The sequence below is a fragment of the Rutidosis leptorrhynchoides genome, chromosome 10, assembly GCF_046630445.1.
Source record: "Rutidosis leptorrhynchoides isolate AG116_Rl617_1_P2 chromosome 10, CSIRO_AGI_Rlap_v1, whole genome shotgun sequence".
NCBI classification, from domain to species: domain Eukaryota; kingdom Viridiplantae; phylum Streptophyta; class Magnoliopsida; order Asterales; family Asteraceae; genus Rutidosis; species Rutidosis leptorrhynchoides.
In genome coordinates, this window is record NC_092342.1 from 105752260 (window position 1) to 105807320 (window position 55061).

Genomic DNA, 55061 nt, shown 5'->3' on the forward strand with positions numbered 1-55061 from the left:
ATTATCGCTAAACGATAATCCTTATTAAGTTGTTTAAACCTTGTATTTGTAATAAAAGCTATGGTTTGTATTGTAAAAACAAATGTAGTTTTTGAAAAATGTCGCATATAGAGGTCAATACCTCGCGATGAAATCATATGTTATTGTATTCGTCCTTATGGTTAAGGTCGGGTTATGACATGTGGTATCAGAGCGGTGGTCTTAACGAACCAGGTTTGCATTAGTGTGTCTAACTGATAAGTCATTAGGATACATTAGTAAGTCTGGACTTTGACCGGGTCTGATTTAAAAACCATTGCTTATCATTGTTGGTTAAAATTTATATGTAAATATTATGTAGTACTAATGGGTTAGTTGTTGTGTGATAGATGTCGGGCTCAAAACTTGTTATCACATTCAGCGACTCCGAACCAGAATCTTCAGATGGTGCTCCAGTCATTAACTGTAATGACCCGCACTTTTTCGATCGTTCTATACTTATAAGATTAATATTTATATAAATTAAACCTTACCAACATGATAAGCAATCCAAATTGTTAAGATTTATGTTTTTGAAAAGAGTTTTACACAACGTTTGACCGTCTAGTTTGACCGATGATATCACGAACTATACAATATATGATAATTATACATACATATTTAACATGATCTAAGGATGTTTTAATATCTCATTTTGTATTAATAACAAAAAGTCATAAGTATATTTTGAAACTACTAACTTAAGTTTTCAAAACAATAACCATACGTAACGTTATTTGACATAAATACTGATGATTTATAATGTTTATACATATATTGTATAAGTAATGTATTTAATCATTTTTAAAGGGCTTTTATACATAAAACAATATAAGTATATTTACAAAAGATAGTTATATTTGAATTCTCGTTCCGTTTCCTCAATAATCCTATACGTATATCTAGGGTACTATACACAGCTTCTAGAAGTATTTACTATTGGTATATACCAATAGAAATATTCAATTATTGGAATAATATGTCATTCATGACATAATAAATTTTAACTTATCTTAGATATTTTCACTAAAAACCAAATTTTCAAGCCTATAAATAAGCACCATTTCTAACTCATTTTTACACATTCATTTTCCAAATTTTACTTCCAATTTTCACACACACTTGCAAGAACTCTCTCAACTTTTATTTTACTACTTCTTTCCAGCAACTTTACATTTTAAACTTGAGGTAAAAACTCTACTTCAACTCTTTTTCAATTCATATATTTATAGCTATATATATAAGAGTTTATAAACTAGAACATAGTTTGAATGATTTCAAACTTGTTCGCAAACTAAATAGATCCTTCTAACTTAACTTTTAAAATACTTCAAGACCTGTAATATAACTTAAAAATATGCTAATTTAACAAGGTATAACTTGGTTTTTCAAAGAACACCTTAAAAACTGTTTTTATGACGTCGGAGTGCAACCGGGGGCTGTTTTGGGTTGGATAATTAAAAACCATCTTAAACTTTGAATTGGAGGTTTATTTTCTGGAAAAATGATTTTTACTATGAATATGATAACACATAAAAATTTCATGATTTAACTCAAAGTATAAGTATTTTTAGAAAAATAATCATTTAAGGTTGTTTACATGATGGAAAATGATTAACTTCATAAGTTTCACTAAAGTTTGACCTATGACCTGTGATTTCGAATACAAACTAAGGTATTTACAGTTCATAGTCTTAAAGAGGGACTCGATCCAAGGAAGTGGCAAGTTGAATCAACGAAAACGGAGTTATAACGAAGAAACTATGACCAAAACGAGATCGGATATCTAAGACTAGTTTGGCTACGAAAATAATTGGAGAAAATTAAATAAATCACATATTTTTAAAATAACATGATATTTTATATATATGTACTCATAATTTAATTTTATATGGTTCAGGATCACCCGTAAACAATACGAGAAGATTAATCATAAGATCCCATGATTGTACGCAACACGTCATTTGACAACACCGGTACTTTATGTACGCAACACGTCATTTGACAACACCGGTACCATGGGTCAAGATTAATCTCGACCAATACATATACGATGGGGGTTTTTATTTATTTCATTGGGGGTTTATTAAACACCTAAAAATGAACCATTAAAATTGAATTACTAACATCGGACTGCTAACTACGGACTAAGAAATTATTAAAACTATTAAAAGTATAAAAAGTATATATATGTGACGATTGTTTAAAATAGAAATATATTGATAAACTATATATGGATAGGTTCGTGATATCAATCGGAGACCAAGTCGAAATTACATATATCTTCAAGACGAAAGTGAGTATATAGTCCCAATTTTAAACTCTAAATATTTCGGGATGAGAATACATGTATTTTATGTTTTACGTTATGGACACAAGTAACTGAAAAATATATTCTACGTTGAGTTGTACCACTGGCATACTTCCCTGTAGCTTGGTAACTAATATTTACAGCGGTATTGTAAACGCGAATCCTGTTGATAGATCTATCGGGCCTGACAACCCCAACCGGACTGGACGACCAGTATTCAACGGTTGCACAGTACTTCGTTTAGTGACTACACTTGGTACGGTGTAGTAAGATTTCATAATAAAGGGAATATGCGACGTGATTAAATGTTAAGTATGGTTACCAAGTGCTCAACCACTTAGAATATTTTTATTAAACTGTTTATATATGAAATCTTGTGGTCTATATATATATTGCTGCCGGCACTAAACCTATATCTCACCAACTTTATGTTGACGTTTTAAACATGTTTATTCTCAGGTGATAATTAGAAGTTTCCGCTGCATTATGTTGAATTTGAGCAGGATCTTGCGTACGCATATTTGTGTCAAAAATAAGACTGCATATCCAAGAACTTGTGTTGTAAAATATGCTAGAAATCGTGTTGTTATCATCATTTGTAAAGTTTGTAAGTCGAAGATTATCGCTAAACGATAATCATCTTTATTTTGTCCAAAGCTTGTATCAAAAATAAGAATCATGGTTTGTAATGTATAATATATGCAGTTTTTCTTTTAAAAATGTCGCATATAGAGGTCAATACCTCGCAATGAAATCATACGTTATCTAACACGTTCTTACGGTTAAGGACGGGTTATGACATGTGGTATCAGAGCGGTGGTCTTAGCGAACCAGGTTTGCATTAGTGTGTCTAACTGATAAGTCGTTAGGATACATTAGTAAGTCTGGACTTTGACCGGGTCTGATTTCAAAAACCATTGCTTATCACTGTTGGTTAAAATTTATATGTAAATATTATGTAGTACTAATGAGTTAGTTGTGGTGTGATAGATGTCGGGCTCAAAACTTATTATCACATTCAGCGACTCTGAATCAGAATCTTCAGATGGGGTTCCAGTCATTAACCTATCCGATGACGAAAATAATATCTTTGGGGAAGACTCACAAATTCCGGATGAACCAACTATAGAAAATCTGGAAAGTGAACCTGAGGAGGAAAGTGAACCCGAGGAAATTACGAAAGACAAGTTCGAACAAGGAAAGAAACGAAAAGCTAATGAATTAGAAAATTCAAATCCCGAGTTTAGGGAGGATGATGTGGCACCAACTCCACTAAACACTACCACCCCTATTCCCGCTATTCCTATTCGTGCTGTCCCGGCATCTAGTTCTTCAGCCCCACCGCCAAAATATAGGCAGACAGCTAGGATAAGCGTTAGGCCATTCATTGGAACTAAACGTCCTAGAAAATAGACCAAACGATGCGCTGCCGTATTAAACCATGGGATCATATAATGTTTTGTATAATATTATTAGTGTGGTTTGCTTAATGTTCGATGTAAGATAAGCATATGTAAAATAGTGAAGTGTGAAATGCAATAATTTTCCATGGTTAAGTATTATTTAGATTGTAGTAATTGGTTCGGTACTAAGCTATTAAGTATGAACATTAACGGGTAGGTACTACCCTAGATATAATTATAAAACGCTAATAAGAAGAAAAGGCTTTTATAATAATACCTGGTTCATATTATTAATAAGCTATAATGTACTGTAAATATACACTACATCTATAATATTCCATGTGAATAATTATTTTCTTTTCATTCTTATAGAAGAATATGGCGCGATTGAACCGAATGACGGAACAAGAAATCCAGGAACTCATCAATCAGCGAGTGAACGACAGAATGTTATGGGTCGAGGCTGCAAGAGGTGCTGCAGTTAACCCAAATCCTCGTGTGGGGTGCACTTACAAAACTTTTCAAGCTTGCAAGCCCTCATCATTCAGTGGAACAGAAGGACCGATCGGTTTAACCCGGTGGATAGAAAAGATGGAAACTGTGTTCAAAATCAGTGGTTGTGTTGAAAAGGACATGACCAAATACGCATCGTGCACTTTACAAGATAGTGCACTCACGTGGTGGAAAAATTATGTGAAGGCTGTAGGAGGAGATGTAGCTTATGATACTCCGTGGGAAGAATTCAAAACAATGTTAATCAACGAATATTGTCCAAGGAACGAGGTTAGGAAGTTGGAAGATGAGTTACGAAGTCTGAAGGTTATTGGTACTGAAATCACCAACTACAATCAGCGATTCATGGAATTAGTTTTGCTATGTCCTGAATTGGTTCCAACCGAAGAACGGAAGATTGAAATGTACAAAGATGGTTTGCCCAAAAAGGTCAAGGCAAATGTTACAGCATCGAAACCTAAGACAATTCATGAAGCTATAACCATGGCAAATGAGCTAATGGATCAGGTCATTTTGGATAAGAAAGCATTCAATACTGATGTGAAGGTATCAGGTAACAAGAGAAAGTGGAATGGAAGCTATGATCGAGGTAATCAACAACAAACTTTTAAGAAACAAGAAACCCCGAAAGGTGCGGGTAGTGGTTCAGGTTTTGGTTACAAAGGACAAAGTCCTTTATGCAACCGATGTCACAAACATCACTTTGGTTACTGTAGTGTGGTATGCAACAAATGTAATCGACAGGGTCATCTTGCTGAAGATTGTAGGGCTCTCGTTACGAATACAAATGGTGCCAAGACTCCTGCCACCAACGCAAATAGAACTGCTTTGGCTACCATTACTTGTTTTGGGTGTGGAAAACAAGGCCACTATAAGAGCCAGTGCCCGAATCCAGAGAAGAATATCGGACCTGCACGTGGAAGAGCATTTGTTATTAATGCTAAAGAGGCATGTGAAGACCCGGAGCTTGTTACGGGTACGTTTACCATTAATAACTTATCCGCATCTATTATATTTGATACTGGTGCTGATAGAAGTTACGTGTGTAGAGACTTTCACGCTAAATTGAATTGTTCATCATTACCTCTCGATGCTAAGTACATGATTGAGTTAGCTAATGGTAAACTAATTAAAGCCGATAAAATTTGCCGTGATTGTAAAATAAATTTATCCGGAGAAACGTTTAAAATTGACTTGATACCCGTAGAATTAGGAAGTTTTGATGTAATAGTCGGCATGGACTGGATGTCCAAAATAGGAGCTGAAGTTGTGTGCGCCAAGAAGGCAATTCGCATTCCTCGTAAGGATAAAACGCCAGTAATGATTTATGGAGAGAAGGGTAACTCAAAGCTAAAACTCATTAGTTATTTGAAAGCTCAAAAGTGCTTGAAGAAAGGGTGCTATGCTATCTTAGCACATGTTAATAAAGTCGAAACAAAGGAAAAAGTGAAGAGCATCAATGACGTGCCTGTGGCAAGAGATTTTCCTGAAGTCTTTCCGGAAAAGTTGCCGGGATTACCTCCATTTAGATCTGTAGAATTTCAAATAGATTTAGTACCAGGAGCTGCACCAGTGGCTCGTGCTCCATATAGACTTGCACCGTCCGAGTTAAAAGAACTTCAGAGTCAGTTAAAAGAATTACTGGATCATGGATTCATACGACCAAGTACTTCACCGTGGGGAGCTCCGATTCTATTTGTTAAAAAGAAAGATGGATCTTTTAGGATGTGTATAGATTATCGTGAATTAAATAAGTTAACTATCAAGAATCGGTATCCACTACCGAGAATTGACGACTTATTTGATCAACTCCAAGGATCATGTGTGTACTCAAAAATTGACTTAAGGTCGGGCTATCATCAATTACGTGTCAAAGAAGAAGATATACCGAAAACTGCTTTTCGGACACGTTATGGTCATTACGAATTTTTGGTTATGCCGTTTGGATTGACGAATGCGCCAGCTGTATTCATGGACCTCATGAATCGAGTTTGTAGTCCGTATTTAGATAAGTTTGTTATCGTTTTCATTGATGATATTCTTATCTATTCCAAGAGTGAGCAAGAGCATGAAGAGCATTTAAGGTTGATATTAGAGTTGTTGAGAAAAGAACAACTATATGCTAAATTTTCTAAGTGTGCTTTTTGGTTGAAAGAAGTTCAATTTCTTGGCCACGTTGTTAGTAGCAAAGGAATTCAGGTTGATCCAGCAAAAACTGAAGCCATTGAAAAATGGGAGACTCCTAAGACACCAACGCAGATACGTCAATTTTTGGGTTTAGCCGGTTATTATAGAAGGTTTATTCAAGATTTTTCCCGAATAGCTAAGCCGTTGACAGCGTTAACGCAAAAAGGGAAGAAATATGAATGGACTTCTGAGCAGGAGAGTGCATTTCAATTACTAAAGAAGAAGTTAACTACGGCGCCTATTTTATCGTTACCAGAAGGGAACGATGATTTTGAAATATATTGTGACGCTTTGCGACAAGGTTTTGGTTGCGTTCTTATGCAACGAAAGAAAGTTATTGCATACGCATCCCGACAATTGAAGATTCACGAGCGGAATTATACGACGCATGATCTAGAACTGGGAGCAGTCGTGTTTGCATTGAAGATATGGAGACACTACTTGTATGGGGTTAAATGCACTGTGTTTACTGATCATAAAAGCCTTCAACATATTTTTGATCAGAAACAGCTGAACATGAGACAACGTAGGTGGGTCGAGTTAATAAACGACTATGATTGTGAAATTCGTTATCATCCCGGGAAGGCGAACGTGGTGGCCGATGCTTTAAGCAGAAAGGAACGAGAACCAATTCGAGTACGAGCGATGAACATAAAAATTCGCATGAATCTCAACAAACAAATCAAAGAAGTTCAACGAGAAGCACTTACTAAAGAAAATATAGGAAATGAAATAATGAAGAAGTATGAGAAGCAACTCGTTATGCGGGAAGATGGAATTCGATATTTTGCAAATCGTATTTGGGTACCGAAGTTGGGTGGATTAAGGAAGTTGATATTAAATGAGGCACATAAGACAAGATACTCGATACATCCTGGAGTTGGAAAGATGTACCAAGATCTTAAGACACATTATTGGTGGCCTAATTTAAAGACAGACGTTGCAACATATGTTGGGGAATGTTTAACTTGTTCCAAAGTCAAAGCTGAACACCAGAAGCCGTCAGGGTTACTTCAACAACCAGAAATCCCAGAATGGAAATGGGATGGTATTACCATGGATTTCATCACGAAGTTACCAAAGACTGCCTGGGGATACGACACCATTTGGGTGATTGTTGATCGTCTCACCAAGTCTGCACACTTCTTGCCTATAAAGGAAACGGATAGAATGGAGAAACTATTACGATTGTATATAAAGGAAGTTGTTTCAAGGCATGGAATACCTATTTCCATTATATCCGATCGTGATAGTAGATTTACATCAAAGTTCTGGCAATCACTACAGGAGGCCCTAGGAACTCGTTTGGATATGAGTACCGCGTATCATCCGCAAACCGACGGGCAGAGTGAAAGAACGATTCAGACTCTTGAAGACATGCTCAGGGCATGTGTGATCGATTTTGGAAACGGATGGGATAAATATTTACCATTAGCAGAATTCTCGTATAATAATAGTTATCATGCGAGCATTAAAGCTGCGCCATTCGAAGCATTGTACGGAAGGAAGTGTAGATCTCCTATTTGTTGGAATGAAGTAGGAGATCGACAATTAACTGGTCCCGAGATCATACACGAAACGACTGAGAAGATAGTATAAATCAAGGAGAGATTGAAAACAGCCCGTAGTCGCCAAAAGAGCTACGCCGATGTTCGAAGGAAACCATTAGAGTTTCAGATCGGTGACATGGTTATGTTAAAGGTGTCACCTTGGAAAGGTGTAATACGTTTTGGAAAAAGGGGTAAACTAAACCCAAGGTATGTAGGCCCGTTCAAGATCATCGAACGCATTGGACCGGTAGCTTATCGACTTGAGTTACCGCAACAACTCGCCGGAGTACATAATACCTTTCACGTCTCAAACCTTAAGAAGTGTCTTGCAAAGGAAGACCTCACCATTCCTCTTGAAGAAATCCATGTCGACGAGAAACTACAATTCATCGAAGAACCAATCGAAATCATGGATCGTGAAGTTAAACGGCTCAAGCAGAGCAACATACCGATAGTTAAGGTTCGTTGGAATGCTCGAAGGGGTCCCGAGTTTACTTGGGAACGAGAGGATCAAATGAAACAAAAATATCCACACTTGTTTTCCGATGACGCAAAATAGGTACAATTTTAAAATTTCGGGACGAAATTTATTTAACGGGTAGGTACTGTAATGACCCGCACTTTTTCGATCGTTCTATACTTATAAGATTAATATTTATATAAATTAAACCTTACCAACATGATAAGCAATCCAAATTGTTAAGATTTATGTTTTTGAAAAGAGTTTTACACAACGTTTGACCGTCTAGTTTGACCGATGATATCACGAACTATACAATATATGATAATTATACATACATATTTAACATGATCTAAGGATGTTTTAATATCTCATTTTGTATTAATAACAAAAAGTCATAAGTATATTTTGAAACTACTAACTTAAGTTTTCAAAACAATAACCATACGTAACGTTATTTGACATAAATACTGATGATTTATAATGTTTATACATATATTGTATAAGTAATGTATTTAATCATTTTTAAAGGGCTTTTATACATAAAACAATATAAGTATATTTACAAAAGATAGTTATATTTGAATTCTCGTTCCGTTTCCTCAATAATTCTATACGTATATCTAGGGTACTATACACAGCTTCTAGAAGTATTTACTATTGGTATATACCAATAGAAATCTTCAATTATTGGAATAATATGTCATTCATGACATAATAAATTTTAACTTATCTTAGATATTTTCACTAAAAACCAAATTTTCAAGCCTATAAATAAGCACCATTTCTAACTCATTTTTACACATTCATTTTCCAAATTTTACTTCCAATTTTCACACACACTTGCAAGAACTCTCTCAACTTTTATTTTACTACTTCTTTCCAGTAACTTTACATTTTAAACTTGAGGTAAAAACTCTACTTCAACTCTTTTTCAATTCATATATTTATAGCTATATATATAAGAGTTTATAAACTAGAACATAGTTTGAATGATTTCAAACTTGTTCGCAAACTAAATAGATCCTTCTAACTTAACTTTTAAAATACTTCAAGACCTGTAATATAACTTAAAAATATGCTAATTTAACAAGGTATAACTTGGTTTTTCAAAGAACACCTTAAAAACTGTTTTTATGACGTCGGAGTGCAACCGGGGGCTGTTTTGGGTTGGATAATTAAAAACCATCTTAAACTTTGAATTGGAGGTTTATTTTCTGGAAAAATGATTTTTACTATGAATATGATAACACATAAAAATTTCATGATTTAACTCAAAGTATAAGTATTTTTAGAAAAATAATCATTTAAGGTTGTTTACATGATGGAAAATGATTAACTTCATAAGTTTCACTAAAGTTTGACCTATGACCTGTGATTTCGAATACAAACTAAGGTATTTACAGTTCATAGTCTTAAAGAGGGACTCGATCCAAGGAAGTGGCAAGTTGAATCAACGAAAACGGAGTTATAACGAAGAAACTATGACCAAAACGAGATCGGATATCTAAGACTAGTTTGGCTACGAAAATAATTGGAGAAAATTAAATAAATCACATCTTTTTAAAATAACATGATATTTTATATATATGTACTCATAATTTAATTTTATATGGTTCAGGATCACCCGTAAACAATACGAGAAGATTAATCATAAGATCCCATGATTGTACGCAACACGTCATTTGACAACACCGGTACTTTATGTACGCAACACGTCATTTGACAACACCGGTACCATGGGTCAAGATTAATCTCGACCAATACATATACGATGGGGGTTTTTATTTATTTCATTGGGGGTTTATTAAACACCTAAAAATGAACCATTAAAATTGAATTACTAACATCGGACTGCTAACTACGGACTAAGAAATTATTAAAACTATTAAAAGTATAAAAAGTATATATATGTGACGATTGTTTAAAATAGAAATATATTGATAAACTATATATGGATAGGTTCGTGATATCAATCGGAGACCAAGTCGAAATTACATATATCTTCAAGACGAAAGTGAGTATATAGTCCCAATTTTAAACTCTAAATATTTCGGGATGAGAATACATGTATTTTATGTTTTACGTTATGGACACAAGTAACTGAAAAATATATTCTACGTTGAGTTGTACCACTGGCATACTTCCCTGTAGCTTGGTAACTAATATTTACAGCGGTATTGTAAACGCGAATCCTGTTGATAGATCTATCGGGCCTGACAACCCCAACCGGACTGGACGACCAGTATTCAACGGTTGCACAGTACTTCGTTTAGTGACTACACTTGGTACGGTGTAGTAAGATTTCATAATAAAGGGAATATGCGACGTGATTAAATGTTAAGTATGGTTACCAAGTGCTCAACCACTTAGAATATTTTTATTAAACTGTTTATATATGAAATCTTGTGGTCTATATATATATTGCTGCCGGCACTAAACCTATATCTCACCAACTTTATGTTGACGTTTTAAACATGTTTATTCTCAGGTGATAATTAGAAGTTTCCGCTGCATTATGTTGAATTTGAGCAGGATCTTGCGTACGCATATTTGTGTCAAAAATAAGACTGCATATCCAAGAACTTGTGTTGTAAAATATGCTAGAAATCGTGTTGTTATCATCATTTGTAAAGTTTGTAAGTCGAAGATTATCGCTAAACGATAATCATCTTTATTTTGTCCAAAGCTTGTATCAAAAATAAGAATCATGGTTTGTAATGTATAATATATGCAGTTTTTCTTTTAAAAATGTCGCATATAGAGGTCAATACCTCGCAATGAAATCATACGTTATCTAACACGTTCTTACGGTTAAGGACGGGTTATGACATTAACCTATCCGATGACGAAAATAATATCTTTGGGGAAGACTCACAAATTCCGGATGAACCGACTATAGAGAACCCGGAAAGTGAACCCGAGGAGGAAAGTGAACCCGAGGAGGAAAGTGAACCCGAGGAGGAAAGTGAACCCGAGGAAGAAATACAGGAAATTACAAAAGACAAGTTCGAACTAGGAAAGAAACGAAAGGCTAATGAATTAGAAAATTCAAATCCCGAGTTTAGTGAGGATGATGTGGCACCAACTCCACTAGACACTACCACCCCTATTCCCGCTATTCCTATTCGTTCTATCCTGGCATCCAGTTCTTCAGCCCCACAGCCAAAATATAGGGAGACACCGCCAAAATATAGGCAGACAGCCAGGATAAGCGTTAAGCGATTCTTTGAACCTAAACGTCCTAGAAAATAGACCAAACGATGCGCTGCCGTATTAAACCATGGGATCATATAATGTTTTGTATAATATTATTAGTGTGGTTTGCTTAATGTTCAATGTAAGATAAGCATATGTAAAATAGTGAAGTATGAAATGCAATAATTTTCCATGGTTAAGTATTATTTAGATGGTAGTAATTGGTTCTGTATTAAGCTATTAAGTATGGACATTAACGGGTAGGTACTACCCTAGATATAATTATAAAACGCTAATAAGAAGAAAAGGCTTTTATAATAATACCTGGTTCATATTATTAATAAGCTATAATGTACTGTAAATATACACTACATCTATAATATTCCATGTGAATAATTATTTTCTTTTCATTCTTATAGAAGAATATGGCGCGATTGAATCGAATGACGGAACAAGAAGTCGAGGAATTCATCAACCAGCGAGTGAACGACAGAATGTTATGGGTCGAGGCTGCAAGAGCTGCTGCAGTTAACCCAAATCCTCGTGTAGGATGCACCTACAAAACCTCTCAAGCTTGCAAGCCCTCATCATTCAGTGGAACAGAAGGACCGATCGGTTTAACCCGGTGGATAGAAAAGATGGAGACTGTGTTTAAAATCAGTGGTTGTGTTGAAAAGGACATGACCAAGTATGCATCGTGCACTTTACAAGATAGTGCACTCACGTGGTGGAAAAATTATGTGAAGGCTGTAGGAGGAGATGTAGCTTATGATACTCCATGGGAAGAATTGAAAATAATGTTAATCAATGAGTATTGTCCAAGGAACGAGGTTAGGAAGTTGGAAGATGAATTACGAAGCCTGAAGGTTGTTGGTACTGAAATCACCAACTACAATCAGCGATTCATGGAATTAGTCTTGCTATGTCCTGAATTGGTTCCAACCGAAGAACGGAAGATTGAAATGTACAAAGATGGTTTGCCCAAAAAGGTCAAGGCAAATGTTACAACATCGAAACCTAAGACAATTCATGAAGCTATAACCATGGCAAACGAGCTAATGGATCAGGTCATCATGGATAAGAAAGTATCCAATACTGATGTGAAGGTATCAGGTAACAAAAGAAAGTGGAATGGAAATTATGATCGAGGTAACCAACAACAATCTTTTAAGAAACAAGAAATCACGCAAGGTGCGGGTAGTGGTTTAAGCTTTGGTTACAAAGGACAAAATCCTTTATGTAATCGATGCCACAAACATCACTCTGGCTACTGTAATGTGGTATGCAACAAATGTAATCGAAAGGGTCATCTTGCTGAAGATTGTAGGGCTCTCGTTACAAATACAAATGGTACCAAGACTCCTGCCACCAATGCAAATAGAACTGCTTTGGCTACCATTACTTGTTATGGGTGTGGAAAACAAGGTCACTATAAGAGCCAGTGCCCGAATCCTGAGAAGAATATCGGACCTGCACGTGGGAGAGCATTTATTATTAATGCTAGAGAGGCATGTGAAGACTCGGAGCTTGTTACGGGTACGTTTACCATTAATAACTTATCAGCATCTATTATATTTGATACTGGTGCCGATAGAAGTTACGTGTGTAGAAATTTTTACATTAAATTGAATTGTTCATCATTACCTCTAGATGCTAAGTACATGATTGAGTTAGCTAATGGTAAAGTAATTAAAGCCGATAAAATTTGTCGTGATTGTAAAATAAATTTAGCCGGAAAAACGTTTAAAATTGACTTGATACCCGTAGAATTAGGAAGTTTTGATGTAATAGTCGGCATGGACTGGATGTCCAAAGTAGGAGCTGAAGTTGTGTGTGCCAAGAAGGCAATTCGCATTCCTTATAGGGATAAAATGCCGGTGATGATTTATGGAGAGAAGGGTAACTCAAAGCTAAAACTCATTAGCTGTTTGAAAGCCAAGAAGTGTTTAGAAAAGGGATGTTATGCTATTCTAGCACATGTTAATAAAGTCGAAAAGAAAGAAAAAGAGAAGTGCATCAACGACGTGCCTGTGGCAAGAGATTTTCCTGAAGTTTTTCCGGAAGAGTTGCCGGGATTACCTCCATTTAGATCTGTAGAATTTCAAATAGATTTAGTACCAGGAGCTGCACCAGTTGCCCGTGCTCCATATAGACTTGCACCGTCCGAGTTAAAAGAACTTCAGAGTCAGTTAAAAGAATTACTGGATCATGGATTCATACGACCAAGTACTTCACCGTGGGGAGCTCCGATTCTATTTGTTAAAAAGAAAGATGGATCTTTTAGGATGTGTATAGATTATCGTGAATTAAATAAGTTAACTATCAAAAATCGGTATCCACTACCGAGAATTGACAACTTATTTGATCAACTCCAAGGATCATGTGTGTACTCAAAAATTGACCTAAGATCGGGCTATCATCAATTACGCGTCAAAGAAGAAGATATACCGAAAACTGCTTTTCGGACACGTTACGGTCATTACGAATTTTTGGTCATGCCGTTTGGATTGACGAATGCGCCAGCTGTATTCATGGACCTCATGAATCGAGTTTGTAGTCCATATTTAGATAAGTTTGTTATTGTTTTCATTGATGACATTCTTATCTATTCCAAGAGTGAGCAAGAGCATGAGCAGCATTTAAGGTTAATATTAGAGTTGTTGAGAAAAGAACAGCTATACGCTAAATTTTCTAAGTGTGCTTTCTGGTTGAAAGAAGTGCAATTTCTTGGTCACGTTGTTAGTAGCAAAGGAATTCAGGTTGATCCAGCTAAAATTGAGGCCATTGAAAAATGGGAGACTCCTAAAACACCAATGCAGATATGCCAATTTTTGGGTTTAGCCGGTTATTATAGAAGGTTTATTCAAGATTTTTCCCGAATAGCTAAGCCGTTAACAGCATTAACGCAAAAAGGGAAGAAATACGAATGGACCTCGGAGCAGGAGAACGCATTTCAATTACTGAAGAAGAAGTTAACTACGACGCCTATTTTATCGTTACCTGAAGGGAACGATGATTTTGAAATATATTGTGACGCTTCGCGACAAGGTTTTGGTTGTGTTCTTATGCAACGAAAGAAAGTTATTGCATACGCATCCCGACAATTGAAGATTCACGAGCGGAATTATACGACGCATGATCTAGAACTGGGAGCAGTCGTGTTTGCGTTGAAGATATGGAGACACTACTTATATGGGGTTAGATGCACTGTGTTTACTGATCATAAAAGTCTTCAACATATTTTCGATCAGAAACAGCTAAACATGAGGCAACGTAGGTGGGTCGAGCTGATAAACGACTACGATTGTGAGATTCGCTATCATCCCGGGAAAGCGAATGTAGTGGCCGACGCTTTAAGCAGAAAGGAACGAGAACCAATTCGAGTACGAGCAATGAACATAAAAATTCGCATGAATCTCAACTCATAAATCAAAGAGGCTCAACGAGAAGCTCTTACTAAAGAAAACATAGGAAATGAAATAATGAAGAAGTATGGGAAACAACTCATTATGCGGGAAGATGGAATTCGATATTTTGCAAACCGTATTTGGGTACCAAAGTTGGGTGGATTAAGGAAGTTAATATTGAATGAGGCACATAAGACAAGATACTCGATACATCCTGGAGTTAGAAAGATGTATCAAGATCTTAAGACGCATTATTGGTGGCCTAATTTGAAGACAGACGTTGCAACATATGTTGGGGAATGTTTAACTTGTTCCAAAGTCAAAGCAGAACACCAGAAGCCATCAGGATTACTTCAACAACCAGAAATTCCAGAATGGAAATGGGATGGTATTACCATGGATTTCATCACAAAATTACCTAAGACTGCCTGGGGTTATGACACCATTTGGGTAATAGTTGATCGTCTCACGAAATCTGCACATTTCTTGCCTATAAAGGAAACGGATAGAATGGAGAAACTATTATGATTATACATAAAGGAAATTGTTTCAAGGCATGGAATACCTATTTCCATTATATCCGATCGTGATAGTAGATTTACATCAAAGTTCTGGCAATCACTACAGGAGGCCCTAGGAACTCGTTTGGATATGAGTACCGCATATCATCCGCAAACTGACGGGCAGAGTGAATGAACAATTCATACTCTTGAAGACATGCTTAGGGCATGTGTGATCGATTTTGGAAACGGATGGGATAAATATGTACCATTAGCAGAATTCTCGTATAATAATAGTTATCATGCGAGCATTAAAGCTGCACCATTCGAAGCACTGTATGGAAGGAAGTGTAGATCCCATATCTGTTGGAACGAAGTAGGAGATCGACAATTAACTGGACCCGAGATCATCCATGAAATTACTGAGAAGATAGTGCAAATCAAGGAGAAATTGAAAACAGCCCGTAGTCGCCAAAAGAGCTACGCCGATGTCCGAAGGAAACCATTAGAGTTTCAGATCGGTGACATGGTTATGTTAAAGGTGTCACCTTGGAAAGGTGTAATACGTTTTGGAAAAAGGGGTAAACTAAACCCAAGGTATGTAGGCCCGTTCAAAATTATCGAACGCATCGGACCGGTAGCTTATCGACTCGAGTTACCGCAACAACTCACCGGAGTACATAATACATTTCACGTCTCGAACCTTAAAAAGTGTCTTGCAAAGAAAGACCTCACCATTCCTCTTGAAGAAATTCAAGTTGACGAGAAACTACAATTCATAGAAGAACCAATCGAGATCATGGACCGTGAAGTTAAACGGCTCAAGCAGAGCAACATACCGATCGTTAAAGTTCGTTGGAATACACGAAGAGGTCCCGAGTTTACTTGGGAGCGAGAGGATCAAATGAAACAAAAATACCCGCATTTGTTTCCCGATGACGCAAAATAGGTACGATTTTAAAATTTCGGGACGAAATTTATTTAACGGGTAGGTACTGTAATGACCCGGACTTTTTCGATCGATCTATACTTATAAGATTAATATTTACATAAATTAAACCTTACCAACATGATAAGCAACCCAAATTGTTGAGACTTATGTTTTTGAAAAGAGATTTACACAACGTTTGACCGTCTAGTTTGACCGATGATATCACGAACTATATAACATATGATAATTATACGTTTGTGTATATATATGTATATATACATATTTAACATGATCTAAGGATGTTTTAATATCTCATTTTGTATTAATAACAATAAGTTATAAGTATATTTTGAAACTACTAACTTAAGTTTTCAAAACGATAACTTTAAGTAACGTTTTTTTGATATAAATACTTATAACCTATAATGTTTATACATATATCGTATATGTAATGTATTTAATCACTTTTTAAGGACTTAAATACATAAAACAATATAAGTATATTCACAAAAGATAACTATATTTGAATCCTCGTTCCGTTTTCACAAGATTTCTATACGTATATTTAGAGTATATGTACTCGTATCATACCTAGCTTCTATACGTATTTACTATTGGTATATACACATCAAATCACCACCAACCAGCCCTTGTTCATGCCTTATATATAAGGTAACTCTCTTGTTCATGCCTTAAGTATAAGGTAATTACTTTTGTATGATAGTATGACTAATTACACAAAATTACAACATAAATTTTGTCCATGATCTTCATCATTCACGCCACCATCACCACCATATATACTCCATCCATTTTCAATTTTGCTACATCATTTTGCTAGTTAGGAACACACTTTCAAGAGCCTTAAAACCCTTAACCATCTCAGCCCACAACCATGAAGATCTAGCTTCAAAAACATCACTTAATCACCATAAGAAAACCCTTACAAAAACACTTCAAGAATCCTTCCAAGAACACAAGTTTACTTCCAATCTTTCATCCAACTCCACCACTCTTTTGATTCTAGGTTTTTACTTCTCTTTTACAGCAACCTTGTCCAAGTAACTTGAGGTAGTAACTTTGTTCATAACCTTATTCGATTCATATATATAGTTATCTTATTTTATGGTACAAAATTTTAACAACAAGAACATAGTTTGAATGTTTTCAAACTTGTTTGCAAACTAAATAGATCCTTCTAACTTAACTTTTAAAATATTTCAAGACCTGTAATATATCATAAGAATATGCTAACTTAACAAGGTAAAACTTGGTTTTTCAAAGAACACCTTAAAAACTGAATTTACGTCGCCGGAGTACAACCGGGGGACTGTTTTGGGTTGGATAATTAAAAACCATCTTGAACTTTGAATTGGAGGCTTATTTTCTGGAAAATTGATATTTACTATGAATATGTTAACACATAAAATTTCATGATTTAACTCAAAGTATAAGTATTTTTAGAAAAATAATCATTTAAGGTTGTTTACATGATGGAAAATGATCAACTTCATAAGTTTCACCAAAGTTTGACCTATGACCTGTGATTTCGAATACAAACTAAGGTATTTACAGTTCATATTCTTAAAGAAGGACTCGATCCAAGGAAGTGGCAAGTTGAACCAACGAAAACGGAGTTGTAACGAAGAAACTATGACTAAAACAAGATCGGATATCCAAAACTAGTTTAGCCACGAAAATAATTGGAGAAAAATTAAATAAATCACATCTTTCTAAAATAACATGATATTTTATATATATGTACTCATAATTTAATTTTATATATTTCAGGATCACCCATAAACTATACGAGAAGATTAATCATAAGATCCCATGATTGTACGCAATACGTCTTCTTGACAATATAGGTACCATGGGTCAAGATTAATCCCGACCAATACAAATACGATGGGGGTTTTATTTATTTCGATGGGGGTTTTATTTATTTATTGAACACCTAAATATGAACCATTAAAATTGAATTGCTAACTACGGACTAAGAAGACATTAAAAGTATTATAAGTATATATACGTGACGATTGTTTAAAATGAAAATATATTGATATATTATATATGGATAGGTTCGTGATATCAACCGGAGACCAAGTCAAAATATATATATCTTCAAGGCAAAAGTGAGTATATAGTCCCACTTTTAAACTCTAAATATTTCGGGATGAGAATACATGTATTTTATGTTTTACGATATGGACACAAGTAACTGAAAAATATATTCTACGTTGAGTTGTACCACTGGCATACTTCCCTGTAGCTTGGTAACTACTATTTACAGCGGTATTGTAAACGCGAATCCTGTTGATAGATCTATCGGGCCTGACAACCCCAACCGGACTGGACGACCAGTATTCAACGGTTGCACAGTACTTCGTTTCGTGACTACACTTGGTACGGTGTAGTAAGATTTCATAATAAAGGGAATATGCGACGTGATTAAATGTTAAGTATGGTTACCAAGTGCTCAATCACTTAGAATATTTTTATTAAAATGTTTATATATGAAATCTTGTGGTCTATATATATATATTGCTGCCGGCATTAAACCTATATCTCACCAACTTTATGTTGACGTTTTAAGCATGTTTATTCTCAGGTGATAACTAAAAGCTTCTGCTGCAACATGTTGAATTTAAGCAAGATCTTGAGTATGCATATTTGTGTCAAAAATAAAACTGCATATCGGAGGATTTGTAATGTAAAATATGTTGGAGGTCGTATTGTTATTATCACATGTAAAGTTTGTAAGTCTAAGATTATCGCTAAACGATAATCCTTATTAAGTTGTTTAAACCTTGTATTTGTAATAAAAGCTATGGTTTGTATTGTAAAAACAAATGTTGTTTTTGAAAAATGTCGCATATAGAGGTCAATACCTCGCGATGAAATCATATGTTATTGTATTCGTCCTTATGGTTAAGGTCGGGTTATGACAATTAAGCTATCCATTGGTGGCTTGTTTTTTGCCAATGAGGGATGGGCCTTACATTCTTGGAGGTTTCGTATCCCTATATTATATTTTTATTTTTCTGTTGACAGCGGAGTATGCGTCTGATCGCTACGTGCGAGGATGGCATACTCTCCTTAGTGTACGGCAAATGTTTCAGCCAATGCCACCCCCTTTTTTATTTTTATATTAGCTTGTATTAGGTCAAATTTTGGTAAGTGTCCTGCTTTTATGCTAAGCAGTTGACGTTATATTTTATGACTGTAATTTATTATCGTTTGTCTGGATATAATTCGACATCTTTTTTAGTTAAAGTGCATTTATTGTATATTTACGAAATCACTACGGCGGTTATAATGATTTGTTACAACATTATGCATTCAATAACTCTTATGTAGAATAAATGCCATGACTTCATGACGGGAGCGATACTTCAATCGTTTCATGATCTTTTTATTCTTGCGCCAACAATCTAATGTTATACGCAACAGTAAGCAAACCAATGCTTAAAAGTTTATACTCAAGACTTCTATAAAATTTTTTATAAGTATGTACACGTATACTATCCAATGTAGATTACCGTACTATAGACAAACCAATGTCTATACTCGTCCGGGTTATTTAAACAAGTAAACCAAACTTGTGTTTTATAGTCTAGACTGTGCAAGTCTCCGTTTTGCGTGGTGTACGAGCGTTTGAAACAAACCAATATTTTACTACTGTCACCATTAAAAATAGTATTAGTAACCAAAATAAACTATGCCATTTGAGACTCAGAGTGTGTCCCTGTGCAGCTTAAGGGGCATGCAATTAACAAATGTAAAAATGCACAAGTTATTGGCTTAAATTGCATAATTCAATTTATTTCAAACATATCACTTGACCAACACTTAGCTGTCATGTTTACAATGGAAAATAAAAACTTTTCATACTAAAAAACTTAAAACAGTTATTTGGGGTGATCAATCCCTCTGCAGTTTTTTCATATGTAGCACCGTTTCAGTGTTTGCGCATGTCAGGTGCGTTTTATTGCTTTTTCATCTAAACTTGCTAGCCGATACACCCCTATATCGCTTACGCCAATAACCTTGTAAGGTCCTTTCCATTTAGGTCCAAGTTTACCCGTGTCCTCTGCTCTGCTTGCTTCGTTTTTTCGCCACACCAAGTCATCCAATTGGAAATATAATGGTTGTACGCGCTTATTATAGTAGCTTGCGATTCTTTGCTTGTTGATTGCTTCTTTTATAGCCACCATTTCTCTGCGTTCTTCAACTAAGTTTAGATTTTCACGCAGTTCTTCGCTATTGCTACTTTCATCAAAGGAAGCTATGCGCATAGTTGGCACATTTATTTCGACGGGTATTACAGCCTCGGACCCGTACACCAAGCTGAAAGGTGTTTCATTAGTTGCGCCTTTTGGAGTTGTGCGGTGTGCCCACAATACATTAGGCAGCTCATCTATATAACCCCTTCGACACAATCCAAGCCTTGCTTTGATTCCTAACACAATGTCCCGATTTGTGACTTCACATTGACCATTCGCCTGAGGGTGTGCGACTGATGTAAATGTTTGCTTTATATTCAATTCTTGGCACCAGTCACTGAATGGATTACCTTCAAACTGGGTACCATTGTCGCTTATTATTTCATTTGGTATTCCAAGCCGACAGACGATGTTTTCCCATACAAAATTTCAGATTTGCTTGCCTAAAATTGTTTTCAGTGGTTTGGCTTCTACCCACTTCGTAAAATAATCAATGGCCACTACCAGAAACTTTACACCCCCAGGTCCTGCGGGGAATGGCCCCACTATGTCGATTGCCCATTTGCAGAATGGCCATAGAGATGCGACCGATATCATTGGATGTCGCGGAGCCTTGCTTACCGGTGCGTGAAGCTGATACGACTAACATTTGCGTATCACTTCTGCAGCATCTCTGTACATTGACGGCTAGTAGTATCCGAGCCACATTATTTTGGACGCAACTGTTTTGTGTCCTGAGTGAAAAGCGCACATTCCCTCGTGCACTTCTCGTATGATTGACTCCGCTTGAGTTGGATTAAGACACCGCAAATGAGGTCCCAAAAAAGACTTTCTGTATAGAATTCCCTTGTCTAACAGATACATTGGTGCTTTCATCTTAATCTTTCTTGCTTCACTTGAATCTATCGGTAATGTACCTTTGTTTAGAAATTCTATTATTGGTGTCATCCAACTCTGCGCCTCTTCTTCAACTACGGCCGAAACACTGCCTTCTTCAATAGATTTGACTTTAACTTCTTCAACCCAAATTTCTTTCTTAAAATGACTGAATGTTAATGCGGCTAACTTACTAAGCGCATCCGCCTTTTTATTCAGCGTTCTTGAAACCTGAGTTATCTGGAATAAATCGAAGTCCACTGCCAGCTCTTGCACAAGTTTTAGGTATTTTTGCATCGATTCATCATGTGCCTCAAATATTCCTTTGAATTGGTTTGCAACTAACTGCGAATCAACATATACTGACACTTCTTTTATCTCCAGATATTTTGCTACCCGCATTCTAGATAACAACGCTTCATACTCAGCTTCATTGTTTGTAACGGGGAAGCTAAATCGCAGCGCAAAGGTATATTCTTCTCCCTCTGGAATTTTTAGGACTATGCCTGCCCCTGCGCCTTCTGGACCACAAGCCCCATCTGTGTGCATCTCCCATAATTGTTCGAGCGGAGGTGGTATTTATTTTGATTCATGCGAGACTTCGATATCCCCAGCTGTTTCAGCCAGATAATCTACTAGGACCTGTCCTTTTACCGCACTTTTTAGTGAGAAGCTTATCTCATGCTCTCCTAATTCAATACCCCATTTGGCCATGCGACCAGAATTTTCTGGTTATATAGCACCTGCTCAACAGGTATCAGCGAATGTAAATTTGCTAGAATTTTTCAAGCAATTTTATGTTTGTTGACAACACATTGTTGTTTGTCATACCTGCTTTATTAGCTGATCTGTTAGGACCATTATTGGATGTGCTTGGAAATATCTCCTTAAGCATCTAGCAGTATGCACGAGTGCATAAACCAGTTTTTCAATTGCAGGATAGTTTAATTCGCTTCCTGTTAAAGCTTTGCTAACAAAATATACAGGCATTTGTACCTGTCCCCTGTTCGCTATCAATACTGAACTTATTACTTCTTTCGATGCTGCTAAGTATAGTATCAACGTTTCTCCCGTAATCGGCGCAGTCATTGTTGGCAACTCTTTCAGCAACTTTTTCATTTCCTGAAACGCCGATTCTGCTTCCTCCGTCCACTTGAAATCCGTTTTCTTTAAGCAATTCTTCAATGTCCCGAAAAAGGGGAGTGATCTCTCTGCGGATTTTGATAAAAACCTTGTTAATGCCGCCAACTTACCTGTTAAACTTTGCACCTCCTTTTTATTTCTAGGTGACGGCATATTCTCAATTGCCTCTATTTTCTTTGGGTTTGCATGTATCCCGCACTCAGTTATTATATGACCAAGAAACTTTCCTTCTTTTTCTCCAAAACTGCACTTCAACGGGTTGAGCTTCATATTAATCTTTCTTAGCGATGCAAACGTTTCTAATATGTCTTCCAGAAGACCTTGCTCTGTTGTGCTCTTTATGAATAAGTCATCAACATATGCTTCTAAATTTCTGCCAATCTGACCTTTGAAAGCCTCGTCTATTATGCGTTGGTACGTTGCTCTGGCGTTTTTTAAACCAAATGGCATCTTGGTATAGCAATATATGCCCTGGTTTGTGTGAAAACCAGTTTTATCCTCATCATCTGCTGCCATCTGTATCTGATGATATCCTTTGTACGCATCTAAAAAACATTTGTATCGGAAGCCAGCTAACGACTCACCTTTCTAGTCTATTTTTGGTAGAGGATAATTGTCCTTGGGACATGCTTTATTGATATCCGTGAAGTCAACACACGCGCCAAGACCCGTCAGGCTTTTTTACCAGTACAATGTTTGCTACCCATGTTTGGTACCTCACTTCTCGTAATATGTTTGCTTTGACCAACTTATCAACTTCTGCCTTCAACCATTCGCTTCTTTCTGGCGCCATGCCACGTTTCTTTTATTGCACTGGTGTCATACATGGATTCGCATTGAGTTTATGCTCAGCAATTTCTCTTGGCACGCCCGTCATGTTCGCTTCTTTCCATGCAAAGACATTCATATTAGAAGCTAATATATTACGAAGCTTAAATTTTGTCTCATCTGACAATCCTCCGCCGATTTTAATTTTTTGTTCTGGATGTCGTAGAATTGCGATGATCATGCAGCTTCGAAGCTGCTCTGTCTCACTTGGCTGTTTTTCTGCTTGTTCCACAGCCGCGATGCTTGCATCTTGTTTTTCTGATCTTATTGTTGCAATTCCTAATGGTGTTGGGAACTTGACAAGGCCATGCACTGTTGAAGGGATAGCTGCCAGTTTTTACAAAGTTATGCTTCCTAAAAGCGCATTATATTTTGAGTAAGACCTTACGACAACAAATTCTACTGTTGTACTTCTTACTAACTCCTTATTATCATCATCTACCAGTTCTAGTTCTAATTCAATGATCCCGATTGGCCACGCGGACTCCCCATAGAATCCTGATAATGCGGTGTTACGGGCCACTAGCTTGGCTCGCACAGCCCCTGGAAGCAAGCGAAAACAATGTTCGTATATTATATCAACACCGCAACCGGTGTCTATGTGCAGTCGCTTGATGATGTACCCGCAGCTTTTAACACGGCCCTTAATTGTGATGGGCGCATCCGAGGGTTCCTGCGCTATGGCCGGGAACATGATGGGAGTGTTTTCCCATTCTTTAGATACTTACAACTCCCCATAGAACATGATGGTTACCATATTTATGGTTTTATCCGTTTCCTTTCCCTCATTCTTCTTTTGCCACGGATATTCTTTTTCTTCTTTTGGCTTATCGGTTGGTGCTCTTGTATTTTTCTTCAGGTGTTGCAATCTTCCTCTTTTGAGTTCAGCAACTACCTTTTCGATTAAATTCCGACATTCGTTGGTTTCATGACCGTAATCATCATGAAAATCACAAAATTTGCTTTTGTCTCTATTCCCATACTTTGACAAAGGCACTTGGGGATCGAAGCTTTTGCATACTGCCTCTGTAGCCAAAATTTCTTTTAGTGTTTTTGTGAGGTCTTTTATTAACGCAACATTCTCGGTGTGGCTGCTTTTAAACCTCTGACTTCCTCCCCATTTGTTATTGTTGAATTTGCAATATTTATCATTATGATAGTTACTACCCCTGGGTTGCCCATTACCACCATAACGCTTGCCAGATTCTGACCCTCTTCCCTGCACTCGATAATAATCATCATCGATGTCCATATTTGAAGAGGTACTTCCGCAATTCTATTTTATATCTTCTTGTGCCCGCATGTAATCAAGCGTTTCTTTTACGGCTTCTGCGAAAGTTTCTGGCACTCTTCTACGTACCGTTGCCATAAAGATAGGTGTCTATTGGTATCTATACAATGTTAAAAGCCGGACACCTTCTGGATTTCTGGCAAGTCTTGTATTTTAGCCACCTCCTTGGTATATCTGTCTATTATCTCTCCCAAGCTTTCTTTCGATTTCTGCTTAATGTCGTGGCATTCGACATGTGTTCTTTTGCGTGAGCGCAAATTGTGGAAATTTAATAAAAATCTTGAGCGCAAATCCGCAAAACCTGTAATGCTTTGAGTTGGCAAATTATTGAACCACTCTCTTGCTACTCCTTGCAGCACTATTGGTAGCATATGGCATGCTACCGCATCTCCCCAGCTATGTGTTCTTGCGGTTCCTTCAAACTTTTGTAAAAAGTCATCTGGATCTGATAACCCGTCATAACTTCCAAGTGTTAGAGGCAACACATGTGCGACTGTGAAGGGATGGTTGGCAATATGTGGCACACACTTTTCTGTTGTGGGAGCTAATTCAAGGCTTTGCTTAGCTTTTTGCCCTTGCATCACCGCGAACTAATTGTTCATAAATTCTTGTACCCATGCTGGCTCATTGAAAGCTGGTGGTAAGTGTGGTGGCGCGACTTGCTGCAATTAAGATATGAAGCTATTTGATTGAGTTGCGGCATAATGCGCCCTGCTATATTGGTTGCTTGCAACAGTATGGGCTGAGTGCGAAGACGCATACGCAGTTGACCCTTGTTGTGGTGTCAGCATGATATATGAACCATCTGGATTTCTCAGACCCATCTGCCTGATTCTTTCCTGAGCCTTCTCGGTAGTAACCCTTTCAATCGGAGTTTCAGGTTCAACCGAGGTAATAATCGGTATGGTGCCCACACAGGTAGTTTTTACTTTGAAACCTGGTGGAACGGTCTCGCTTGGAGAACCGAAACTCAGAATTTTTGGCGGTAGATCCTCGAATGGTTTGAAGCTAGTTCCTGTTTCCAGTGAACTTCCATCGGGAGTGTGCCACTAACTCTTAGATGATTCTTTTAGGACCGTTTCTGATGTAACCGGCCCTGTTTCAACATTTGATGGAGTCTTTGATGCGCCTTTGGTGGGTGCTGGTAGCGTCGACGGTGTATTCGTAACAGTCGCCGTAGGTGTTTGAAACCCTGGACTTACTGGAGAGTCCGATCGCCCTTGATTTTTGGCACTCTTACTTCCTCCACCCATTCTTGCTGACAATTTAAAACCTGAAAGTGACCGATTAATTAAACAAAGAAGTTTTACAAAAAAAAAAGATACGTATAAATTATACACAACATAAATTCCTATCTTGTTTGTTTCATATAACCGGTCCCATGGATGGCGCCAAATGATCAAGCATATTTTCACGAGGTTAAGGTGAACTTACGCTTGAGTGCATAATAGGGTTTAAGGACTAACAACATTCGGACCTCCGACACTTAGTCGTGGATAACCCACATCGGTATCGTTTCAATTCCGACAGGGTGGATGGTTTGAGAGTCCACCAACAACCTAGCATACGAGGTTGAGTGGCCCAAAGACATGAAGGTTTTATAGTTTGAGACATACCTGAAAGTCTAAGAGATCGTATGAAACTTTATTCGTACGACGAAGATTTGTATGCTGTGGTTTACGTATGAGTAAACTAAAGAACGTGTATGTGTTTTAGGGTTTATGAGCTATGTATTTATAGGCTCACGAATTAGGGTTTCATTAGAATCTCTTCCCTAATTAAATGCCATCTTATCCCAACTAACTTTCGTTATTTAAGGAAAAGAATCCGAATTAATTATACCGTACATTCTTCTAGAATGTACTGGACCCTTATGCAAGTATACGAAACTCGCATCAGATGGTATAGGCGCATAGAGTGCGGCTATACCCGTGCCATATCTCTGACATGACAGATTTATGTGCAGTTTAGGGCTTTGTATGCGCATCCGCATTGTCCCGGGGATATGCGTATCATTAAAAATAAGCACCAGTTATGTTGAGGTGAGGTTTGTCAAACCTAACGGTACCGTCCCTATAAGCCGAGCTTACAAATTAACTAATATACTCGTGCCTAATATGTAAAAAACAGTTTAAGAAATAGTTTCAAAAGCAGCATGTATCTCATCCCAAAATTTTTTCTGAAAAAGGGATTGTAGACTCACCTTAGCAAAAGCATCTGAAATATCTTAGCAAAACGTACTGTAGTCGAACAATGTCGACCGAACTGTAGTGACTTGAACTTTTCCATGATTATATATTATATTAGATCTATATTTACATGATTAAATGTTTCCAACATGTTAAGCAATCAAACTTGTTAAGACTTAATTAATTGAAATGAGTTTTATGTAGACAATTAACCACCCAGTTTGTCCGGCGATTCACGAATGTTAAAACTTGTAAAAACGACATGATATATATATATATATATATATATATATATATATATATATATATATATATATATATATATTTTACATGATATTATGATAAGTAAGTATCTCACAAAGTATATTAACAAAGAGTTATATGCATAAAATAAAACTACTGAATTAAAGAACTCGAAACGATATATATAACGATTATCTTTATAACAACGTCTGAATTAAAATAAATACATATGTATCGTATTAAGATATTAATACACTATGTTTAACATGATAAAAGGATAATTATATATATCATTAAGTGTTTTAACAATGAACTATATATGTAAAACAAGACTACTAACTTAAATATTTCGAAACGAGTTATATATGTAACGATTAATGTTGTAATGACGTTTTAACATATATATATATATATATATATATATATATATATATATATATATATATATATATATATATATATATATATATATATATATATATATATATATATATATATATATATATATATATATGATATTAAGATATATTAATACACTATGTTATCATGTTAACATAACAATTTAACATCTCATTAAGTATAATAACAATGGATTAATTACATTTAACAAGATCGTTAACTTAAAGGTTTCGAAACAACACTTACATGTAATATACATATATATATATATATATATATATATATATATATATATATATATATATATATATATATATATATATATATATATATATATATATATGTGTGTGTGTGTATATAATATAATTTACCTTGATAGACCATAGACACGTATACAATGTTTTGAAATATCATATTGATATCATCTATATATATTATTTTGGGATAACCGTAAGACACTATATGCGGTAATGCTCGAGTTAGCATATAATGGGTCGAGGTTGATTCTAAAATAATATATATACCTTAAGTTGTGATCGAGTCTGAGACATGTATACACTGGGTCGTGGATTGATTCGAGATAATATGCATATATTGATTTATTTATGTACTACTAACTGTGGACTACTAATTGTGGACTACTAACGTTGAACTGCTAACTTAACAACTTAAATCTTCAACACGTATTAAAAATGTTGTGAATATATTTCGATCATACTTTGATATGTATGTATATATGTATTATAGGTTCGTGAATCGACCCGTGGCCAAGTCTAATTCTCGACGAATTAAGAATCTGTGAAAGTGAGTTATAGTCCCATTTTTACTATCTAATATTTTGGGATGAGAATATATGCAGTTTTGAAAGTATTTTACAAAATAGACACAAGTATTTGAACTACATTCTATGATTGAATTATTATACCACGTATCCCTTTTTATTTAGTCTGGTTACCTAAGAATTAGTGAACGCCACTAATTGACGCGAATCCTAAAGATAGATCTATGGGCCTTGACAAGCCCCAGTCAAAGAATTTGAACTGCTTTAGTACTTCGAGGTTTATATTATATACAGATGAGGTGCCTGTATGGGGATATGCTAGATGCATTTTTGTTAATGTCGGTTACCAGGTGGTCAATTCATATGAATGATTTTTATGCAGATCGATATTTATGAAAAATGAAATCTTGTGGTCTATTATTATAATTTGATATATAGGTTAAACCTATAACTCACCAACATTTTTGTTGACATTTTAAGCATGTTTATTCTCAGGTGATTGTTAAGAGCTTCTGCTGTTGCATACTAAATTAAGGACAAGATTTGGAGTCCATGTTTGTATGATATTGTTTAAAAATTGCATTCGGAAACTTATATTATTGTATAATATTATTGTAAACCATTATGTAATGGTCGTGTGTAAACGTTATATTTTAGATTATCATTACTTGATAATCTATGTATGTTTTTAAACCTTTATCGATAAAATAAAGGTTATGGTTGTTTTAAAAATTGAATGCAGTCTTTGAAAAATGTCTCATAAAGAGGTCAAAACCTCGCAACGAAACCAATTAATATGAAACGTTTATAATCGATATGAAAGGGACATTTTAGTTGGTATCCGAGCGTTGGTCTTAGAGAACCAGAAATTTGCATTAGTGTGTCTAACTGAATTTGTTAGGATGGATTAGTAGGTCTGGACTTCGACCGTGTTTACTTTAAAAACGATTGCTTAACACTTTTATTGGAAACTATATATTTTTACATGTAAATATTATGTGTATATTACCAGTGTGTTATTTAATGTGTGATAGATGTCTACTTCCAGTACCAATCCCATCGACTCACCTAATAACAACGAAGAGTCGAATGTATTTTGGGAAGATTCACAAATTCCTGAAGAGGAACCGGAAGAAGTGGAACCGGAAGAAGAGGAACCGGAAGAAGAAGAAGAAGAAGATCCGGGGGTGGAAATATTAAAAACTACAGAAAAAAGTTAAATAAAAGAAAATCATCAACTAATGGACCAAAGTTAAAAATGGTTTGTGGTGTATCCGCTGAGGAGGAAAAATATTGGGAAGATTATCAATTTTCCGATGAATCGGATCTAGACGAGAATTCCGATGATGTTATAGAAATTACCCCGGCCCAATTTAATAAAGTAAAAGAAAATAATAAGGGAAAACTAATCCCAAATCTGATGAACTCTATGTTAACATGAAATACCCCGATGGAGTATACCGTAAATACCCGTATTTCTTAAATTTTAACTATAACCCGGGAACATCTAAGCCACCAGGTTTTTCTAGACCATTTGTAAAAAGGACAGCTCGTATTAGAGGATCACCATTTATCCCAAGGAAATTAGCAAAACGAACCATGTTCGAGGAGGAAGAAAAAAGTGAGTCGGAATAAAGAGTTGTAATCATGCTGTGTAATATATGTATTGTGGTGTGCTTGTACTTTTATGTTATATGTAAAAATTTCTTGTATAGTTTGTTAATTATCTTTTACGAATCTAATCTTCGTCTATTTTACAGTTTAAAAACATAAAATGGACGTTAAGGATAGACAACCGAATATTTTAGAAGACCTACCACGCGATATGATTGATGAAATTTTGTCTAGAGTTGGTCAGAATTCATCGGCTTAATTGTTTATGGCAAAATTAGTTTGTAGGACATTTGAAAGACGTTCCAGGCATCCTTTGATTTATAGAAGGCTTTCCTTCGACAGATGGTGTATCTCACACTGGGGACACCCTAAGTTGGATCGTGTTTTCTTTGAGGCTATGTGTGCGGGAAACCCTATTGCACTTTTTTTGACTCCCTATATCCCGATATAGGACTTCGTTCTTTAGAAAGGACTTCAAACATGCAACTCAAAGAAGCATGTTACGTTTACGAGTTAGTGATGTTCGCCTCTCATCAAATTGAGAAAAAGAACATCGGGTTGCAACTACTTAATAAAACATTTCCACAGGTGACGGATTCAGTAGTTGAGGTGAGAAATACGATTTTTAAGTTGTTACGGAACTGTTGGGTATTTCGTAACCCTCGTCCTTTTGACGACATTACAACGTGCTGTCTTGCCAACGACCACAACGGTTATTCCCCACTTAATCAAGGATGCGAAATAGTATTAGTAAAACCCGAATGCATGACTTGTTTCTGGTCTTATGAATTACGTGTCTTTATTGCCTTCACTGAACAATTTGAGCTTTACTAGAATTGTCTTCACAACTGCTTTGTATCAAAGTTATTATGTGATATATTTCAAGTTGTATGTAAAATAGCGGTATTGTACGTTTGTAAGACTTCCGTGTTTTCCTTGCAGCAAACATAGCTGCAGTACAGGCTGCAATGCAAAACAACAATAACTCTGAATCTAGCAATGGAACAAATTTTACAAGAAATCGTGTAGGATGCTCCTACAAGGAATTTACTGCCTGTAAACCTCTTGAGTTCGATGGAACCGAAGGACCAATCGAACTAAAACGGTGGACTGAAAAGGTCGAATTGGTGTTTGCTATAAGTAAATGTGCTGAAGCAGATAGAGTAAAGTACGTTACACATACCTTCACAGGTACTGCGTTAACATGGTGGAACACCTATCTCGAGCAAGTGGGACAAGATGATGCTTACATGCTACCGTGGTCAACATTCAAACACATGATGAATGAGCAGTACCGTCCCAGAAACGAGGTCAATAAGTTCAAGGCAGAGCTCGGAGAATTACGAACACAAGGATTCGATATTACCACATACGAACGACGATTCACGGAGTTGTGCCTATTGTGTCTGATGTGTGCGAGGTGTACTAGGAAATAGTATTATTTTTTTACAAGGAAATACTATTAAATACGATACAATTTTACACAAGTGATTTATTTATTTATAGACTGGATATACCTAAACCTTGCTACAACACTTATAGGCAGTGTACCTAATCATACAGTAGTGTAGTTTTTAGTAAGTCCGGTTCGTTCTACAGGGAGACTTAGCCAAGTTTAACGCTATATTTTTTTAACTTATAATTGTAAAAATACAAAAATATATATAAGTAGTATTATTATTATAAAAGGGGGTTTTTACCGTTTAATGACCGGTTTGTCGATTTTAAAACTTTAGTCGCAGTTAAAACCTAATGTAAAATATTAAAAATAAATATAACTTAATTTAAAGCGTAAAGTAAATAACGATAATGAAATTGCGATAAATAAAAATGCGATAAATTAAAATTGCGATAATTAAAGAGTACGATAATTAAAAGTGCAATTAAATACAATGACAATAAATAAAAGTGCGATAATTAAAAGTGCAATTAAATATGAAATAAAAGAATTATGCTTATTTAAACTTCCGTAATCATGATGTTTGACGTGTTGATTTTAGTTTTATTACCATGGGTTAATTGTCCTTTGTCCTGGATTATTCGATATGTCCATACGGATTTGTCCATAATAGTCCATCAGTCATAATCATAAAGTGCGAAAGTCTTCGTCAAATTATTCTTATTCCCGAAGTCAAATATTCCAACTAATTGGGGATTCGAATTGTAACAAGGTCTTATTACTTTGTTTAATGAATACACCAGGTTATCGACTGCGTGTAGACCAAGGTTTTACTACTTTGTTAACAATTACACCAATTACCCTTGAATGTAATCCACCCCTGTTTCAACAAGTCTATTAACTATTAATCCAGTTCCGTGTCCGGTAAAATGAACAATTATTGGTATTTATAGATATCCCGCCCACCGTGCCCAGTCAAGCGTATGTGGTTATATATAAATACGTCAAATTATAAGTCTATATATTAAATCAACGAGGTATCATTTAGTTAATATAAAACTCATTAATAGCCCATAGTCTAATTTCCACAAGTGTCGTTCTTTTATCCAAACCCCAATTATGGTACAAAGCCCAATTACCCAATTTTAATATTTAGTCCAACATCATGATTACTTCGTCTTAAATAAGCATAATAATAACTTAGCTACGAGACATTAATTTAAAAATAACATTAACCATAACTTACAGTGATTAAAAATAGCGTAGCGTTACACGGACATAATTTCGACTTACACCCTTACAACATTCGCTAACATACCCTTATTATTAGAATTTAAAATTAAAATTAAAATTATAATATAAATATATATATATATATATATATATATATATACGTGAGTGAGATAGAGAGATGGATGGATATAGGTGTAAAAATTCGTCCAAAACTCGCGAACTTTATAGGACCAGACCTGTCCCTGTTCACCATGCGATCGCATGGATTTTTGCCTTCCAGGCCATGCGATCGCATGGCCAGCTTTTCCAGGTCACATGTCTTTGTTTGCATTCTGCCGACGATTTATATAAATATATATAATATATAAATAATTTTAAGAATTACTTAAATATTATATTATATTTATGTGCATAGTTGACTTGTAATTTTTAGTCCGTTGCGTCGAGCGTTGAGAGTTGACTCTGGTCCCGGTTCCGGATTTTCGAACGTCCTTGCGTACAATTTAATATCTTGTACTTTGCGTTTCGCGTCTTGTACTCTTGTAATTTTGAGACGTTTCTCATCAATAATTGGAACCTCTTTGATTGTACTTTGTACTTTTGAGCTTTTTGGTCGTTTGCGTCTTCAATTCGTCGAATTTGTCTTTTGTCTTCACCTTTTATTATTTAAACGAATATCACTTGTAAATAGAATAATTGCAACTAAAAGCTTGTCTTTCTTGAGGGATAATGCTATGAAATAGATGTTCGTTTTTAGCATTATCAAATATTCCCACTCTTGAGCGTTGCTTGTCCTCAAGCAATATAGTCTTGAAAATAAAAATACTAGAATCACTTCTTTATTCTTCACACTTTGTACATCAGTGATTTCTATACGGCGGTATGAACAATGGTAGTAACGTTGTGGTTTACAGTCCCACATGACTATAAAAATTTAGATCCTTAAGGAAATTGGATCTTTATGAAAATATTTGATCTTTTGAAAATTAAATCTAGCTTTTACCCTAGATAAGTTTTCCGGAATAACCCTTCACCGGTGTTGCAAAATGTTTTTGTGGGTTTTGTGGGTTTCAAATTTGAAAATTTTAGTTTTAAACTTGCGGTTTTGTGTCACCCACTTGCTAACCTTGTATCTGGAAAGCAACACGTCCAGTATACTTGCTCCGTATATTACCTTTTGGTAAACTACCGTCCGGTTGTAAAGGAAAGCGTTGAACAAGCAACTGTTAAGGCAATGTACCCTGACATGCTTTTAATTATGGTCTATAACGTGTCGGATGCAATTACTATCCTTTGTAGGAGCAATAGTAAAGCTCACCCTTATAATTTTTCGGTCTGGCATAAGGTCCTGTCTTCGACCATGCTATGCAACCACCGTTCTTACGGTTGACACCCGATTTGGTTCAGGTGACCTAATGAATTCCAGGTGAATTCCTAGGATTTTACGTTCAATGGTAATGAACGCATTAAAAATGGGTTTTCAGAAAACAAATCGGTTTGTAATTTTGATCAAAATATTTTCTCGTTCAAGCTCGAGTTTAGATATCATCGAATTTCATGAGTTTGAATTCTCAATCTTTAAGGTCAATCTCAAGGATTGAGTAATATCAGTCTTAAAAGCTGATTTTTAATCTTTAAGGAGATTATCCTTTCTGGAGGTCTGATTCATTAGTCTTATCAAGCTAATTTGCACGGCGTCCTCCCCATTTTACGAGACAGATCCTCTCATGGTTAGGATAAGTCTGACCACTTGGCGACCCTGTTTGATGCTGAGGTCCGTGGATTTCCAGCTGATTTTCGAGAAAACTTTTCAAGATTTTTTGTAGACTCTACAACTGATCTGGACGACATCTTCCTGACCTAAATCAAGAAGCGCGTTTCTTTTTCGGAAGACTTTACTTCCTTTTAATGATGGAATTGATTCATCGTGTAGCTCCATCTTTCTTTCAAATATATTACAGTAAATTTGGTAAAACTGATTAGTTTAGTCTAAAGCAAAAGTATCTTTAATTATTTGTTACAGAAATATGTGATATATGTTTTAAATAACTTGGTAAATTTTTCCCACACTTAGCTTTTATTTTCCTTTCTTTGCCTTTTTATTGTCCTCTATTCCATTTTAAATGAATTCTAACATTTTGGTTTGTTTCTCAATTTATATCCTTTTCGAGGTAACAATAATTTCGGTGTTAACACCTAGTTTTATCGTTCATAAATATGTATAAACATGATTTTGAGTTCATTTAATTGAAAATTTTGAAAATTTTTACTAGAATTGTGTAGTCAGTATATAAGACTATGGCTGTTCTTTATTATCAGAGAGCACTAGATTCTAATACAACTACTGCATTACTAGTATTTTTAATGGTAACCAAGTGTATAAGTCAAAAAATTTTAAAAATCCGAAAGAATTTAACCCCTTCCCACACTTAAGATCTTGCAATGCCCTCATTTGCAAGAAATCAGTAATAATTTAAATTATTGAGGGTGATTAGCGTAGAAAAATGATTAAATTTTACCAAAGTTTTCAAACATATTGGCGTTTGTTTGTTGAATGATAAATGGTGCACATCATTTGTTCATTCCGTCTTGTTGTTACATCACATTTTTTTTTCGTTTTGTCGTCAAAATTAATAGCTTTTGCTGAACTTAATGCCAGTCTTTGAAAATGCGCTGTTTTACCTTGTTGTGTACATGAAATAAAATACATACAATACAAATATAAACATGCATGATAATTTGAAATGGGACTTAAAATCCCACTTTCAAATCAAATATGAAATATTAGTACAAAATAATTATAATATTAAACAATACAATAAAAGTATCAAAATATAATGTGTTTAAACATAAATAAACAGAAATAATAACAAGATAAAATTCATAAAAATTACCAACAGGAACTATATCAATCTGGATAGGGGTTCCAGTTCATGTCGTCATCCGGGTTCCATGGATGGTGATATGTGTACTGGTATGCCTGATTTGGGTCGTAGAGAGTAAATGACGGTCTCATCTCGGGCTGGTGTGGAGGATAGTAAGCGGGTCGGGTAGGAATGTAGTGATCCTGAGGTGACAGCCGGCTCATAATCTGACGCTGATGATAGTCCCATCTATCATGCTGTCGTTGCCTGGAATGCTCATAATCATTCCGGGCTTGCCACTGCTCCATCCGACGAAATCTCTCTGCGTTTGTCATATCTACCTCATCTACACGCCGGTAGACATCAGTAATAGCCTCCCGAATGACATCCCTAATGTCATCCACTTCCTCCATTTCCTCGTCTGAACCTCTCTCTACCTGAGGATGATTACCTTCATAGGGTACTGGCTGATTGCGTCTACTCTTTAATACCTTAGCACCCGCATAAACCCTCAATTCTAAAAGCTCAACCTGTTCCCTACATTCCAAAAGTAGACCCCCTTGGTCCCTATCTACACCCAAATACTCTCCAATGAGAGTAACAAAAATACCTCCTCCAATTATTCCCCCTTCCTTATTCCTTCCACCGTCTTAGACAAATAAAAACCAACACAGTAAGGGATATTAACAAAGCCTCTTGGGTCTCGAATATACTTTAGGTAAAATAAATCATGTAAGGTCAATTTTTCCTTGTTGTGACCTCTCTGTGTAATCGAGTTAGCCAAAAATCTATGAATTATACGAAGATCGGCTCTGTTAATATGTAAGTAGGTATGTGTTCCTACCCGCCCAAAAACATTATAATCTGACATACGCCTCCAGACGGCGTTCGCATCAAAATTCCTATCTACCCTTTCACCACGATAAATCAGATTCATACAATCGGGTAGTAGTAATTCAGCGGGCGTATATATCTGCAAAGCCCTGGCCATGTCCAGCATGGACATCCTGTACATCCTACAGCCAAGTATAAATCTAAGAAAACTTTTATTATCTAATCTATCTACATCTACATTTAATGCTATAGTACTCATCAGCTCAACACACCATTCCTTATATACAGGCCTATGAATGGTGAATAAGCGTTCCCAATCGGTAAAAGAAGAACTGCCATACCTTTGAATTAGTAGCAGTCTAACACGGTCAGCTAGATGGACCCTTTCCAAAGGATCCCAATCAATTACCCTAGGCACCTCTACATCTTTCGTTACTAATTTGAATTTATTACTTTGATATGCCGGGTAATCTCTCCAGCTTCTATCAAATCTCAGATTAGGATGCAATGTATGTTCAGGAATCGTGAGGTATTCTATTGGCGGATGTATCGGAAATACTATGAATTCATTAACAAACTGTAGCAGATCATAATAAGGTACATGTTGATCAGGTTGATATTGTTGTTCCTGTTGTGGTTCTTGTTCGGGTTCTGGCTCGTATTGCGGTTCATATTCTGGTTCAGGTTCTTGTTGTGGTTGTCTAGATGATGATGAAGCACCAGCAGTATCGATTTTCTGCAAAACACATTAAACACAAAATTTGTGCATCCAAATATGCATTAGTGTTAGCAAAATAACAACTTGAAACAATTAAAATAACATGTTAAATCAAAATTAAACTTATACACATTTTCACAATTTTATTAATTCTACACTTTTTCAAATAAGCCTATATGAAAATGTATACAAAGTTCATAAGCATTTAACTCAAATAACATGTCAAAATAGTCATTACTAACAATTAAACAAGTTTCAAATGGCAATTATATCAAATTAATCAAGTTCATGAATTTTAGACTTAAAAAGTCCACTTTAATCTCCAAAAATTATGTTTAGGATCAAAGTTTGGATCATTTAACTACCTAAACATGTTACACTACTTAATTTAGCAATAATTCATGACAAAAATCGGCCATAACCTGTTTATATCAAAAAGTCCCAAATTGCTCAAGAACACAAACCCTAGATTTCTAAATTTTTTGAAGTTTTTGGCTTCAAATCATGTTAAATAGCATCAATCTAGGTTATACATGTGATGTTATGCGAGGTGTATATGAAATAGATTTATTTTTACAACTAAATACTATTAAATACGATACAATTTTACACAAGATATTTATTTATTTATAGAATGGATATACTTAAACCTTGCTACAACACTTATAGGCAGTGTACCTAATCGTACAGTAGTGTAGTTTTTAGTAAGTCCGGTTCGTTCCACAGGGAATCTTTTAAACAAAGCTTAACGCTATATTAGTTTTAATTTATAAAAATACAAATATATATAAGTAATATTATTATTATAAAGGGGGGTTTTTACCGTTTAATGACCGGTTTGTCGATTTTAAAAACTTTAGTCGCAGTTAAAACCTAATGTAAAATATTAAATAAATATAACTTAATTTAAAGCGTAAAGTAAATAACGATAATGAAATTGCGATAAATAAAAGTGCGATAAAATAAAATTGCGATAATTAAAAAGTACGATAATTAAAAGTGCAATTAAATACAATAACAATAAATAAAAGTGCGATAATTAGAAGTGCAATTAAATATAAAATAAAGGAAATTAAATATGAAATAAAATAATTATGCTTATTTAAACTTCTGTAATCATGATGTTTGACGTGTTGATTTTAGTTTTATGCCCATGGGTTAATTGTCCTTTGTCCTAGATTATTTAATATGTCCGTCTGGTTTTTGTCCATAACAGTCCATCAGTCATAAATATAAAGTGCGAGTGTCCTCGTCAAATTATCCTTATACCCGAAGTCAAATATTCCAACTAACTGGGGACTTAAACTGTAATAAGGTTTTAATACTTTGTTTAATAATTACACCAGGATATCGACTGTGTGTAACTCAAGGTTTTAATACTTTGTTATCAATTATGCCAAGTGTCCTTGTACATAATTTCACCCCTGTTTTAATAATTTCATAGACTATTAATCCATTCCCGTGTCCGGTTAAATGAACGATTATTCGTACATATAAATACCCCGCCCATCGTGTCCGATCGAGTGTATATGGTTATTTATAGGTACGTCCAATTGTAAATCTTTATATTAAAATTAACAAACTATCATTTAGTTAAACAAATATAAAGCCCATTAATAGCTCATAGTCTAATTTCCACAAGTGTCGTTCTTTTGTCCAAACCTCAATTATGGTACAAAGCCCAATTACCCAATTTTAGTATTTGCCCAACATCATAATTACTTCGTTTTAAATAAGCATAATAATAACTTAGCTACGTGACATTAATGTAAAAAGGTTGAACATAACTTACAATGGTTAAAAATAGCGTAGCGTTACACGGACAGAATTTCGACTTACACCCTTACAACATTCGCTAACATACCCTTATTATTAGGATTTAAAATTAAAATTAAAATATAAATATATATATATATATATATATATATATATATATATATATATATATATATATATATATATATATATGTTTACATATAGATAGAGAGATTGATATATGATATTTAAAACGATCAAAATGCGTTGGCTTTTATAGGCATTTTCAAATTTGGCTGCTCCGCGAGACGCGCCCTTTTTGCACTACAAACTCCGCGAGTCGCGGAGTTCGTAAATCCAGCTCACACAAGTTTGGATCCTAGTTTGCGGACGGTTTTAATATATAAATATAATATATATATATATATAATTTATATAATTAATTATATATTATATTATATTTATATACATATTTAACTTGTAATTTTTAGTCCGTTGCGTCGAGCGTTGAGTGTTGACTCTGGTCCCGGTTCCGGATTTTCGAACGTCCTTGCGTACAATTTAATATCTTGTACTTTGCGTTTTGAATCTTGTACTCTTGTAATTCTGAGACATTTCTTATCAATAATTGGAACCACTTTGATTGTACTTTGTACTTTTGAGCTTTTTGGTCGTTTGCGTCTTTAATTCGTCGAATCTGTCCGTTGTCTTCACCTTTTATTATTTAAACGAATATCACTTGTAAATAGAACAATTGCAACTAAAATCTTGTCTTTCTTGAGGAATAATGATATGAAATATATGTTCGTTTTTAGCATTATCAACATGCATAAAATACTAACAATTTAACACTAATTACACTAGAAATTAACAAAATCAAATTAGGTAAAATATTGGTAATTATCATAAAAACTAGAAAATTTATGAGTTTAGGGGTGTAATTTTTACCTTTTTATTGAAGAATCCGAACCTAGGCATGATTATAGCGGATTGTGGTAAGAAATTTGGTGAAATTTGGTGTTAAAATGGTGATTTTTGATGATAATATGTGTATATGCTCGTATGTATGTATGTGTGAAAGTGGAGACAGAGAGCAAGCTCGCTGCTCTTTTGTTTCTGGCCTAATTTCCAGCCTCATACGATCGCATGAGGTTGCAGTGCAAACCCCATGCGATCGCATGGGTCTGCTATATATTTTTTTTATATAAAAACCTTTTACTTTATAAAACATATAATTAAATTAAATTTTAAAAATTTGTTTCTTTTTAGAATGAGGGCGTTTCGGAACGATGTCCTAGTCCGTCCCTCGACAAAATTTTAAAATTTGTCAATTCAAAGCGCGGTTTTTTAAAAGTAAAGATTTTTGGGTTTTTTAATGTTTTTGGTATACCTTAATTCAATAAGATTAAAAATAATGATAATAAAAGTTCTCGTCCCTCCCTTGGGTAAAGCAATTTCGGTTCAACGACCTAGTTTTCAACTCACGACGAATTTTAAAAATCATATTTTTAACTTAACAAAATAAAGTACATTTTTGTTTTTAAATTCACACCAAACTTAAATTTAAAATGCATAAAATTAAAAATTCATATTATGAAAATTATAAATTCACACGAAATTTTTTATTATATTTTTGTTTTTATACATACAAACTTATATTAGAAATATAAAATTTTCAAATATTTATAAACTTAAATATATTGATTTTAAAAAGTTTACATTAATAATTTAATATAAAATTTAAAAACAAAGTAAAAATAAAATTAAAAATCTTTTTGGTCTTTTATCCCACTTTAATCAATCAAATATTATCAAAAATATACGCCCCTCTTTTCGGTAAAGTAATTTCGGTTCCATAACCTAGTTTAACTCATGACGAAATTTTGAAATATTTTGGGTTGATTGATTAAAGATATTTATACCTTAAGAATAAACAGTAAATTTCGCAGTGATGTAATAAATTTTTGTATGATATTAATAATTTCGGTCGCAAAACCTAATTTTATTGAATACCAATTTAATACTTTATAGCGAATGATTTAGCGTTTATTATCAAAAGGTTAAAAATAATAAAAATAAAAATAAAAAACTGTACATACTTACCTGTGACATAGAATTCTCAGTGACCTGCTTTAGCCCACTCATAAGATAGTCGGACTAATTGGTTTTCCATAGCTACATAGGCGTAACCTCGAGCATTCAACGTTTTTTCTTCGAAACATATGAACGGTCCATCTCTGCATAAAGTAACAAATTCGGTATTGGAATATGTCTGATTCGTCGAACATTTTCCTTCGTGTGACCATTTTCCGCATTTGTGTCATCTTTCAAGGTGTCGTGCTCTTCTTTTCGCTGCGGATTTTGATTTTCCTTTACCAAATTGTAACTTATTATTTTCGTTCCTGGATTCTTTTCTTACTCCGTCCAATTTACCTCTGATTAATGATACCAATTCACTTGGAAGGGTGTCATTATTACGTTTAGTGATCAAAGCGTGTAGCATTAGACCATGGTTTAATTCACAGGAAGTCTTCATCTCGTAAAACCTAAAAAAATAAAAATTCAGAATGGGGGGGAGAAGACTAGTTCTTTAGGGTCTGCTAGGGAAATACCATTCGGGTTCCGTTCTCGAGAACTACACGAAAACAGAAAATCTAACTCTAACAGAAATACATATTACCCTAAAAAGATTCGAACCTCCCCACACTTAGTTGAAATTGTGATTAACGTTATTTTCAATTGGATCATCAATAACTTGTATATCTCTGACTTTTGCTTCAATCCATTTGTTGATTTCCTCCGTAGCTTTCACAAATTCAACTAACATCGCCTTTTCTTTTGGCGATAAATTGGATACTAATCTGTTACATAACTTAAAGTTTCCCTTAATCCTAGCATCGTGAATCCGTTTATAAAGTTTCTTCGTTGAACTGTTAAAAACGGGTTCATCTAATTTCTTATCATCAACGGGGTTCTTTGTGATAGGATCATCATTAAGTGTTTCTTCATCTTTCCCACACTTATGCATTTTTATTGGTTTAACAGTTTTGGTTGGTGGAGATCTAAACTTTCGGTTCACAAAGGTGATCGATGTATCACCATCCCTAAGTGTCATTCTACCTTCTCTTACATCAATGAATGCCTCGGTGGTTGCTAAAAATGGGCGACCTAAAATTAGAGGAATATCAAGGTTTTCCTCCATATTAATCACTATGAAGTTTGCAACAAAGGTCAAACTTCCCACGTTAACAAGTAAATTATTTGTTATTCCAACCGGGTGTTTAATGGTTAGGTCAAATGATTGAACACCTATTTTGGTTGGTTTTAATTTACCCATACCTAATCTTTTATATAAGGAAAGAGGCATAATATTTGCACTTGCTCCTAAATCTGCGAGTCCATTATATACAGCACCATCATTAAGCAAGCAAGAAATGATAAATTCACCCGGGTCTCCTGCTTTAGTAAGTCGAGTTGGTTTGTAAACCTTTTTCGGGTGTTCTTTTCTTGGTTCTTTCACTTCTATTTGAACTTCTTGTTCACATTTTTCTTCGTTTCTTGGAATGGGAGGTTTGTATAAGAATTCTTCTTCATCACTCCAATTTGAATCCTCCCTATTTTCCAATTTTGATTTTTCATATGTTGTTGATAACATATTTATGTTTTCATTTTGAGGGTTTTCTTGGGTGGTGAAATTATGATTGACTTTATTGTCAACTTCCATCGGACCATGTATGTAATGTTTAACTCTGTGACCATTAACTTTAAATTCAATCCCATTTGAATTTATTAACTCTATTGTTCCGTATGGGAAAACTCTTTTGACTATAAATGGTCCAGACCATCTTGATTTCAATTTTCCAGGAAATAGCTTGAATCGTGAATTGAAAAGAAGAACTCTGTCTCCTTCTTTAAATTCTTTTGAACTTCTGATTCTTTTATCATGCCATTTCTTCGTTCTTTCCTTATAGATTAAGGAATTTTCATATGCTTCATGTCTTAATTCTTCTAATTCGTTTAATTGACTTAACCGTAGACGTCCGGCTTCATGTAAATCAAGATTACATGTCTTCAAAGCCCAAAATGCTTTGTGTTCAATTTCTACTGGAAGATGACATGCTTTTCCGTAAACGAGTTTAAAAGGTGTGGTACCAATTGGAGTTTTGTAGGCTGTTCTAAAAGCCCAGAGTGCATCCTCCAATTTAATGGACCATTCCTTCGGATTTGATCCTACGGTTTTCTCTAGAATACGTTTTAAAGCTCTGTTGGTATTTTCAACTTGTCCACTTGTTTATGGATGATATGCAGTGGAGATTTTATGAGTTATTCCATATCTTTTGAGAACTTTCTCAAGTTGATTATTACAAAAATTAGTACCCCGATCACTTATTAAAGCTTTCGGTGTTCCGAACCTTGCAAAAAGACGTTTTAAAAAGTTGACTACAACTCGTGCATCATTAGTGGGGAGAGCTTGTGCTTCCGCCCATTTAGATACATAATCAATGGCAACGAGAATGTAGAGATTATTATGAGATTTTAGAAATGGACCCATAAAGTCAATACCCCAAATGTCAAATACTTCACATACTTGAATGACATTTTGTGGCATTTCATCACGTTGACTTATTTTTCCGGCCCTTTGACAAGCATCACAGGATTTGCAAAGGAGGTGTGTGTCTTTGTAAATTTTAGGCCAATAGAATCCAGCATCGTAAACTTTTCTTGCTGTGAGTTGAGGCCCATAATGCCCTCCTGTTGGTCCTGTGTGACAGTGGTTTAATATTTGACTGGCTTCATCTCCGAATACACATCGGCGTATTATTCTATCGGGACAACTTTTAAACAAATGTGATTCTTCCCAGAAATAGTGTTTTATATTACTAAAGAATTTCTTTCGTTTTTGGTACGATAATCTTTTTTCAAGGAATCCACATACTAAGTAGTTTGCATAGTCTGCAAACCATGGAATTTCATTATAATCTATCTTCAATAGATATTCATCAGGAAAGTTTTCTTGTATGGCTGATTCATTTAGAACTTCTAATTCAGGATTTTCAAGACGAGAAAGATGATCAGCGGCGAGATTTTCTGCTCCCTTTTTATCTCGGATTTCAATATCAAACTCTTGTAAGAGTAAGATCCAACGGATTCATCTTGGTTTGGCATCTTGTTTCGAAAATAGGTATCTAAGAGCAGAATGGTCGGTATAGACCACCGTTTTAGCTAGAACGAGATATGAACGAAATTTGTCAAAAGCAAAGACAATAGCAAGGAGTTCTTTTTCAGTAGTTGTGTAATTCGTTTGTGCTCCTTGTAACGTCTTACTAGCGTAATAAATAGGTTGAAATTGTTTTTCAATCATTTGTCCTAAAACGGCTCCCATTGCAAAATCACTTGCATCGCACATAAGTTCGAATGGTAGATTCCAATTTGGAGTTATCATGATCGGCGCATTAGTGAGTTTTTCTTTAAGAATATTAAAAGATTTGATGCATTCATCTGAAAAGATGAATGGAGCATCCTTTTCTAGGAGTTTATTCATAGGAGAGGCAATTTTAGAAAAATATTTTATGAAACGTCGGTAAAAACTGACATGTCCTAGAAAACTCCTGACTCCTCTAACATTGGTGGGATGTGGAAGTTTAGTAATTACATCTACTTTAGCTCTATCCACTTCTGATAGTGCTCCAAATGAACATATATTTAGTAGCAATATCGTTCCAATATGTAAAGTTTTTAAATGTAATTTCCTTATTTTTAGTTGTAATAGTTAAATAAATAAGTGCGAAGACGAAAGACGCAAATCGCTCGAAAATGAAGATTTAAAGACAAAAACGAAGATTTGAAAGACCAAAACATCCAAAAAGCTCAAATGTACAAGATACAATTCAAAAGGTTCAATTTATTGATGAGAAACGTCTAAAAATGACAAGAGTACAAGTTACAAAACGCAAAGTACAAGATATTAAATTATACGAAAGGACGTTCGAAAATCCGAAACCAGGACATGAACCAACTCTCAACGCTCGACGCAACGGTGTAAAAATTACAAGTCAACTATGCACAAGAATAAAATATAATATTTAAATAATTCATAATAAGAATAATATTAAATAATAAAAAGTTGTTAATTGAGCATAGTTCAGGGGTCGTAAATGAAAATTTGAATTCTAATTTACCTATAAAAGGAACGATACGTTCGATGAATTAGGGAGAGAATTTTTCTCCGATCTTTTTTCTTCGATCAATTATCAATATCAATTATCAATATCTATATTCTATATCTCTATCATAATGTTAATGTAATAAGATATAACAATAATCTTAATTTTAAGTTTAAATTATGATAATAATAAGATTTATGATAGAGATCGTTTGAGTGTGTAAGTCGAAATTCTGTCCGTGTAACGCTACGCTATTTTTAATCATTGTAAGTTATGTTCAACCTTTTTACATTAATGTCTCGTAGCTAAGTCGTTATTATGCTTATTTAAAATGAAGTAATCATGATGTTGGGCTAATTACTAAAATTGGGTAATTGGGCTTTGTACCATAATTGGGGTTTGAACAAAAGAACGACACTTGTGGAAATTGAACTATGGGCTATTAATAGATGGGGGGTATTGTCTAATTGAGTGACAACTCATTGGAGTCTGTCGAACCTATCTTCAAATTAATTAACCTAATAATTAATAATGATTATGGTTGTCCTATTTAGTGATGTTCATATGGAATCTGTTATAATCATTTAATTAATCAATTGGGTTGGGTAATTGATTATTCATTCTGATCAAGTGGATGAATTAATATTCATAAACTAATTAAAACAGGGGTGGATTACATACAGTGATAACTGATGTAATTGTTGACAGAAGTGATAACTGCGTCACAGTTTAAATCCTTAATCAGTTGGAATATTTGACTTCGGGTATAAGGGTAATTTGACGAGGATACTCGCACTTTATATTTATGACCGATGGACTATTATGGACAAAAACCAGATAGACGTATCAAATAAACCAGGACAAAGGACAATTAACCCATGGTAATAAATTAAAATCAACACGTCAAACATCATGATTACGGAAGTTTAAATAAGCATAATTCTTTTATTATATTTCTCATCGTATCTTTATTTACTGTCATTTTATTACTCGCAATTTTATTTACTGTCATTTTATTTATTGTCATTATTTTACGCACTTTAATTATTGTCATTTATCTTTTCGCTTAAAATATAGAATCGACAAACCGGTCATTAAACGGTAAAACCCCCCTTTTATAATAATATTACTACTTATATAATTATATATATTTTGTATAAATATAGTTAAAAATATAGTAAGTATCACCAGCTCCCTGTGGAACGAACCGGACTTACTAAAAACTACACTACTCTACGATTAGGTACACTGCCTATAGTGTTGTAGCAAGGTTTAGGTATATCCCATCCGTAAATTAATAAAACTTGTGTCATATTTTGTAGTATTTTGTATTAAAAATAATACTATTTCGTACCCTCACGCTACATCATCAAGTTTTTGGCGCCGCTGCCGGGGATCGAACCCGGGTCACCCGCGTGCCAAAAACTTGATGTGTGTAGCGTGGTGTACGAAATAGTTATATATTTTTAATGCGGAATGCTACAAATTATGACAAGTTTTAATTATTTATTTATCGAGTGGGATATACCAAAACCTTGCTAAAACACTATAGGCAGTGTACCTAGTCGCGGAGTAGTATAGTTTTTAGTAAGTCCGGTTCGTTCCACAGGGAGACGGGCTTATGAAACACTTATTTTTATATAAATATTTTTGTACAACAATATATAATAATATATAAAAGTGGGGTTTTACCGTTTAATGACCGGTTTGTCGATTTTATATTTTAAGCGAAGCGTAAAGTAAATGACGATATTTAAATAACAATATAAAATAAATAACAATAAATAAAATGACAATAAATAAAAGTACGAGAAAAAATGAAATAAAATATATTATGCTTATTTAAACTTCCGTAACCATGATGGTTGACGTGTTGATTTTAGTTTTATGCCCATGGGTTAATTGTCCTTTGTCCTGGATTATTTAATATGTCCGTCTGGTTTTCGTCCATAACAGTCCATCAGTCATAAATATAAAGTGCAAGTGTCCTCGTCAAATTATTATTATACCCGAAGTTAAATATTCCAACTAATTGGGGATTCGAATTGTAACAAGGTTTTAATACTTTGTTTAATGAATACACCAGGTTATCGACTGCGTGTAAACCAAGGTTTTACTACTTTGTTAACAATTACACCAATTACCCTTGAATGTAATTTCACCCCTGTTTTAATTATTCTAGTGGCTATTAATCCATTCCCGTGTCCGGTTAAATGAACGATTATTCGTACATATAAATACCCCGCCCATCGTGTCCGATTGAGTGTATATGGTAATTTATAGGGACGCTCAATTGTAGATCTTTATATTAACATTAACAAACTATCATTTAGTTAAACAAATATAAAGCCCATTAATAGCCCATAGTCTAATTTCCACAAGTGTCGTTCTTTTGTCCAAACCCCAATTATGGTACAAAGCCCAATTACCCAATTTTAGTAATTTGCCCAACATCATGATTACTTCGTTTTAAATAAGCATAATAATAACTTAGCTACGAGACATTAATTTAAAAAGGAGAACATAGCTTACATTGATTATTTATCGCGTAGTGTTACACGGACAGAGCTCCGACTTTAAAAACCCGTAAAAATAACTTTTACATAACCCAAACTAATCTAATATAACACTAATCTATACTATATATACATATATATATATTTATTTATATTATACTAGGGAGTATTATTATTATTTGTGTGTGTGGTGTTAAAAATGATCGAAAAACTGGCAATTTATAGAATGTGAGCTGATTCTGATCCTCATGCGACTCGCATGGGTTTATGCCTATTTGCCATGCGACTCGCATGGCCACGCTGGACAGCTCACATATCTTTTGTCTTCTTGTTCGTCGACATATTTATTAAATATATATAAAATATAAATAATTTTAATAATTATTTATATATTATATTATATTTATGTGCATAGTAGACTAGATATTTTTGGTCCATTGCGTCGGGCGTTTCTTCTTGGCTCGGGTCCCGGTTCCGGATTTTCGGACGTCCTTGCGTACTATTTTATATCGTGTATTTTGCGTTTCGTAACTTGTACTCTTGTTATTTTTAGACGTTCATCATCAATAATTTGAACCATTTTAATTGTATCTTGTACATTTGAGCATTTTGGACCTTTCCTTCTTCAAATCTCGTTTTCGCCTTTTGTCTTCGCACTTATTTAATATAAACGAATATTACTTGAATATGGAACAATTACAACTAAAATCTTGTCATTTCGGAAGGATATTGATACTAAATATATGTTCATTTAGAGCACTATCAAATATCCCCACACTTGAACGTTGCTTGTCCTCAAGCAATACAGTCTTGAAATAAAAACATACGAATCACTTCTTTATTCTTCACACTTTGTACATCAGTGAAGTATAGTGGTAATCAGATATAACAATAATCTTAATTTTAATTTTAAATTATGATAATAATAAGATTTATGATAGAGATCATTTGAGTGTGTAAGTCGAAATTCTGTCCGTGTAACGCTACGCTATTTTTAATCATTGTAAGTTATGTTCAACCTTTTTACATTAATGTCTCGTAGCTAAGTCGTTATTATGCTTATTTAAAATGAAGTAATCATGATGTTGGGCTAATTACTAAAATTGGGTAATTGGGCTTTGTACCATAATTGGGGTTTGAACAAAAGAACGACACTTGTGGAAATTGAACTATGGGCTATTAATAGATGGGGGGTATTGTCTAATTGAGTGACAACTCATTGGAGTCTGTCGAACCTATCTTCAAATTAATTAACCTAATAATTAATAATGATTATGGTTGTCCTATTTAGTGATGTTCATATGGAATCTGTTATAATCATTTAATTAATCAATTGGGTTGGGTAATTGATTATTCATTCTGATCAAGTGGATGAATTAATATTCATAAACTAATTAAAACAGGGGTGGATTACATACAGTGATAACTGATGTAATTGTTGACAGAAGTGATAACTGCGTCACAGTTTAAATCCTTAATCAGTTGGAATATTTGACTTCGGGTATAAGGGTAATTTGACGAGGATACTCGCACTTTATATTTATGACCGATGGACTATTATGGACAAAAACCAGATAGACGTATCAAATAAACCAGGACAAAGGACAATTAACCCATGGTAATAAATTAAAATCAACACGTCAAACATCATGATTACGGAAGTTTAAATAAGCATAATTCTTTTATTATATTTCTCATCGTATCTTTATTTACTGTCATTTTATTACTCGCAATTTTATTTACTGTCATTTTATTTATTGTCATTATTTTACGCACTTTAATTATTGTCATTTATCTTTTCGCTTAAAATATAGAATCGACAAACCGGTCATTAAACGGTAAAACCCCCCTTTTATAATAATATTACTACTTATATAATTATATATATTTTGTATAAATATAGTTAAAAATATAGTAAGTATCACCAGCTCCCTGTGGAACGAACCGGACTTACTAAAAACTACACTACTCTACGATTAGGTACACTGCCTATAGTGTTGTAGCAAGGTTTAGGTATATCCCATCCGTAAATTAATAAAACTTGTGTCATATTTTGTAGTATTTTGTATTAAAAATAATACTATTTCGTACCCTCACGCTACATCATCAAGTTTTTGGCGCCGCTGCCGGGGAGCGCTAAAACGCTATATTTTTAATTATAATAATATTGAAATAAAATATAATAATATAATAATATTGAAATAGAATATAATAATATAATAATATTGAAATAGAATATAATAATATAAAAATATTTAACAATCTTTACGTAAATTTTTAAAAAAAAAAAAAGTCGTATTTATTAAATACTTCAGGGGTATATTATGTAACTTATAATTAATAATTGCTATCATGTCGCTTTCATGTGAATAGTAAATTAATTAATTAATTTTCATTTACTATTCATGAATAGTAAATGAATTAAAAAAAAAAAAAAGTTTTTAAAAAAAAATTATAATTATAAAAAAATTATTAATTTGTAAAAAAAAAATCGTTTTTAAAAAAAAAAAAAAAAAAAAAAAAAAAAAAAAAATTTCGTTTTTTAAAAAAAAAAAAAAAAAAAAAAAATTTGTGTAAAAAAAAAAAAAAAAATCGTTTTTTTTTAAAAATTTAAAAAAAAAAAAACGAAAAAAAAAAAAAAAAACAAAAAAAAAAAAAAACAAAAACAAAAACGTAAAAAAAAAAAAAACGTAAAAAAAAAAAAAAAAAAAAACAAAAACGTAAAAAAAAAAAAAAAAAAAAAAAAAAAAAAAAATTATTAAAAAAAATATATATATTTTTAAAATTTTGTCTATAAAAAAAAAATGTTTTTTTTTAGTTTTATTACCTTTAGATTTTTAGACTATAGTCGCAACTTTTAGTATTAAGTTTAGTTTTGCCATAGTTATTTTTACTTCTAGAATTTTTAGGCTTTGCCGTAAAATCCCTTAAGTGCTTATTCCTTAGACTAAGTTTTAGGTGCTTTAGAATTTTACGACGCCGTATTTCGCACTACTTTCTTATTTTTATTTTTCGACGCCTATTTTTCGACCTTTTATTTTTCGACCTTTTTCGACGCGCAATCTTTTTCTTTCTTATTTCTCGCCATTCTAGTTTTTAGGACTTAGAATTTTTTTCTACTTCTTCTCTAAATTTCTTAAAATTACGAAAATTTATTTTAAGTGGTTAAATTGATAGACATCAAAATTTTCTGGTTCGTAGTAATAGTTGGATTTGTACGTGGACCGGGTTATTGGAGCCAAACAGTACTCAATTATATTGAGACCAAACGAATCCTGCCCCTCTGCTGCATCTTTTGGCTATTCGAAACGTGGGCAAAATCAGAAAAGTCTATTAATTGGATAACTTATTATAATTTTTCTTTCCTTTTTAAAAACTAATAGGATATTCAGTGAATGCACCGAGCAAGACGTTCGCCGCCGGTCATACGTTCACCACCTGTAACTAGATCAAGACATTTAGCAAATATAACCGCCGTTGATTTTTCTTTAGAATCGTCATCCAGTCGCCCAAGTACTTCAGTTCAAATTTCCGATAATCCATTTTTGGAACCCGACCTCACAATTGAGAATTCGGAAAATATTCAGGAACGGTTTGTAGATCCCGAACCATTAAACTTTCCTCCGGAACCACCAATCATTCAAACAGAGATTGTTGAGGAAGAAACCATTAAATCAGAAACCTCTAGTGATTCGGATACAACAAATCCAATCATGGAAAATCTAGAACCTCTAAGTATGGAAGAACGAATGAGAGCTAAGCGCACTGGCCAAGGTCACGCCATTATTAAACCAGAAGTTAATGCTCCAGATTATGAAATTAAAGGACAAATTCTACACATGGTAACTAATCAGTGCCAATATAGTGGTACGCCGAATGAAGACCCAAACGAACACCTTCGTACGTTTAAAAGAATTTGTACACTATTCAAAATCCGAGAAGTGGAGGATGAACAGATCCATCTCATGTTGTTTCCCTGGACTTTAAAGGGAGAAGCCAAAGATTGGTTAGAATCGTTACCTGAAGGGGCGATTGACACATGGGATGTTTTAGTTGAGAAATTTCTTAAAAGATTCTTTCCGGCATCTAAAGCCGTGAGACTTCAAGGAGAAATTGTTACGTTCGCGCAAAATCCAAATGAAACATTATATGAGGCGTGGACAAGATTCGGAAGGATGTTGAGAGGATGTCCTCAACACGGATTAGATACTTTTCAAATAGTACAAATCTTCTATAAAGGCGTAGACATCGCCACACGAAAAGACATCGACATAACCGCTGGTGGTTCCATCATGAAAAAAACCGCAACTGAAGCTTACAAAATTATTGATAACACAGCCTCCCACTCGCATGAGTGGCACCAAGAAAAAGATATCTTTCGATCATCTAAAGCGGCTAGAGCCGATTCTAGCCCTGACTTTGATTCCGTTTCCGCAAAAATAGATGCTTTCGAAAGACGAATGGAAAAGATGAATAAAGATATTCACGCAATACGAATCAGTTGTGAGCAATGCGGTGGACCACACTTATTGAAAGATTGTCACATTGAACCAACGATGGAACAACGAGAGAATGTTTCCTATATGAACCAAAGGCCGGGAAATAATTATCAAAATAATTATCAACCGCCAAGGCTAAACTTAAATCGAAATCAAAACATTCTTTACAATCCAAAAGGACCCGAAAATAACTGGTATAACCAACAAGGTCCGAATAACCAACCAACTCAAAACAACACTTTCAATCAACAAAGACCTAGCTTGTATAAACCACCACAACAACCCGAAGAGAAAAAGCCAAATCTAGAAGAAATGATGGCAAAGCTGATTGAATCTCAAACACAATTCATTACATCTCAAACCCAAACGAACGAGAGGTTTGATCAGTCATTAAGAACTCAACAAGCTTCCATTTTGAATCTAGAAAAACACGTAGGTACTCTTGCTAGCATGATGAGTGAGAGGGAACAAGGAAAGCTACCGAGTAATACTGAAGTAAATCCTCGGAAAGAGAATGTTAATATGGTGTCAACAAATTCTGAAAAACCAGTTCCAGAAGATGGGAAGGTTTTAGATGAGAGTAACAATGAAGAAGTTACACCACCACCACCCGAGTATGTAAAACCAATGGTGGCACCATACAAACCACCCATCCCGTTTCCAAGAAAAGGAGTTGAGTATGAGCAAGTGATAGGTAATAAAGATTGTGATACCTCTGGAAAGAAGAAGAAGAAAAAGAATAAGAAAGTGCAAGAAACAAAAGCCGTAAATATAAACCCGGTGAAGACAGTTCCACCAAAACCTCCACCTAGGGTAGGTGATCCGGGTGAATTTATTGTTCCTTGTCTACTTAGTGATTGTGTCATGTATGATGCACTAGCAGATTTAGGTGCGAGTGTGAGTGTTATGCCTCTTTCCTTATATAAGAGATTAGGTGTAGGTGAGTTAAGTCCAACGGATATGAGTGTTCGACTCTTTGATCAAACCATTAAGCACCCAGTTGGAATTGCTGACAAACTACCCGTTCAAGTAGGCAATTTAACCTTTCTAGTCGAATTTATTGTCATTGACATAGAAGAGGACCCAAACATTCCTCTAATTTTAGGTCGGCCATTCTTAGCATCCACCAAGGCGTTATTTGATGTAGGAAATGGTAGAATGACACTTAAAAGTGGTAACAAATCGATCACCTTTATGATTCGAAAGTCTAAATCTCCACCAACCAAAACCGTTGAACCAGCAAAAACGATTGGTAAGAACCATGTTGTTTTACCAACTCCAACGGTAGTGCTTAATAATAATAAAACGCCTAAGTGTGGGGAAAATGAAGTAACACCTAATGATGACATGATAACAAAGAACCCCGTTGTTGATACGAAATTAAATAATCCCGTTATTAATAGTTCAATGAAGAAACTTATTAAACGGATTCGCGATGCTAGAACCAAGGGGAACTTTAAGTTATGTAACCGGTTAGTATCCAATCTATCACCTAAAGAAAAGGAGAAACTAGTTAAAATTGTGGATATTACACAGGAATCCGACCAATGGCTTAAAGAAAAAGTCACGGATATGCAAGTTGATTATGGACCAAGAGAAATTAACGATGAAGTTAATCACAATTTTGACACCACGGCTACCTAAGTGTGGGGAGATTCAAATGTTCTAAAAAGAAAATGCTATCTAGAGTTAGTTGTTCTGTTCTCGTGTAGTTCCGAGAATGGAACCCGATTGGTCTTTTCCGCTAGCAGACACTAAAGAACTAGTTTTCTCCCCCCATTCTGAATTTTTGTTTTTTTTTAGGTTTTATATGAAATTAATATGCTTTTAAGTTTTGTGTGATATTTAAAAACAAAATTTACTTTAATTCATTAAGTTGAAAAAATGATTTCTAAAATTCGTCGTGAGTTGAAGACTAGGTCATTAAGCCGAAATTGCTTTACCCGAGGGCGGGGCGACAAATTTTGTTATCATTATTTTTAATTTTATTGATTTAAAGTATGCCAAAAATATTATACTTTATAAATTTTTGAAAAGTGGGGTTATAAACCAAACTTCAAAAATATATATATATATATATATGTTTGTATTTTATCTTATGTACAAAACAGGGTAGAACAACGCACTTTCAAAGACTAACATTAAGTTCAGCAATAGCTACTGATTTTGACGACAAGAAGCAAAATATCAAATGTGATGTAAAATAATATGCTTACAAACTGGGTATTTTTAATCACTTTTCTACACTAATCACCCTCATGAATTTATAATTATAGTCTGATTTCATGCAAATGAGGGCATTGCATGATCTTAAGTGTGGGGAAGGGTTATAAATTCTCTCGGGTTTGCACTTAGTTTATTTGCCAAATTTTGTGAAAATTTGAAAAATTTTCAACTAAATGAATTTAAAATCATGTTTATACATATTTATGAACGGTGAAAACTAGGTGATAATACCGAAATTATCGTTACCTCGAAAAGGATATAAATTGAGAAACAACTTAAAATGCTTGAATTCATTTAAAATGGAATAAAGGAGAATAAAAAGGCAAAGAAAGAAACTAAGTGTGGGGAGAATGTACCAAGTTATTCAATTAAAAACTATCTATCACATATTTTTGTACAAACAATTGAAAATACTTTTGTTTTGAACGATAATCAACTGTTTTATCCGATGAAAGAAAAGAAGAGATGGATCTACACGATGAATCAATTCCATCATTTGAAGGAAGTAAAGTCTTCCGAAAAAGACACGCGCTTCTTGATTTAGGTCATGAAGTTGTCGTCCAGACCAGCTGTAGGTTGACGAAAAATCTAGAAAAGTCATCTCTAAAATCAGCAGGAAATCCACGGACCTCAGCATCAAACAGGGTCGCCAAGTGGTCAGATTTATCCTAACCATGAGAAGGATTTATCTCGTACAATGGGGAGGCACCGTGCAAATTAGCTTGATAAGACTAATGAATCAGATCCCCAGAAAGGATAATCTCCTTAAAGATTAAAAATCAGCT

The 55061-nt window shown here is 34.5% G+C and overlaps 2 protein-coding genes across 2 annotated transcripts; both read right to left on the minus strand.

Moving 5' to 3' along the window:
• Nucleotides 1-20455: 20455 nt before the first annotated feature.
• On the minus strand, nucleotides 20456-21072 carry LOC139870521 (uncharacterized). Its single transcript, XM_071858309.1, has 2 exons — nucleotides 21055-21072; nucleotides 20456-21013 (listed from the first exon to the last, which is right to left on the minus strand). The coding sequence occupies exons 1-2, from the start codon at nucleotides 21070-21072 to the stop codon at nucleotides 20456-20458; spliced, it is 576 nt and encodes a 191-aa protein (XP_071714410.1).
• A 319-nt stretch (nucleotides 21073-21391) lies between these two features.
• On the minus strand, nucleotides 21392-22129 carry LOC139870522 (uncharacterized). Its single transcript, XM_071858310.1, has one exon. The coding sequence runs from the start codon at nucleotides 22127-22129 to the stop codon at nucleotides 21392-21394; it is 738 nt and encodes a 245-aa protein (XP_071714411.1).
• Between the last annotated feature and the right edge of the window lie 32932 nt (nucleotides 22130-55061).

What these genes read in the sequence shown, in the direction of transcription:
- LOC139870522 (XM_071858310.1), bottom strand. Translation starts at nt 22,129, where the DNA reads ATGCACACAGATGGGGCTTGTGGTCCAGAAGGCGCAGGGGCAGGCATA.